The sequence below is a fragment of the Elephantulus edwardii genome, unplaced genomic scaffold, assembly GCF_000299155.1.
Source record: "Elephantulus edwardii isolate Elephantulus edwardi_28Jun2011 unplaced genomic scaffold, EleEdw1.0 scaffold00027, whole genome shotgun sequence".
Taxonomy (NCBI): domain Eukaryota; kingdom Metazoa; phylum Chordata; class Mammalia; order Macroscelidea; family Macroscelididae; genus Elephantulus; species Elephantulus edwardii.
The window spans coordinates 12,540,359-12,595,570 of NW_006399777.1; the positions used below are offsets into that span (position 1 = coordinate 12,540,359).

The 55,212-nt window shown below is 41.1% G+C and overlaps 1 protein-coding gene across 1 annotated transcript; it reads left to right on the forward strand.

The window, feature by feature from the left end:
• Positions 1-31,914: 31,914 nt before the first annotated feature.
• Positions 31,915-42,464, forward strand: DBR1 (debranching RNA lariats 1). The gene is made up of 8 exons (XM_006883413.1): positions 31,915-32,111; positions 32,963-33,087; positions 36,044-36,124; positions 37,398-37,483; positions 38,921-39,145; positions 40,622-40,702; positions 41,080-41,225; positions 41,780-42,464. The coding sequence occupies exons 1-8, from the start codon at positions 31,915-31,917 to the stop codon at positions 42,462-42,464; spliced, it is 1,626 nt and encodes a 541-aa protein (XP_006883475.1).
• Positions 42,465-55,212: the final 12,748 nt, after the last annotated feature.

Sequence of the window (55,212 nt, forward strand, 5' to 3'; positions counted from 1 at the left end):
TATTTTATTATTTTGCGTGTGTGTGTACCATCAAATCAGATCTGACTGGTACAGGGGGAGATTGTCTCTGCTTCTTCAGCAGAGCATCTGGTGGATTCGAACCACATACCTTTGGGTTTGCAGTGCAGCTTCTTGCCACTAGGCCACCAGCGCTCGCTGAGGGTTGTTGTGGGTTTTTTTGTTTTTTTTTAAATCGTACAAATGTCTAATCACATATTCCTTTTAAACAGTTCTTTCCTTCATCTGTTCCAGTGTTCATTATCTAACCCCTCTTTCCTTAGTTACCCTCCTCAACTCCCTTGCAGCTTTGTTTTATACAATATTTGTCCTTTTGTGACTGAGATATTTCACTCAGCATAATGTCCTCCAGGGTCACCCACATTGTGTAATTTACACATTATTTGTATGTCAGCAGTCTAAAATAAGAGGTGTATAGCAAAGTGAGCTGAGAGGGGGGAAAGGAGGAAATTCTGCATCAATGAATGAATATATTTTTTAAAACGTGAACTGGGGGCTTAAGGAAGAAAATGTGCAACCATGAATGAATGAAAAGCCAACTTTTCTTTAAAATCACAATTTTAGAGAATGGGGGAAAATTATTGGTTTGAATGTAATCAGTCACTTACATTGGGTTTTGTACATATACTTTGTCTTTTAGGCAACATTCAGATACATCATATATCATTAATTACCATTGCTCTATTCCTATTATCATGGAGTCTTTTCAAGCCGGCATTGAACTTTTCCTGTTAATTTACCCCTTTCTACCCACCAACCTCAGCTGTCACAGTTATTTCACCACCACCCTTGAGGCCATTCTAACACATAATAATTGTAAGAGTACAGTCTACTCCTGTGATTTCCAAGGCTACATATCTTTTTGGAAGCCAAGTGCCTCATCCCTTTCCTGCAGAGCTACTGGTGGATTCGAACCACAGACCTTTGGTTAAGCTAAGGCCACAGCACTACCAGAGTTCCAGTAAGAAAGACAAAATTCTCTTCCAGTAATCCAATGTTAATTGCAGTTTATTGCCCTAGAGAATGTATTTGAGGAAGTCGATTTGTACAATATAAAACAAGCTGAGGCTACTTGAGGAATATATATGTATGACATACAAAAACCTTACCCCAAAATAAAAAGAAAGCCCTTTTTTGCTCCTTTTCTGTAACGGAGTTTATGTGTGCTGTTTGGAGAATAGACATGAAACATGAGTTTTGTAGCAATACCTCTTGTTGCATCACCCGCTGTGGTGAGCTGACGGCTGGGCCTGTAAGCCCTCAGGATCCAGCTTCAGCTTGTGCTCCGGCAGAGGTGTGGTTAGATTTTTTCCCAAGAGCCCCAAGTTCTGCCCACACCGCCTGGGCTTGAGGCAAGAAGTTACAGGTTTCAGTTCAGCTATCTGTTTGAACTTTACTGCCCTCTTCCCTTTTCTGCTGTCTGCCCCGTGAACTTTAAACTGCAGCATTAGAAGACAGTAGGTAACATGACCACCTTACAGAGCCCATTTAGACAGTTTTCACAATGTGGAAGATCAGATCCTTATGAGTAAAGATTCCAAGGGAACAAAATGGGTCGTTTGCTCCTCTCAGGATCTACAGTCATGAAACCTGACGGAGTATCTTTTGTGACAGTGAACGAGTGAGTCAGTGAGGGAATGATCATCTTAATTGCTTCTATTTTTTAGTCACTGGTACAGATGAAAAGAACTGGGGTGATTGGAGAATGAAGCAATGACATTTTATTGTAGAAATGTCACCATGGCTACAGAGGGAAGAATGGGTTGATTGGAAAGAAGTTAGCGAGGAATCTAATCGATACAATATTGTAGAACTCTGAAGAAAGGGTATGGTGACCTGGATGAAGCAGAGTATTTTGATCTAAAGTTCTATCCTAGTTGAAAAATCTATGAGTAATTTTTAGTGTGATGTGTGTGTGTGTGTGTGTGTGTGTGTGTGTGTGTGTGTGTGTGTGTTTTCCCCTGAGAGAATTTATGGTAACTGGTAAGTTCAAAGGTAGAATAGACTTCAGACAGGGTGGGATCTGGGACTCAAATGAAATTTTAGGCTTTTTAAAAATTAGTACATTTTTCTTTTCTATTAAGTCTGCATATAAAAGCAGTATACATTGTGTTTCATGCAGTCCTCCATTCACATGTGTTTTACATTAGCATCTCCATTATAAAACAAAACACACAATGGAATAGTATGCAGCACAAAGGAGCAATTTTGTAAATTATTTCCTGACTTGGGAGGGACTGGAGAGCATGATGCTGAGTGAACTAACTCAGTCCCACAAGGACAAATACTGTATAAGACTGTTATTGTAGAATGAGGATGAGGCTTCAAGGGAGCGGGAGGGTGGAAGCTGAGGGGTGAGGATGTGCAGGGTATCAGTCATGGTGTCACACAATTTGATGGGTGGGGTATCAGTCATGGTGTCACACAATTTGATGGGTGGGGTACCAGTCATGGTGTCACACAATTTGATGGGTGGGGTACCAGTCATGGTGTCACACAATTTGATGGGTAGAGGAGTGAGGGAAAAGGGAAGGATCTGGTGTGAAAAACAATGTCCTTGAATTTTGTAAATAAACTAGTATAAAAAATAATGTAAAATAGAATATCTATGAATGACTGTATGAAACACAATGTAAATGAGATTGTATAAAACACAATGTATATTAGAATGAAACATACTGTAAAGGTATCGTTATATGAAAATCAATAAAAATATTTTAAAAAATTTTAAAAAACCCACAAAAACCAAAATGTGTATGTGTGGTTGAATGGAAAACTAATTTGCTTTGTAAACATTCTCTCAAACCACAACAAAAAATTATAAAAATAAAAGAGTTGTATAACCAGTCATTGTTATACGTATGTGGTTTTGTAAAATAATACTGGAAAATTGTAGTTGTAAATTGCCGAAATGTAGTATTTCCTAGATCATATGACTATTAACAACACAATTGTTTTGTGAAATCGTTCTACTTTCAGTTACAATATTATTAGTAGTTGAGAAGAATTTTATTTTATTTTTCTCCTTCTCCTTTAGTTACTATTTATTATCCGAACAATTCTTGATATAGGCTTACAGATACTAATTGCCAGAATATTGCAGCTAAGACACCAGAAAAGTCTGACAAAATCAATGACTCTAGAAACGTCTGCAGGAATGAAAGAGCTGACGTACAGTGCGTGCCGATGAAATGGTGGCTTGAAGCTGCGTGATCGTTGTAATTCGTTAGTGATGACAGCTCTTACAGCATCATTGGAGAGTTCAACAGGAAATTAGCATAGTTTGATGGTTTAACTATGTTTAGATTTTTTTTTTTGCAAACTCTAGTGGAACTCTGGGTAGACGATGTCAGTTGTGTTTGCACTGTTAAAAACACTGTATCTTTTGGGGATGGATGGGTTTATGTGAACAATTCAAACAAATAGTAATGCTTATGGATTTAAATAAAATAGCAGGAGTGGCATCCGCTTCCTAAACAACATGCTTCCGGAAACTCTGTGAACTTTGATAAATGCCAGTAGTTGTAGAGCGGTTTCAGGCCTTGTGTTCATAGAGTTGCTTTAAGTCATGCTCAACTTGAAGGCAATCAACAACAACACAACGTATTTTTAAATGTAAAAAAAAAAGCATAAAACAAAAAAAAAGAAAAAGTAAATGAGCATAAAACAATGAATAAGTTAAAACAAAGAACAGATACAAGTGAGTGAGGGTGTTGGCAAAGACTGACTATGGCATGAACTGTCTGAAAAATGAACCCATTTGTCTTTGAAGTGTTGATAGTATGATCCTTGAACATGAGGATGGCAAAACTTCCTCTCCTGTGATGTTGCACATGTCGTCAGGGAGGACCAGTCCCTGAAGAAGGACATCATGCCCGGCAAAGGAAAGGACCGATGCAAAGGATGAAGACCTTCAGCAAGATGAATTAGCCAGTGCCTTTAGCCATGGACCCAGACGTCGCGACGACTGCGTGGATGGCACCGGACCAGGCAGTTAGCCGTGGACCCGAACATCATGACTGCGTGGATGGCACCAGACCAGGCAGTTAGCCGTGGACCCGAACATCATGACTGCGTGGATGGCACCGGACCAGGCAGTTAGCCGTGGACCCGAACATCATGACTGCGTGGATGGCACCGGACCAGGCAGTTAGCCGTGGACCCGAACATCATGACTGTGTGGATGACACTGGACCAGGCAATTAGCCATGGACCCGCATGTCGCGGCGACTGTGTGGATGACACTGGACCAGGCAGTGGTTCAGTCTGCTGCTGCAAGCAGCTCTGCCATGAGACAGAACAGGCTGGATGACACCTAACAAAGTGTCATTTTAGAGATGTTCTGACGATGTAGTTCCAAAAATCAGCCCATACACATTCCACGGCTCACAACAGTCTCATCCTGGTGTTAATGAGCTCCCCAGGGACACCACGCCACAGCAGCTAGAAACAACAACAACGCTGTTTAAATTCAGTCTTGTCGGCTCCAAAAGCAAGTTTATGGTTTCAAGATTCATGCTCTGCATTTAACTTGTAGGCTTAAAGATGCTTGCAAATGAATTCTTTTTTCTCTTAAGTAAAAGCAATTTATTACTTTCAATAGCTGTTGTTGCTATTAGGTGCCGCCGAGTTGGGTACAACTTAGAGCGATCCTATGAACAGCTGACCGGCACCCTGCCGTCTCTGTGCTGTCATCATCTCTGAGACATTAGAGCCCGTTGCTGAGGTCACCATGTCAATCCACCTCGTTGGGGGTCTCCCTGTCCTTCACTGACCCTTCATCTTTCCAAGCATGGTGGTCCTTTCCAAGGACGAGTCTTACCTAGCTACATGCCCAATGTACATGTTCAGTAACTATATAACCTCAAATGGATTTAAATGAAACGGTCTTCATTTCATAGAGTTGCAGCCTTGTGGGAATATCTGTTAACTGGGCTTATGGAAAAATGTCTTGTTGCTGAAACAAACCACAAGGGTATTTTTAAAAATTTTTTTTATTTTCGTGTGAGTGTACCGTCAAATCAGATCTGACTGGTACAGGAGGAGATTGTCCCTCCTTCCCCAGCACAGCATCTGGTGGATTCGAACCGTGCGCCTCTGGGATTGTAGTTGCAGCTCCTTGCCACTAGGCCACTAGAGCTCCCCCCACAAGGGTATTTTTATAGAAAATAATACATTTTAATACATTTCAACTGAAACCCTACTCAAACTTCTATTAGACAGTCATTTTGATGTCATCCCCTCCAACAGTGTCACCCAATATGGTCCACATCACCTGAAGTCACCCAGTGATGTCCTCGCCTTCCCTAGCCAATCCATCTCAAATAGCCCTCCCGCACCGTTCCTCCCCCCTTTCTTCCAATCACCCTCACCCCAGAGTTCTGCTCTTTTCTTTTCCTTTCCGTCTCTTCTCTCAAACTCAATTATGGGAACTTGGAACGGACTCACAACTGACCCTCCAGCAGGTTTGCAGAAGCAGTAAATCACACGGGAAGAGATTATTCATCTTTCTCCAATGGAACAGCAGGTGGATTTGAACCTCTGTCCTTTGGGTTAGCAGTGCAGTTCTTCACCCACTAGGCACCCAGAACTCCCTTTACATCTCTTGTTGTTGTACACGATCAAGTCAGAACCGACCCAGCTGGCCCTCCGGCTGATTTTCAGAGGTAGTAAATCTCATGGAAAAAAATTGCTTATTAGTATTTTAACTATTAAGCCAAAAAAAACCTAAACCCGTTTGTGTTGATTCTGACTTAAAACGATCCTCTGAGACAGAGGAGAACTGCTTTTCCAAGGCTAAAAGTCTTTATGGACACAGACTGCTAGGGTGCAGCTGGCGTGCTCTTTGGAGGCAAAAATGAGGAGGCTTTGCCGCACATACTTTAGATGTGTTGCTAAGAGAGACTACTCCTTGGAAAGGGACATGATGCTGGGAAGGGTTGGAGATTGGGGAAGGAAAGTAAGACCTTTGACTAGGTGGATGTGGATTGCCATGGTGACTGCTGCAATGGGCTCTGGTGTATCAGGGGCTAGGAGGATGGCACAGGACAGGACGGGGTTCAGATCCGCTGTTCATAGGGTTGCTATGAGTAGTACTTGACTCAACAGTCCCTAACAACCACAACAATCTTCTTTTTAGCAGCCAAAGGCTTGGGTACTATACTGCTAGGCTTTTTGCTTAACTGTTGGTGCCCATTAACTTATCAGTTAAGATACTGGTAATGCATTTTTCCATACAACATCATATGATACATGGTCATTAAAAACATTAAAACACTATGTTGAGAAAATTTCCTTCTGTTCCCATTTTGTGAAGTGTTTTGATCAGAAAGGGGTGTTGGATTTGGCCAAAGGCTTTTTCTGCATCAATTGATAGGATCATTTGGTTGTTATTATATCCTTTGATATTTTGATGAATTATGTTGTTTTTCTTATGTAGAGCCATTCATGCATACTGGTTATGAATCTCACTTGGACACAGGAGCTACATAGTGAAAAGTATACACACAAACCCAAGGGTCAACAGATCAATGCTGGTTAATCTTATAAGACACCATGTACATGAGTGATCATTTGAAATACAATGTGAACACAGGAATGTGTGAAATACCATGTACATGAATGATAAAAAATTTATACCAATTCTATATGCAAACCAATATAAAATAAAAATAAAGTGGAGAGGTAAAAAAAAATGTAAACCAGTGTATAAAAATATAAGATCAAAACTAAGACAAAATTAACTCATTGCTCAATTAGTTAAAATTAGGATCCTTTCCATTAAACAACGTTCAGAGGCTCAGAAAGGAGCAGGGGGCCCCTCAAAGGGAGGAAGCAAGGCACTAGGATGCATGCCTGGAACATTCCAGTGAGTTCCACCGCACCCTGGCTGCCATCAAAGGTCCTTTCTTCATTAGATTACTCAGAGAAGAACTCAAGTGCTATTTTTTTTTATAATTTTTTATTTTTTATGTTTTTTACAGAGGTTTTGGATTTCCATCCATTCATTGCCGCAATTTTCTCCCTTCCCACCCCTCCCCACCAGCTCGCTTCCCCCTCCGAAGAGAGAAAAAAAAAGAAAAAGAAAAAAATTCCTTCATTAGTATTGCTTATTCCGTGAAGGAACAGAATAAGCAATGAAGTTCCCTTCTTCGTTTTTCTAAAACAAATACCATTAATACTTTGAGTTGGGGCGGGGGGGAGGGTCTATAGAATAGGATCCCTGAATACAACCTCATTGCTCCCCAACGAAGGCTCCATTTGATAAATTTCAATTTTTAAAATGATCGTTGTTTAAAGTGTATAAACAGGACACCAAAGCCACAGACTTGTTTTGTTCTCTATTCCAGATGACAAGTAAATGGCCAGCAATATTCTTAGCTCATTCCAACCCACTAGGACATTTTCTCATACTTTGCCTAAATCTGCCAGCCGGGAGGTCTTCTCTGCCCTCTTTGTCAAATGCGATCAGTTAGACTTTTTTACTTTAGGATTATAACTAGTTTTGCTGTGTTTGCTAATTTATCGACCACCCACTTCTTTGAAACTGTCTTATTTTTTTTTAAAAAAGGTAAGTTAAGTGGCTAATGAATAAAGTGTGAGATGTTCAAAGTAAAAAAAAAACAACCCAAACACCCACAAACAAACAAACAAACCCAGACAAAACTAAGCAAAACCCTTTTCTGCACTACAATTGGACATTGTAAAATGGCCCACTATTTTACAATCTCAAGGAAGACTGAAATCTATGCTGCCATTTTGATCTGGATTAATGTCAACAAACAGCATGTAAAAATTCTCGTCATCCTCAGTGAGAATAATACAGTGACCGAAAAAATGTGATTATGTAATTGGTGCACAAGGCTGATAGAAGTTGGAGCCGATTTCACATACCTAACAACAAATCCGTATTAAATTACTGCCCCTGAGCCAGTCTCCTAATTTGTAAATGGAGACAATAACACTCTTCCTGTCCAACAATTTGTGTGTGTGTGTGTGTGTGTGTACACACGCCATGGGCCTACTTTCATTGGCTTGCCTACAATCGTTCTCATACTTTCTTCTCACCATTTGGGAAAAGTTTTTGATGCACACAGGGATTTGATTTTTGCAAGTGGTGTGAGATGTAGATTCTCTTCCAGTGTTCAGCGTGCAGATGTCCAGTTTTACCAGCACCATTTATTAAAGAAGCTGTCATTTCCCCATTTAGTGCATTCTGCTTCCATGTCAAATAGCAGTTGACTGTGGGCAGATGGGTTGAATCCTGGGGTTTCGATCCTATTATCTCAGTCTATGTGTCCTTCATTGTATCATTATCATACTATTTTGGTTACTGCAGCTGTACAGTAGGTTTTGAGATCAAGGAATGTGATCCCTCCTATTTCATTTTGATTTTTCAGAAGATATTTGTCTATTTGAAATCTCTTTACCTTCCAAACTAAATAGGAAATTGCCTTTTCTATCTCCTTGAAGAATGAGTCTGGTATCTGTATTGGGATTGCGCTGGACCTGAAAATTGCTTTTGGTAGAATTGTCATTTTCACAGTGTTGAATCTTCTTATCCATGAACAGGCAATATTTTTCCATAGACTCAGATCTTTTATTTTGAATATTTTATTTTATCTTGTATTTTGAGCTTTCCTCCAACAATGGTCTTCAAGACTTAAATTAGGTTGATCAATATATTCAATATAATGCTATGTGCGAAGGGTGGTGATTATATTTAGAGAGTAATGGGGTTGTCTTTTTCATATTAATGATTATCTACGAGCTTGATTTCTAAGTCCAGAAAATGTGATTGGTCAATATTATTATAGTTCTTTCTTCTGACCTAATATTAAAGGGAGAAAAATCTTTAGATGGAGAAAAGTAAAGCTAAAAGACATCCTATCCATACCTTAGAAATTCTCCCTAAAATAAGAGGTAAGAGTATTGGAACATAAACCTAAAAGCTTAAGAATTTTTTTTCTAAAGAGATAAAAGGTTAGGAAACAGCTTCTCTTGGCAGATTCAGACCCGCCCCTTCCCAAGGCGGCTGGGTCTTGAGAGGAGCAAAGGAGGATTTAGATGACCTGCCTCCTATGATTCCTTCTAGCCTCTGGCGAGATCTTTTTTTTTAAATGTCTATTTAAAGATTATGCTAATACTTCTGATGTGAAATCCTTTGTATACAAGGATTGTTGAAAAATACAGGCTCATGACCTGAATCTCTACTTGCCTATTTAAAATTGTATGTTTGAGATTAACAAGACTCAGACACTCATGTTTTATACAGGCCATTGGATCTTTTCTTTTCCTTGAGAGGCGTTTTTGGTTCTTTTTCTTTTTTAAAGTTGTATTTTGGACTAAAGCAAGGAGATGGTTGATTTTTTAAAATTTTTTTTAAAAGTATTCAGGTACAGAAGGATTTAGATGATTTTAATTACCAAGCTCAGATATGATATTGCAGTTCAGAAGATGAATGAATAGTAATGAAGGCTACAAAGGTTCAGGAGGTAATCCCTCCCAGACGAGACATTGCTGGAGCAGCATGTTAACTAGAAAAGGGGCCTTATTAGGAGGAAACGGAGAGAAAATTCTCCAAATCTGTAAGCACTTTTGCTCTAATAAGTACCTTGTATAGTATTTTGGGAGGATGGGCCCTGGAGCAAGTCTGCCTGAGTTTAGAGACCACTCTCACCTCTACCAAGCTGTGATCTTGGCCATTTCGTTCTCTGGGCTTCATAGTCCTCATCTGTAAAATGTGCATGGTGATATCATTTACCTCTTTTTTTATTATTATTAATTTTAATGAAAGTTTACAGAGACTTTGGATTTCTGTTCATTCACTGTTGAATTTTTCTCCCTGCCCAACCTCTGCCCCGCAGTTCATTCATCTCTTTGAAAAGTAAAAGAAAAATTCTTTAATTGTTATACAATCCCTCCCCCCAAATTCACTCCACTATGCAGCCTTTGTTCTGGACTCCTATCATGACAATAATACCTAATCACATATCCCTTTTAAACAGTTCTCTCCCTCATCTGTTTCAATGCAGTATATATTATTTATCCCATTTTTCTCAGTCTCCCCCCCAACCCCTATGTCTGTTTCGTTTTATAACAGTGGCACTATGCAGTATTTGTCCTTTTGTGACTGAGATATTTCACCCAGCATAATATCCTCCATGGTTGCCCATTTTGTATATTTCATGAGTTCCTTGTTTTTCAATGCAGCGTAGTATTCCATTGTGTGAATATACCACAGCTTCTCTATCCATTTGGTTGTTGATGGGCATTTAGGTTGTTTCCAACTCTCCACTTACTTCTTAGGGTTGCTGTAAAGATTGAGTTAATTCATTTAGGGTGGCAAGCCCTGTGTCTAAATAATATTGCTTTTGTTGGTATGTGCTGTCAAGTCATCTGTGACCCTATGACAAGTAGCTTTGAACCCTTCTCTATCCTGAGCCAATCTCGCTGTCTCAAATATACCTGTCTCCATTACTACAGTCATTGTACCAGTCTATCTCACCCAGGGTCTTCCTCTCCTGTGCTGATGCTCCACCTTTCCATAAAAGATGCTCTTGTCCAAGGACTGATCTCTCCTGGCAGCATGCCCAAAGTATGTGAGACAGACTCCTTGTCTTCAAAGAGTAACTTGCTTTCACTTTTTTTTTTTACTGAATAACTTGGAGATGCTGTGATGCTGAACACTGTGCCATAGTTGTGTCAAATACCATAATGGTTACCCATCATGGACAGTGTTTGGAGGAGCTTCCAGTTTGATTCAGGTTTGGAAGCAGGAGTGGCCTCCACTTCCTAAACCACATGCCTCTGGAAAGTCTATGAACTTGTAGAAATGGTGATAGTTATGGAAAGGCATTAGGTCTTTTGTTCATAGAGTCACTATGAGTCGTGCTCAACTTGACAGCAATCCTCAGCAACAGTCAAGATAACAGAAAATAAACATCATTATGGTTTTCTTGGCTTTCTGCCAAGACCCAGCTGACATCAACACGTGATGTCATCTATCTGATATCCCTCCTACCATGGCCTCTTCTGAATCCAGCTTGAGTTCCTGGAAGGTCCCTGTAGATGGGCTCTTCCAACTGTTAAGTAATTTTTCTTTCTTTAAGGACATTGTGATGACTATTCTCTTATTATATGTTGCATTTCCCTTCACCCATCGTAGTATGAGTCTCTTCACATGTTAATTTTTAATTCCCTCTCCATACCTTCCCATATATTTGATATTGAGGTATCAAATACCAGAATGGATTCCCAATATGGACAGTGTTTGGTGGAGCTCCCAGTTGTAAAACAGATTTGGAAGCAGGAGTGACATCCACTTCCTAAACCACATGCCTCTGGAAACTCTATGAACTTGGAGAAACAATGATAGCTATGGAAAGACATTAGGTCTTTTGTTCATAGTGTTGCTATGAGTTGCACTTGATGACAATTAACAACAATAATAATACCTCCCCATCTCTGGAAACTGTCCAATGATGATTATTTCAGTATATAAATTTAGCTTTGTATAATAGTGCTTTCAGACAGTATTTTTCCTTTAATGATGGATTTGCTTCACTCAGTATATTATTCTCTAAATATTCCCCACATTAAACAGCATATTCTTTATCGTTCTTCAGTGCAGTGTGAATGTACCATAGGCTTTTTATCCACTCATCAGCTGATGGACAGTTTGATTATTTCCATCTCTTTGGTCTTGTAAATAATGCTGCAGTGAACGTGACTGGACATATATCTGTTCATGCCACAGCTCTTATTTCTTTAGGCTTTATACCTACTAGCGAGATTGCTGGGTCAAATGGTCATTTCTATTGCAAATTTTCTGAGGAAATGCCAGGGATATAGATAGCTGGATCAAATGACATGTCTGTTTCTAATTTGCTGAGGAAGTGCCAGGGAGTTCTAGTGGGTTAGTCTGTATAAAGCTGTACTAGTAACCCAAAGGCCATGCATTTCCAGAAGTTCACATCTCCTCAGGAGAGCGATGGCTAATCTCTGACTGTCAATGGAGGTTCACTATGAGACACAGTCAACTCCCCAGGGTTACACTTATTTGTTTACTTCTTCTGTAAGGTATATTTGTTTGACAAGGTGGAGCTGATTATAAGTGAGACTGTACAGGTCACAGGCAGGAATCTCTCCAAATTATTGAGGAGCAATGATGTTAGGTTGAGGACTAAGGTGTGCCTGATTAACACCATGATCTTTCAATAACTTGTGACCTTGCTGAGAGCTGGACTGTGAATAAGAATGACAGAAGAATTAATGCCTTTGAGCTGTGATGTTGGAGAAGAGTACTGAATATCCCATGGACTGACAAAAGATTAAAGAGATGTGTCTTGGAGAAGGTGCAGCCAGAGTGCTCTTTGGAGGCAAGGATGGTGAAACTTTGTCTCACATACTTTGCGCATGATGCGAGGAGAGACTATTCATGCTTGGGAAGGTGGAGGGCCAGCAAAAGAGAGGAAGAGCCTCAACCAGGTGGACTGACACAGTGATGGGCTCAAATGTTTTACTTGATGAGGATGACACAGGCTAGGACAGGGTTCCGATCTGTCATTCATAGGGTCACTCTGAGTTGTACTCGGCTTGACATCATATAACAAAAATAATAACATAGCTCCAGTAACCTAGTGGTAGGGAGCTGTGCTATGCTGCCAACACAAAGGTAACTGGTTCAAATCTACCAGCTGCTTTTCGGGAGAAAGATGGGCAATCTCCTCCTGTGTGAGTTACTGCCTCTGAAAACTCACTGGAGGGTCAGCTGTTGTGACTCATGATAACTGCTGTTGTTGTTGTTGTTGAGTGCCGTCGAGTCGTAGGCAACTCATAGAGACCCTATGAACAAAAGACCTGGACGCTTGTATAACTTCCATCGTTGTTCCAGATTCATAGGGTTTCTGGAGTCAAGCTATTATGGAAGTGGATGCCATTCCTGCTTCTAAGCTTGCTTTAATTTGGGAACTCCACCAAACACTGTCTACCATGGGTGACCAATCTCGCATTTGACATCAGTGTCACACTGTTCAGCTTCACAATAACCAAGAGTTACCTCTGTACAGCAAGTGGACATAAAATTAAAAAGCCAAAAATATTTGCAGGAAATGTTTGCTGATCCCTGCTAGAATGGATAAGGCCTTTCCCTCTCTTTTTTAAACACAAAATACAAAATTACTAAAGTAGTTGCCATTGAAGAGACTGAGATTTCTAAAAGCCTCGTGTATACCCAAGCAAAGCTCTATGAAATTGTCACTGTCCATTATTTGAAAGTAGATACCCCCAGGGTCTTATTCAAGCTTTCTTTGGGTAAAGTCAAAACTCCAACCTTCCAGATAGCAGAAGAGTGCATTGTACCACTCACCACTATCCATTTTCACAGTTAAAAATGTTAACAATAAAGCATGGATGTTACCAAACAGTCAATTGCTGTTCACGTTTCCTCAAAGTCTTACAAAATATTTTTTCCTCATTTTAAAAAAAATTTACTCTGGCTTACATACAAAGCTCATAAAGTTCACATAAATAAAAATTTTAAAGTGGATTTATTAAGAACCAAGATCCAAATGAGGTCTAGGTATTTGGATCCGCTGATGGAGAGTAATCTTCAATCTAAAGGAATTATACAAAGCTCATATAGCAAAGCAGGAGTGGCATCCACTTCCTAAACAATGTGCCTCTGGAAACTCTATGAACTCTGATAAATGGATATAGTTATAGAAAGGCTTCAGGCCTTTTGTTCACAGGGTCACTATGAGTCATGCTCTACTCAAAGGCAATCCACAACAACACAGAGCAAACGTCAGAGGAACGTGTACTGAGCTGAGTAGACTAGAGGGGCTAGAGTTCTAGGCAGTGAGATAGAAACAAGGAAACTTGGGCCAGAGACAAAGGAGCATTGCAACTGGAAACTAGTTTTCCTGCAACTGAGTTGTGTCTTATACAGGCAGAGATGTAAAGGTGAGCCATGAACAATTAGACGATGGAAAAAGAGAAGCTGGAAACTGGTTGGTGGACTTGGAATCACCAAGATTCCTTATTCCACGTTTGCTTTGAGAGGCTAAGGGGCCCTGGTGACAGTGGCTAAACACTGAATGGTTAACCAGTAAGCTAGTTGATCTCACTGGCTGCTCTATGGGTCTAAGATATGGCAACCTGCTCGCATAGATTACAGCCTCAGAAATCCTACATGGTAGTTGGATAGGGTCACTGGAAATGGGAGTCAACTTGATGAGTAAAGGTCCAGGTTACAGAGAGCCCAGACTTAGATGAGTCAAACTGAGTAGAGAGAATGACCCGAGATCTTTCACATTATTTTGCATGGCTGGTTTACAGGAGGGAAGTCCTCTGCTTTGGTTTAGGCTGAAATCTTCAGCGAGGATTTTATTAGTTTAGCGTCCCTGAGTGGTACAAATGTTTGGCTCATCTGCTAACCAAAGGTGATACGTTCAAATACACTCAGTTGGTAACTTGAAAGGAAGACCTAGCAATATGCTTCTGAAAAATCGGCCTTGTCAAACTCTGTGGTGCGCTGTTCCAGTCTGACACACATGATGTTACCATGAACCCAGAATGGACTTGGTGACAACTCTATTGTTATTATTATTTTTTTGTTAATTTTTTTCTTCTGTTCTTCTTTGTGTCTATAGTGAAGAAAGAGTAAGGTATAATAAAAGGAGATTGGGTTTGGGATTCAGAAAAAATTTGTTTAAATTCTGGCTCTGCCATTTATTTTCTTCTATTTTCTTCTTGCTTCAAAGAAGAAGATAGCAGTAGTTGTCTTGTAAGCATTCATTCCCGCTTCAAGCATTGATAGTCATCTATAAAGTCCATAATGTTGTTATTGAGTGCCATCAAGTTGGAACCAAGCCATAGTTGACCCTCCAGTGGGTTTTCAGAGGCAGTTAATCATGTGGGAGGAGACTGCCCATCCTTCTCCTGCATAGCAGCTGGTAGATTAGAACTGCGTGCCTCTGGGATTGCAGCGCAGCTTCTTGCCACTAGGCCACCAGTGCTTCTTTTACATACTCCGTCATTATCATCATCATCATTGTTATGGAGATTTGATGGCACAATAGTTAGACTGCTGGCTAGTATTTGAGAGGTCAGCGGTTCAAGCCCACCAGCTGAAAAGGCCTGGTGATCTGCTCTTTGAAGCTTGGTGAAGCCATTCAACTTTGCGCTATTATTGCCAGCTTGTAAAAGCAAATTAGCCATCAGCTTTTTAGAATGACTTCCAGGAAGCCTGTAACTTCCCAGCCCCCTGGATCTTTTTCTGCAAGTGTGAAGGTTTTTTTCCCTTCTGTAACCAAGTCCCTCTACAACCACTGTGTGACATCTGACAGCTCCGCTCGACCACATCCCAGAGGGGAATTAAGCTGATTGCCTTACATATCATGATGATTCATGGGGTTGATATGCATTTACAGATAATTTTCGCCTGGTAAAGAATCAGTCAGCAGAAAATGAAAAAATTTAATGAAGATTCTTATTAGCTGTTCCTCACAAATCATGAGACTATAGTCTAACTTAAAATTGTTGGCAGAGCAATTCTTATTTCAATTCTCAGAAGTAATTATTATTTAGTATTTATATTGCTTTGTGGTTCTTAAATGTTTTCAATTATTTTTTCCCATTATTCTTTGCAAAAATCCCGTGAAAATGTACTCACCAATCTCTTTGAGCTCGGTCAATACGTTAATCTTCATTTCACAGATGGTTAATGTGGGACAGTTCTTGAGGAAATGTCAATGTATCCTGTTAACACCAGTAAATAGAATAAAAAACTCTCTTGTACAACTAGTTCCTATTATTCCACATACACACATATCAAAGATATTCTTGGTTATCCCAGAATGTTGTTGCTATTGTTGTGTGTGGTCAAGTTGGAACCGACCCATAGCTAATCCTCCAGCCGGTTCTCAGAGGCAATAAATCTCACAGGAGGAGACTCACAATTCTTCTCCCACAGAGCAGCTGGTGGATTTGAGCTAGGTGCTTTTGGGATTGCCGCACAGCTTCTTACCACTAGGCCACCGGAGCTCCCTAAATGAATAAAAACAAACAAACAGAAATACTCTCAGCCTGATTTCCCTCCAGCAAATTCACACATCAAACCAACCAGAGTTCAAATGGTGCTACTCTCACTGTACTCTGATTTTCTACCTTCGAAACCCCCATTCTCCTCTTTATTGTCTTCTGGTCATTTGATCAGGCTTATCTGTCGTCTTTCGCTGTGTGAACAACTGTGCAATCTTGGTTGCACGCAGCTGTCAACACTTGTTCTTGGTTCCTGTGTCTTTGGGTCTTGCAGCTTGGTGCTCTGTTCTTTGCCAAGGAAGCATCTCCGGGTCTCACTGCCTTTTCGCTGGCACAGACTCATAGCTGACCCAGGTGGCGAATCACACAGGAGATTGCTCATCTTTCTCCCACAGACCCATTCGCGGATTCGAACTACCAGAGAGGTGTGGTCTTAGGGCCACCAGAGCTCACAACATGAAACCTATTTTTCCACATGGCAGGGACTTCAGCGCAGTGGGTTAAGACAGAGCAGAGCTCCAGTTGTAAGTTTTGCTGATGACACGCTCATTTTGCCAAAGCAAGTCAATTGTTGCTGTTGCTGTTGTTGTTGATTTCCTTTGAGTCGAGCACGACTCATAGCTACCCTATGAACAAAAGGCCTGAAGCCCCTCTACAACTATGGACATTTATCGAAGTTCATAGAGTTTCCACAGGCATGTTGTTTAGGAAGTGGGTGCCACTCCTGCTTCTCTCCAAAAATGGGGAAGCAGGGAAGTTCATGCAACCATAGCCAAAGTTTTGGATAGATTACCTCCCTGCCTCCGGAAACTCCATAAATATAGATAGTTATAAAAAGGCTTCAGGCCTTTTGTTCATAGGGTCGTTATGAGGCGTGCTCGATTCGAAAGCAATCAACAATAGCTACTCTTAGAGGGCTCTTGTGGTCTGGTGGTAAGGAGTTGCAATGCCATGGTAAAGGCACCTGGTTCGTATCTACCTCCACCAGCTACCGCTCCACCTGACAAAGATGGTCCTTCTCCTGCGGGACTTCCTGCCTCTAAAAACCTTCTGAAGGATCAGCTGTGAGTCACCTCTGACTTGACAACGAACTACAACTTCATTTAGTGACATAGGTTTCAAAGACCAGGTCATTATGTGAAAATTGTCATTACAGAAAAAAAAAAAAGTCAAAGATAACCACATCAGAACCCAGAATAGAAGATGATTATATTTTTTAAAAATGATATTTTATTTTAGCTGAGGAAAAGCTTACACAGAATATTGGTTTTGCATTTGATCATTTATATACCTTTTTTATAACATAGTAATTACCCTCTAAAGAAATTATTCATACACAGTTTTAGAACATTAATTAAAAGATATTTAAGAAAATGAGCTATATTTGATTGATGTATTTTATATTGTCTTTCCCTCCATCCAGCTTATCAATTTATTCATTTTTGTTTCCTTCTTGCTCCCTTCCCATCCTGGTAACCATTCCAAGTTAATTCTGGGTGTAATCTCTTCTTTAGCTTTTTCTAATTGGTCTTATAATAATTCTTTTTTTTTCAGACTGACAGATATTTTATTTTCCAAGGAATTTTGAGAAATGACCACAGTTGTAGCACGCCCAGAAGAAAAGAAAATCACACTTAAAGAAAAATTGTTTTAAACAACCTCTGACAACTTCTTAAAATCCTAGATTTTCTTCTTTTGAGCCTAACTTACAAAAAGATAAAACAGGAACAGATAGCTTACTACATTGTGGAATTGGCGTCAGTTTGCTGGGCAGCTTCAGATAATAATTCTTTTGTGACTGACTTGTTTTGCTTAGCCAGTGTCCTCTAGATGCATCTGTATTCTATCTCTATGATGCAATGTTTTGTGTGGCACCTGTGTGTGTGGTATTACTGATTTCTTTGTTCTGTTTATTTTTTCTGGGCTGAGTTAATTTTGTTTATGGTGTTTCTTGTCACTCCCTTCATTGCTGTTGTTTTAGTGCTTTCTAAGTTTTCATTTGGTGTCTTCATGGGTAAGGATTTGTGCTGCCAACCCAAAGGTAGGCAGTTTGAATCCACCAGCAGCTCTGTGGGAGAAAGATGAGCAATCGCCCTCCTGTAATTTACAGCTTCTGGAAACCCACTGGGGGAACAGCTCTGAGTCAGTTCTGACTTGGTGGCAATGAGGTGAGTTGAAGTCTTTATAAATTTCCTTTTTCTGAAATTTGATGAGAAGGTTTACTAATTTTCTTGGAGGTTATCCTTCAAGTTGCTATTTTATTCCAAAGTCTAAAACAATTCATTTCTTTTACTTCCTCTCTACTTAGAAGTTCTGTAACCACACTTATTGGGATTCTGTTCTTACACTTATTGTATATTTTTGTGTCTAGGACAGAGAATGATGTTGTCCTTTACAGTAATTTCTGATTGTTGTTGACTCTTGGCCCATAGAACTCCCTTTAGGATTTGCTGTACAGTTGGTTTAATTTTTATAAATTCCCTTAGCTTCTGTTTATCTGGAAATGTTTCAATTTTACCATTATATTGGAGGGATAATTTTGCTAGGTATATAATCCTTTTCTTCCAGGGTTTTATCTATGTCTGTCCTTTGCTTTTCTTACCTGCATGCTTTCTCCTGAGAAATCAGGAGTTTTTTTAAGAAAAAGTATGTGTGTGTGTGTTTCTTTTCAAATTGGATCTGACTGGTACAGGAGGAGATTGCCCCTCCTGCTCCAGCAGAGCATCTGGTGGATTCAAAATGCACGCCTCTGGGGTTGCAGTGAAGCTTCTTGCCACTATGTGGTTCTTCTTTGTAGGTAGCTAAATTTTTCCCAAGCAGCTTTCTGTGTTCCTCCTTTTTTTAACTTTGGAAAATTTGATTTTGTTGTCTTGGTGTTTGTCTTTCTGAGTCTGTTTTGTTTAGGCTTTGCTCAGCTGTTTGAACGCATATTTTCCAGTGGTTAAGAAATTTTCAACAATTCTGTCTGAACTTTTTTGGTCTCTTTCTGTTCGAAAATTCCATTCACAAGTAAGTTATTCTCTTGATGTTGTCCCACAGAATTCTTATGCTTTCTTAATTTTCTTTTTTTTCTGCTTGTTCTTCTGACAGATCAATTAATTTGGGATGACTACTTCTATGTGATTAATTGCCTCTAAAAACCTGCTGGAGGGTCAGCTATGGGTCAGTTCCGACTCAATGGTACACAACAAGAACAAACACCTTACATTTTTATTTGTTCTTATCATGTTTGGAAAGATAAGGGGTTAGAGAAGGAGAGGAAGACATCCAAGGAGATGAATCGACACAGTGACTTCAGCAGTGGACTTGAGTGTTCTGGAGACAGGATAGCACAGGATAGAGCAGGTTTCATTCAAGTTGGCTATTCATAGGGTCACTATGAGTTGTGCTTGACTTGACAGCACCTAACAACAACAACAACAACATCTTAACTTAACTGCCGAAGCCCAGTGAAGCTCATACTCAACCGTAACTGTCACAATCAGTGTTAACCTTCACTTGACAACTTTGTGTTCACTATCGCCAGATGGATGTTGTTAGCACGCAAAGTGTTTGGATAGTAGCATTTCTATTATTACTATCAATGCAAAGTGTTGCATAGCAAGCTAATAGGAAGGTGATGTGGCCTAGTGGCAAGAAGCTGTGCTGCAATCCAGAAGGCGTGCAGTTTGAATCCACCAGATGCTCTGCTGGAGAAGGAGGGGCAATCTCCTCTTGTACCAGTAGGATACGATTTGATGGCACATAACAAGGAAAAAAAAGAGTAAGCAAGGAATGTTGTTGCTGTTGTTGTTAAGTGCTGTCGAGTCGCAGGCGACTCATAGCAACCCTATGAAGGAGAGTCCTTGATGCTTGGGTGTTTTTCATCCTCTCTCCAGATTCATAGGGTTTCCGGGGGCAAGCTGTTATGGAAGTGGATGCCACTCCTCCTTCCACGCTTGTTTTAATCGGGGAGCTCCACCCCACTCTCAGTCCGCATTAGGTAGCCAACCGTTAACACATTTGACACATCAGTGTCACAGGGTTCAGCCTCACAGCAACCACAAGCGACTGAAGGACGGCAACTTGTACACCAGGGCTATACGACCTAGAGGAATGTCTGAACAAAAACAATGAAATGGGAATTAGGGGACAGGAAAGTGCTCTAGACACAGATAGCATCATCTTACCTCCTCTTGACTTTTCTGACTCTTTCTCTGGAGCACAGTGTTGTCTGCGATATGAAGACAGAGCAAGATAAAGATGCAGCAAGAATATAATCTTTACCCTAGAAACTCTGGGAAGTTTACCTCTGGAACATCCCATGGCTGAGAGATTGACATTTAGAATGCCTATGTCATCTACTGTGGATCCCATCCCTACATAGCGTGAATGTGAAGATACTCTCACCAAGAGGGTGTCACTGTCCCTTTCAGTCGGGGCAGACGGTGACTTTTTTGGCTAAGAAAATACAGCTTGGGTAATAATTGTGCCAATTCTAAACCAAACATGAAGAACTTTTGCCTAATTCTGTTCTCTTTTCACTACCATCAGGAGACTCATCCTGGGCAAGCTTTCTGGAAGATAAGGCGATGTGGAAGAGAATGGAAGGAGAGCTTTCCGGAAGATAAGACCGTGTAGAAGAGACCTCATTGTCTCTGCTTACACTACCCTTGTCCAGCCAGTCCATACATAACCTTCCAGCTGATGTCAGACACAAGAGTGAGCCCAAGCTAAGCCGTCGACATATAATAAATAACAAACAGTTGTTGTGTAAAGTTGCTAAATTCTTTGTCAGGCAGAAATGCTGACTAAAATATCCATCTCAGTTCTTTGTTGCTTTCCTGTGCCACTGAGTTGATTATGACTCGTAATAACCTTATGCACAAAGCTCTGAACCCTGCTCAATCCTGAGCCAAACTCACTATCTCCAACACATCTACCCTCATTACGCCAGGTACTGTGTCAATCCATCTCATCTGGGATCTCCCTCTCCTGTGTTGTCCCTTGACCCTTTCAAGCATGATGTCTGTCTTCAAAGACTGGCCCCTCCTGGAAGTGCGTCCAAAGTATGTGAAATGGAGCCTCAAAATCCTTGCCTCCAAAGAGCACCCTGGATTCATCCTCTCCAGGGCAAACCTGTTAGTTTTCTCTTGATGGTCCATGGGATGTCAATACTCTTCTCCAGCTCCACAACTCAAAGGCATCAATTCTTCTGTCATCTTTGTTCTTTAGAACTACTTTAATAGACATACTACGAGTGGACGGCTTTTATAAGCAGAAACTTATCCTCTTAGAGATATAAGACTAGTGTAGGGCACTAGATCTAGGGGAATACTTTCTCTGTTGAATCCCAAAGATATAAGACTAGTCTAGGGCACTAGATCTAGGGAAATATTTTCTCTGTTGAATCTCAATTTAGGACAAAGGTTCATGTGTCCTTTAAAGATGTGTGAGCTTGATATTCCCTAGGGATCTACCTGTATGTTGACATCCATCTTCCCTTGGGTCTGGGAGGGTCTCAGTGAACGGGTCCTGGGTACCAGGACATACTATGTTCTTGGCTGTCTTTTCCTGGTGGTAGTCAGCTACCTCTCTCTGTTCACTTTTGCTGTCCTTTTATTCATTCATTCATTCATTCATGTATTTATTTATTTATTCATTCATTCATTCATTCATTCATTCATTTATTTAGTATGAGGGGGAAAAAAGATAATGTAGGCCACAACCCCGGGAAACTACCTAACATAGGATCCTGAGTGTGACCTGAGGAAGAGGGTTACATCACACTCAAATGCTATACAGCTGATAACTGATGACATCAGATAACAATATGCAAGATGATTACATCATTACATGACTGCTAAACTACTTAAAGCTCTAACCCCCGCCCCCCCCAAAAAAAAAACCCAAAACAAATTACTTTAAAAAAGACAGTGTCTGCTTTGGCACCTGATGCCTGTCAGCAGCAAGAGCCTCTGTAGAGCTGCTTGCTTTTTTCTGACCAGGGAGCAGTTCTGTCCAGGCCTGCAAAACCACAGTGGCCCATTATGTGTTCATCTCCTGAAGGGAAGTTGGAAACTAAAGTGGGACACCTGCCTGTCCGACTCTCAGATCCATGGCAACAGGATTAGTCACTTTGAGAAAAAGCCTCTACACCTTCAAAAACAAGTCCCATCAGCAGCAGAAAAAACGTTAGTAACCGTGGAAACAACTCTGGTTACCATGGCAACCTGTCGGGGTACCAGGCAACCAGCCTAGTAACTGTGGCAACCAGTCTAGTAGCTATGGCAACAAGATTCTTCACTTTGAAAAAAAGCCTCTTCAGCTTCAAAACAAGTCCCCTAACCATGGCAGCATGCCTCCTAACCAGGGAAATGAGATTCCTCACCTTGGGGTGGGGGAAGCCTTAGGGACATCGCTTCGCTGTGAGGTGGGCAGGCCTAGCTGCAGGGCCCCCAATGTCTGCTTCGGAGGTTGGTGCCTGTTGGTACCAGGAGCCTCTCAAGTCCTGCTCACTTGTTCCTGCCCAGGGAGCAGATGAGTCCAGTCCTGCAAAAGACCGCCAGATTCCTGCTGCAAGGAAATGGAGAACATCCTCCTCTTTGATCTGCAGGGTATCCAGGGCTCCGAACACTGTGAAAGTTTCCCCTTTAAGTTACAGTAGGAACCAGGAAACTCTGTGTGGCCCCTTCTGTGGGTAGCACGGAAAGCTTCATAGGTTTTCATGGACATAGTCTTTACAGACACTTTCACCTCTCTTCTGTGTGGATTTGAACTCCCAATCTTGAGGTTAGGTTGCCAAGAGCAAGCTAAGCAGGTCCTCCAATACTGATGTTAGGACGAGAACTCCAATTATTTGTACAAACAAAAGAGCTACTAACCAAACAAGCAAAAAATGGCAAGTCTTCAGATGACCAGACAGTCTTTTTGGCTTGCTGAGCTCGGAGAAAGCGCCACAACTTCTACCTCTTCAAGGAAAAACGCCATCAACGATGATCACATTATAGAAATATGTTTCCAAATGCAAAGCCAGTAAGTGAAGTGAACTAGGGCTCATTTTTGTGTTTACAATGCAGGAATGGAATTTGGAAGTCACAATATCTAAGAGTTATTGAGAGGTGGGTTGTTTTTGTTTGGATGTATTCCCACCCCCACTCCTCCACCCCCAACCCCCTGCTGAAATCATACAGTCTAACAAACAGATCTAAGATTCTAAGATTAGAGACCCAAGCGAACTCTGTGTTATGCTGCTTGTGAATTTCCATTCACAGTTTAAATACTACAGCCTCTCCTGTGAGCATAGTGGGTTTACTGCCAGGATGCTTAACAAAAGGTTAATAATTTGAAGCAGCATCTCTGTGACAGAAAGATGAGACTCTCTTCCACATAGATCTACAACCTTGGAAACTCAGGGGCTGGCACAGACTTTATGGTGAAGGGTTTTCTGTTGGGTTTTCTTTAAGTTAGAGTGTGCTGCCACCTGGGGGTAGTGAGTGCCATAACTTTTTTTTAAATATTTTAGTGAAAGTTTATAAAGAACTTGGATTTCCATTCATTCGTCGTTGCACATTTTCCTCCCTGTCCCCCCCCGCCCCTGACACAATAATTTAATTAATTAGAACTGGCCTCTGCCAGGGATGGGTGCTCTGAGGCCCTGTTGCTGCTGTTGTTAGGTGCCATGGAGTCATGTACAACTCATAGCGACCCTATGAACAACAGACCTGTATTCCGTCCTATCCTGTGCTATCCTCATAATCCCTGATATACTCAAGCCCTTTGCTGTGGTCACTGTTTCAATTCATCTCGCTGGAGATTTTCTTCTCCTTCACTGACCCCTTATCCTTCCAAGCATGACATCTTTTTCCAAGAATAGCCTCTCCAAGCAACATGTCCAAAATATGAGCAAGGAAGCTATGTCATTCTTGCCTCTAAGGAACACTCCAGCAACAACGTTTCTAAGACTTAACCTATTTGCCCTTCTGGCAGTCCATGGGATAGTCAATGCTCCTCTCCAAAACTATCACTCAAAGGCACCAGTTCTTCTTCTGTCATCCTTATTCATCAGATACTATCAAGTAATTTAAAAGACCATGGACTGAATCAGGTGCACCTTAGTCACCAAAGTGATGCCACTGCTCTCCAGTATTTTGGAGAGGTCCTTGACAGCAGACTTGCCCAAAGCAGTGTCTTATCAGTTGGCTGCTGGTACGAAGGAGGTTGGTTATGGATCCGAGAAAGACGAAATCATTAACTGTTTCAATTCTTTCTCCATCTATCATGCCTGATGTCCTAATGGTAAGGAATTGTGCTGCCAACTTAAAGGCAAGGGATTCAAATTTCTCTGTTCCACAGGAAAAGGATGAGCAATCAACACTCATGTGGTTTATTGCTTCTGAGAGCCCGCTGGACGGTCAGCTATGAGTTAGTCCTAACTCAATGGTACACAACAACAGATAGCTGTCATGGTAGATGGGGAAAAGAATTGAATTGTCAAGAATCTGATCTTAACTTAGATCCACAATCGACACTCTTGGTGCCAGCGGTCGGGAGATTAGGAGACAGATCGCATTGGGAAAGTCTGCTGTCAGGGACCCAGTCAAAGTACGGAGGGGCAAGTATGTCTGCTTGAAGACTAAGATCCACCTGATTGAGGCGATGTCTTTTCAGTCACTTGGCATGCGTCTGAGAGCTGGACGATGAGTAAGGATGGCAGAAGAAGAATCCATGCCTTTGAGAAGAGTAATGAATATTCCATGGACTGCCAAGGAAATAAACGGAGACACATTTTGGAGAAAGTACAGCTGGCGTGCTTTTTGAAAGCAAGCCTGGTGAAGCTTTGTCTCACATCTGGAGGGCCTGTTGTTAGGAGGGGCTATTTCATGGAAAGGAACATCGTGCTAGGAGAAGTCTAAGGTCAGCAAAAGAGATAGATTGACACAGTGACTGCAGCAATGGACTTAAATATGTCAGAAATGTTCAAGATGGCATCAGATTCAAATATGTTGTTTATCGGGTTGTTATGAGTCCTACTTGGCTCAAGAGAACCTAATAACAACACAAAAGTTATTTGAAAAATTGTTTCCTGGATTTTTTTCCCTTCAGATTTACTGTTGGTTTTTGTTTTGTTTTAATTTATTATTAGATTCAGTAAAAATTTACAGAGACTTTGGATTTCCATTCATTCATTGTTGCACTTTTCTCCCCTCCCAAACCTCCCCCCCCTCAGTAAACTACCCTCTTGGAAAAGTAAAATAAAAATCCTTTCATTGTTTTACACTCCCTCCCCCCAGGTCCACTCCACTATACAGTCTTTGCTCTGGACTCCTGTCATGACAAAAATCCCTAATAATTTTCCCTCTTAAGCGGTTTTCTCCCTTATCTGTTTCAATGCAGGATACATTATTGAATCTATCCTTTTCAGTCTCCCCCCAACCCCGATGTCAGTCCTGTTTTACAAGTGTCACCATGCAGTATTTGTCCTCTGTGACTGAGATACTTCACTCAGAATAATGTCCTCCAGGGTCACCCATTTTTTATAATATTTCATGAGTTCCTTGTTTTTCAATGCAGCATAGTATTCCATTGTGTGAATATACCACAGCTTCTCTATCCATTCATTTGTTGATGGGCACTTAGATTGTTTCCAACTCCTTGCTATTGTGAACAAAGCCACAATAAACATGTGTGTGCGTGCCTGGATATTTTTATAGCTCACTCGTTCAATTCATGCAAGTTCCTGTCCTACTTATCATATAATCAGCAAGCTCTTCCTGTTCCGTTCGTATTTCTTCTGGTAAGTGAAAGAAGGAAGACGTTCAATAACATGGACAACAGCAATGAGTGGGCTTCCGCACAGCAGAACTCGTGAGGATGGCATTTCCCTGTTCATAACACAGCAGTGGAACCCAGAAGTCATAAAACCCAGAACTATGAGTTATTGAGATATTGGCTTTGGGGATATTTTGGGGGAGAGTTTTGTTTTGCACGGGGTCACCCTGAGTTGGAATCGAATGGCCTTACTACCACAGCAACAAAGTCTTTTCCCTCTAGAGCTTCCTTCCTGAGTCATCATTTTGGCTCACTCTTCATGTGGCTAGATTTCATTTTCGAGTTTTCCTACCCCGTCCACCCTCCACTCCCATGAAAGTCTTGTGGTTTCTGTCTCCCTGGATTTGATTCTCCTTTTCATAGTTGAAGACATAGACATCTGCTTATTGCCTTTTACTTGAAGGACATCTCAACTGGTACATTGTAGGAAATAAACATTGTAGGTGTTTCCAGAAAGGAGGAGAGACTACAAAATTGTTGGAAGAGCTGAGTGGCAAAGCAAAGAGACACTGTTCTTTGCCTTGAGATCAGACAGCAAGAGCTTGACTTGCGTGGAAGGCTCCATGGCTGCCCCAACCACCACTGAGGGGATCAGAAAGGAGAAGAGATGGGGTTTTTGCCTTTCTTCTACTTTCTAATATATATCCTTGAGAGTTAAGTGCAGGAATATACTGTTACTTCAAAATATTTCAGTGTGTGTTTCTTGACAAGGAAAATCTCTTCTATGTTGTTGTGAGGGGCTGTCACGGGGCCTACGAAGAACAGATCTGAAGCTTGTCCTGCCCTCGACATCTCTGACATACTTGATTCCATTGCTGCTGCCATGACTCTTCTCTAGCCATGGTCAAATGATCAAAACCAACAAAATGTATAACATTCTTTAGTTTATAGATGTTATTCCAATTTTGAAATTGTCATAATTTTTTCCCCTCTTGCTGAAGATATACACAGCAGAACATACACCTGATAATATCTTTCATGCCACTGCTTTACATTTAGTTGTCATATGTTGTTGTTATTGTTATGTGCCATCAAGTAGCTTGTGACTCATAGCGATCCTATGTACAAGAGCCCTAAACCCTGCTCTATCCTGTGCCAACCTCACTGTCTCTGACACACCTACTCCCACTACCCCAATTACTGAATTGGTCCATCGCATCAAGGGTCTTCCTCTTCTGCGCTGTCCCTTCATTCTTCCAAACATGATGTCCCTCCTGGCAACATGCCCAAAGTATGTCAGAGGAAGCTTCAAAATCCTTGACTCCAAGGAGCAGCCGGTTTCACCCTCCCGGGACAACCCTGTTTTGTTCTCCTGGCAGTCCATGATATATTCAAGACTCTTCTCCAGAACCACAGTTCAAAGGCATCAATTTTCTTTCTATCATCTCTAGTCACTGTCCAGCTCTGATGCATAGCATGCAACTGTGAAGACTATGGCCCAGATCAGGCGCACCTTAGTCTCTAGTCTGATGACGTTGTTCCTCAGTACTCTGGAGGGGGTCTCAGACAGCTGACTTTCCCAATGCAGCTTGTCTCTTGATTTCGTGGCTGCTGGCACCAAGATTGTTGATTGTGGAACCAAGCAAAACTATAGCTGTTAACAATCTCAATCTCTTCACCATCCATAATGATGCTGCCAATTGGCCCAGTGGTGAGAAACTTTGTTTTCTTGATGCTGAGTTTCAATATGTTGTTGTTGATTGCCGTTGAGTCAAAGTCAACTCATAAAGACTCTATGAACAAAAGACCTAAAGTCTTTCCATAGCTATTGTTGTTTCTCCAAGTTCATAGAGTTTCCAGAGGCATGTGATTTAGGAAGTGGATGCCACTCCTGCTTCCAAACCTGTTTTACAACTAGGAGTGCCACCAAACACTGTCCACACTGGGAAACCATTCTGGTATTTGATATTCCCGTGGCACAAGGTTCATTATCATAGCCAACCCAAGTTATCTCATACAGCACATTGACAAAGACTGCAAAGTGGAAGAATGTTCCTCCAGATAGAACAGCACTAGTCTCATTTAGCAGTGGTTAAGTGTTGTTGAGTCGAATACGACTGAGAGTAAGCGTTGCACAAAAGACCTTACATTTGTTCTATAACTAACATAATTTCTGTACACTTATAAGAGAGTTTGTAGAGTTTCCAGAGGCATCTAGTTAAGGAAGTGGATGCCACTCCTGCTTCCCAGAATAAATCAATCTGGAAGCTCATGCAATCATTGTACATAATGGGTAAACACTGAAACTATGCCATAGTGTTCAGCATCACAGCAACTCCAAGTTGTTCAGTACAGCAAATAGACAAATGATTGCTGTGTCTTTACAAAACAATGTTCTTCTAAAAGTAATGCCCTACAGGATTTTAAAGTCACACCCTCAAGCAGGCTTCCACCTTTACCCTTAGTCTAGGCTCAAGGCCATCCACTTTTGAGGGAGAAAAGAAGAGAAACACACAACAAAAAAGACCTCAGAAACTTCCCTTGACTAATTACCACATTGGAAGCTTCAATATAGCTTACAAAAATTTTTAAAAAACCCTGCTGCCACCCAGTTGAGGGGGTGTGTGTGTGTTTAATTTAGAGTGTGCTGCCACCTGGTGGTTTTGAGGGCCATAATAATTCAATTAATTAGAACTAGCCTCTCTGCCAGAGGACTGCTCTGCCCCCCAGGAGCGAGGCCCTCCAGGCTTGGCCTAGGGTTTAAGGCAGGAAGGGGCTTCAAGCCCCAAAGGGAGAGGGGAGTGGAGGCGGCTATGTGCTTCCTGTGCGTTGCTGTACAGAGGTAACTCGTGGTTGCTGTGATGCTGAACACTGTGACACTGATGTGTCAAATGTGAGAATGGTTCCCCATGGTGGACAGTGTTGGCTGGAGCTTTCCGACTAAAACAAGCCTGGAAGCAGGAGCGGCATCCACTTCTGAAATGGCTTGCCTCCAGAAGCCCTATGAACAGTGCTCAGGCCGTTCGTTCATAGGGTCGCTATGAGTCGTCTATGACTCGACAGCATCAAACAACAACAACAACATGAGTTGTCTACGACACCAAACAACAACAACAGCCTCTGTCAGGGTGGATGCTCAGAGGCCTTGTTGCTGTTGTTGTTAGGCAGTAACAAAAGGAACTCTGGAAAGGAAGTAAGAAAACAATACCATTTATAATAGTCACGGGGAAAAAAAATACCTAGGGATATATATACCCAGAGATACAAAAGACCTATACAAAGAAGATTACCAAGTGCCACAACAAGAAAATAAAAGTGTTGGTTTTATGAAGTTTTTTTCATTCACTCCTTTAAGGAGAAATTCAGGGAGGAAAGTAGAAGAAATTTCATGAGAAGTCCCTCTATTCGTGAAGGAGAGATTCACAGGGCAAAGTGGAAAAAAATTTCATGGGTATTTTTCCTACCCTCTGTCTGAAGTAAACTGCAGAAAAAGTCAGAGATAGAAGTGAAAAAAGGAGGAATGGGTAACAATCCATCCTCTGAAGCTCACTACATTACATTAAATAAAGAATTACTTAAGAGCTCAGGGATGAAAGTAAGAGAAAGGTCACTTTGGCAGTTGTTTCAGTATGTGCAGAAATACTGAAACTGGTTTAAACTGGTAAATTAAATGCAGTTAAATTTAAAAACTTGGCAAAATGTTGCACAAACTTTACAAAAAGCACATCAGAAAAGAGAACAGACTCCTATCAATTTTTGGTCAGTAAGGGCTTTGAAAAGAGTAGTTTAAAAGTCTGTGCAGGATTGTACTCGTAATCCAAAAAATTTGCAAAGAAAGATGGCTGAATCTTTGCACGAATCTGAATTAACTAATATTACATTAAAGAAGGTTAAAGCTAAAGGCAAGAAACAACCTTTGTCACCTTTAGAAAGAGCTTATCAAAACGGAGATGTGATTCCTGTTTTGATTTGGTTACTATGTGATTTGATCTCATTAGTTTAAAACCATTAGGGCCAGAAGAGGAGATGTCTGAAAAATTAGAAGAAAAAACCTCTTCAGAAGAGAGTGATAGTGAATCTGATACAAAGGAGGATTAAATTCCTCTACCTCCAACTCCGGAGGAATTGAGCAACATAATCCAGGATGATAGTCCTTATGAGAAGTTAAGTTAAAAAGTTTTAGAACTTTCTAATAAAATAGACAAATTGGGTTCTTGTAATGAAATATATTACCAAAGTAAAAATACAACTCCATCAGCAGCCACTGTTTTTCCAGATTCTATATTATTTAATTATATGAATCATGCTCCGGTGGGAGTGACTACTTTTAAGATGACTTTATCAGCCATTTCTAAAGCCTTGCAACAGGCAAACCAAGATGATTTATCTCATGGGGAAAAGGAGCTTTTGTATTTCCAGTAACAATTCAGGGTATGCTTCCTGATCAAGATTATCCCAAGGGTATCAATTTTATCAATCAGTCGTTATCTTATAAGGAGATTAAAGAATTAAAGCAAGCCATGGTTGCTTATGGTATGCATTCTACCTATGTAAGAGGCATATTACAAGGATTAGCTACAGAATTTAGATTAATTCCTTATGATTAGGAGTCCATGGTTAGGATAATTTTGGAATCTGGAGCATATTTACAGTTTAGAACTTGGTGGACTGATGAAGCTACAAATATGGAGAGGATTAATTTATCTAGAAATTCTCCTGTTAATGTTACTACTGATCAATTGTTGGGGAGAGGACAATAGCTTGAAGTACAAGCTCAGTTACAATATGATGATGCTGTGATTGTACAAGTAAGGCTTTGCTGTATGCAAGCCTGGGATAAAGTAGAAATTTCAGCAAAGGGATATCAATCCTTTATCAGAACAACATAATTTGAAAATGAAAAATATAGTGATTTTTCTATCTAGATTTAAGGATGCTATTAATAGAGCAGTATCTCAGTCCGAGGTTGATGAGATTTTGTTAAAACCCTTAGCATTTGAAAATGCTAATTCAGAATGTCAAAAGGCTATTAGACCATTGGAGACTCAGAATGCTTCCTTAGATGAATATATACATGCTTGTACGGACATTGGAACTAGTTAGTTCTTATCCATCCAATGTATTAGGAGCCACTTTAAAAGGAACTTTAAATTTTTCTCAAACAAAATGTTACAATTGTGGAAAATAGGACATTTGAAAAGAGATTGTCAGAAAGAAGGGAGAGTAGAGATGTAAAGAAAAAAAATCCATCTAACATCAGCTACAGTATCCCTAGTACCACGACCCCTTCTAACCCAGCCTGGACTTCTGCCAATTCTCTGCTGATGTGCTATTCCAGTCATTTTTGGATAATCTTCAGTAGAATCTTGTTTGCATGTGAAATTAATGATATTGTTCTATAGTTTCCACACTCTGTTGGGTCACCCTTCTTTGGGATGGGACCGAAAGAGACGGCAATTAACAACACAATAATATAACCTTACTCTGTCCAGACAACAGCTTCCAGGTCTAGGCACAATATCCGTATGAGTACAATTAAGTGTTCTGGGACTCCCCTGCTTCTCCATGTTGGACATAGTTTGTCATGATCATAATTTGTCATGAACACAGTTTCCATTTTTAGAGACTTTGAGCCTTGGGAGCAATCAAGAGTCCTATTAATCAAGGGAGCTCTGGTGTCCTAAGTGGCAAGACGCCGCACTGCAAACCCAGAGGTATGCGGTTCAAATCCACCAGATGCTGTGCTGGAGAAGGAGGGGGCAATCTCCTCCCGTACCAGTCAGATCCGATTTGACGGTACACATAAAAATAATGCAATAAAAATTAAAACATTTAAAAAAAAAATTAAAAAAAAAAATTTAAAAAAAGTCCTATTAATTACGCCCGCCCATAGGATTAGCAAAACCCAATCAGAAGAGTCCCTCAGTGTGCCCGCCCCTTCCGGATCGCGTCCTCTCGCGAGAGTTAGACGTCAGAAGCGCGCTATTTTAGCGGATCCAGTAGCCAGAGGTCTGTGGCCGTTCATTTGGCTGGGACTTGCAGAGCGGATCTGTCGGAGTTCCTGGTCCGGAGATTTACCTCGCTGCAGTCTCGACCGGCAAGATGCGGGTGGCCGTGACCGGCTGCTGCCACGGCGAGCTGGACAGGCTCTACGAGACCCTGGCGGTAGCGGAGCGGCGCGGCGCGGGCCCGATAGACCTGCTGCTGTGCTGCGGAGACTTCCAGGCGGTGCGCAACGAGGCCGACCTGCGCTGCATGGCCGTGCCGCCCAAGTACCGCCACATGCAGACCTTCTACAGGTACCAGGGGTCGGGGGGCGGCCAGCGGGCGTGGGGGGGGGGCGATGCCCGGGTCCCTTCCCGCCTTCGATCGCCGAGGCCTGGCGCTCGGTAGATGTCACTGCACCCTTTCCCCTCGGGGCTCCCTTCCCAGGGATGACAGGTCGACAGAGGTCCAAGGGACAGCTGCCCACCTTGCTCGATTGCACTTTCCTGGTTGCTCTCCATTTAATTTTTTTACTTTTTGTCCCATTGACTTTTTGGATAATGGCAGATAATTAAGACAGTCATATGACTTGTAACTTACTTCATTTGTCTACAATGTGATACATCCATTAATGTCTATCATGACATTTTAATCCCCTCTATAAACAATACGCGATTCTGAAAACAGCAGATTATCTCTGGGACGGATTTATTCCACGATAATTAAGACAGTCATATGAGTTGTAACCTTTTATTTCATTTGTGTACAATGTGATACAATCACTAATGTCCATCATTACATTTTAATCCCCTCAGTAAACAGTACATGATTCTGAAAACAAACAGGCACATTAACTCTGGGACGGATTTATTCCACGCTCCAGGGATTATTACTGGACCCCTAGGCTGTGTGTGAAGTCTCTGTTTTAATAGTTGAGATGGTAGCAGCTAACTGAGTAGAGGAGTCAACCATGTTGAATTTGCCACTGATTTAAAAATTTTAAAGTGGCAGTTCATTCTTAAGGGCAAGGTGGAACTGAGCAGTTCGTCTGGGAAGGACTTTTTTAAACTTTTATGTGTAGCTCAGATTTTTTTTTTTTTTCTCCCTTTGCCTTTTAAAATTACCCCTGTTTGTAACTGACAGCTTTACTCTTCTGATGTTGTAGATATTACTCGGGCGAGAAAAAGGCTCCAGTTTTAACGATCTTCATCGGAGGAAACCATGAAGCCTCCAATCATTTGCAGGAGTTACCGTATGGAGGCTGGGTGGCGCCAAATATTTATTACTTAGGTATGTGTTCCTGGTGATTGGGGGCTTTATATGATGGAGTAGCTTGTTGGGATTAGTAAACTAGTAGCAAGAGACCAATACCATGGACTGCTAAGAGAGAAAACCCTGGAGAGGGTGAAACCAGGCTGCTTCTTGGAAGCAAGGATTCTGAAGCTTCTTCTGACATATCTTGGCCATGTTGTAAGGAGGGAACAGTCCTTGGAGAGGGACATCATGCTTGGGAGGGTGGAGGGACGGCACAGGAGAGAAAGACCCTTGATGAGATGGATTGATTCAGTGACTGGGGTAATGGGGATAGATGTGTTAGAGACAATGAGGTTGACTCAAGATAGAGCAGGGTTCAGAGCTGTTGTACGTAGGGCCCCTAAGAGTCATAAGCAGCTCAACAACATCATTGAGATGGGATTTGGGGTTATGCCTTCATTACATCATTTAAGTAGTCAATGAGGAAAATGTAGTTTAGGGAGTAAATAATGAAACCTTGCATATGCTTTCTTCGTGTATTTTAGCAGTTGTTTTTGTTGTTGGTGTGGAGTTGAGCATGACTCACAGCAACCCTATGAACAAAAGGCCTGAAGCCTTTCTGTCTGTAACTATCGTTGTTAATCGCGGTTCCCAGAGTTCCCAGAGGCCTGTTGTTTAGGAAGTGGATGCCACTGCTGCTTGCTAAGTTTTAGCAGTAGTTAATGTTACACTAAGGGCCTGATCCCCTAAGAGGTTGTGCTACAAACCCAGTGGGCACGCCTCTCTGGCAGGTGAAAGCCACCACTCGGTCCCTGGAAGAAAGATGAGCAATCCTGTCCCATTAACACTTTACAGCCTTTAGAAACTCAGTGAAGGGTCAGCGATGTGCACCTGCTCAAGAGCAGGGAACTTGAGTTTGAATGTTTACCTGCAGAGACCTTGGGCACAGTTGGTTCTGAAGCGAACTAGTGGATTCATACTGTTGTCCTTTGGCCGTGTAGCTCTGTCCTCCTCCCGGCCACCAGAGCTCCCTATAGAATTTGCAGTGTCTTCATGTTTTCCTAACTTTTTATTAAATGAAACAACTTAAAGTTCCCTATATGGGAATTAGTGAGCATGCAGAAGTCAAGTTGCTGTATTGAAGCTCTGTGCTTTTCCTCAACTTCAGCAGCTGTTTTCGTTCTGCTGTGCATGTTCCAGTCTTTCGTTTCCCCCAATTTTGTTTTGTTTCGGGGGGGGGAGGTGAGAGAGAGACACACACAGAGAGAGGAGAGAAATAGAGATGACTAGAGTATTTTGAATCACATCCTGTCATCTTACCTTATATTCTTCCTTAAAAATTTCTAAATAATAAGGATTTTTAAATGCCACAACTTCAGTGCTATTATTCCTCACTGAAGTAGCAAGAATTCTTTATTATCTGTTGCCTAGTTCATGGTCAGGTTCACTTGATTCTTTTTAAAGATGTGTTAGGATGGACTTGTTCAGTTAGTAACAATCACACAGAATCAAATTTCGTTTGATTGCCATGACTTGGAAGTCTCTGTCTATAAGAGTTTCACGTTTTTCTCTCTTATTTGTGTATTTACTTGTTGAAGAAAATTTTTCCTATAACAGTGTTCTACATTTTGAATTTAGCTGATTGGTTCCTTTGTATTAGGGTGTGAGCCGATTGGATTTGGCCTCGTACATAAAAAGACTTTTAGCCCTTGGGCCTGGTTTTTGATTGCATTAGGGTATGAGCTGATTGGATTTGGCCTCGAGCCCTTGGGCCTGGTTTTTGGAAGCAGGAGTGGCATCCACACTTTCAGAAAAGCTTGACTCTAGAAACTCTATGAACTTGGAGAAAAATGAAAGTTTTGTGTTCAAGACTTTATTCATAGGGTTGCTGTGGGTTGTCTAGGACTCTATGGTACTTAACAATAACAACAACCCAAAGGTAGGTGGTTTGAATCCTTACGCGGTTTCAGGGGAGAAAGGTGCACAGTGTCCTCCTGTACAGTTTTACAGTCTCTGAAAATCTGTAGGAAGTTCAGTTGTGAATAGGTCGCGACGCGACCACACATCACAGCAAGGTACCAATTGATGTCTGTTTCCTTCTTAATACTTTCTCTCACTTGTTCCTGCTTTTTTCTGAGTCTGTTTGCTGATGTACTTTCCAGCTCACTTCCTCACCCGTAAACAAACTCAAATCAAATCCATTCTGACTCATAAAGGCCCTACAGGCTAGAGTAGAATTGCCCCACATTTCCAAAGCTGAAGTCCTTACTTAAGTGCACTGCTGTATCTTTTTTCAAAAGAATTGGCCAGTGGATTTGATACATTAGCTTTTTATTAAGTGATTTAATACTTATTCTTCAGTAGTGTGCCTTAAGGGAGTTCTGGTGGCTTGTTGTTAAGTGCCGCTGAGTTGACAGCACATCTGAACTTTCCTATCCTGTGCTGGCTCTCCTCATCTCTAACACCCGGGCCCATTGCAGCAGTCACTGTGTCAATACACCTGGTTGAGGGTCTTCCTCTCCTTTGCCGACCCTCCACCCTTCTGATACTTACAGGCATCTAAGAAATTTAAGCCTCTTCTAGCCATAAGCCCAAAATAGGTGAGACGAAGCTTCATCTTTTGTTCCACTGAACACTCTGGCTGTCCTTTCTCTAGTCTGGTGGCTTGGTGGTAAGGAATTGCACTGCCACACCAAATGCATGTGGTTCAAATCCATCAGCTGCTCTGTAGGAGAAAGATGGGCAGTCTCCTGTGGGATTTATTGCCTCTGAAAATCTGCTGGAGATTCAGCTATGAATCACTTCTGACTTCATGAGACCTAACAGTGTGCGTTGTGTGATGTTGAAATCTGAGAAATGTCAGAGATAGCTTCATCAGGATGCTTAATTATCAAATCAGTACTTCATGGAAGTGCATTCCTTTAGGTGGTATATTTTCAGTTAGTAAAGAGAGTGTTTCATCAGCTCATAATTGCATATTTTTTTTCCTCAGGTTTAGCTGGTGTGGTGAACTACCGAGGTGTTAGAATTGGTGGAGTCTCTGGTATCTTTAAATCTCATGACTATCAAAAAGGTATTGCTATTTTTGAGAATTCTCTTTAGACTTTACTACTCGCATGCCCCATCCGGAGTAACTTAAGCCTAATACAGTTTAACTCGACTTGTCATGATATTTGTTTTTTCTGTGAACCAACAGGTTTTACTACTAAACTATAGACTATAAGTGTAGTGATAGAACTATATATCATATGTATACGTCCATCATTAAATTTTATCAGGTCTTAGGATACTACGATAATTTTTTTTAATTTCTTTTTTTCTAAATTTTATTATTTTTGTGGGTATCAAATCGGATGCAACTGGTACAGGAGGAGATTTCCCCTCTTTCTCCAGCGGAGCATCTGGTGGATTCAAACCGCCTGCCTTTGGAATTGCAAAGCAGCTTCTTGTTACTAGGCTACCAGAGTGCCAGGATACTTTTTTTTTAAGGATAATTTTTTTTCCCCTTCTTTTATTATTATTATTATTAAATTTTATTAATTTTAATGAACGTTTACAGATTTAAGAATAATTTTCTTTAATTTTTTTTTTTTAATAATTTTAATGAACATTTACAGAGAATTTAGATTTCCATTCATTCATTGCTGCACTTCTCTCCCCGCCAAGCCCTCTCCCCCCACCCCCCAGTTCGCTCCTCTCTTTCAAAAGTAAAAGAAAGACTCCCTCCCTGGTACACAATCCCCCCGCACCCCTCCCACCACCCCAAGTACATTCCACTATGCAACCTTAATTGTGGACTCTTGACAGATTTAAGCATAATTTTTAAGAAAGAAAATTGAAGTTCATTGCTTGCCTGTCTTTGACTCCCTGCCCCTCCTTTTACCACCCCTCTTCCTTACCAGGCAGTTACTACTTTGTGGTAATTTTTATGTCACCACCATAAAGGAAGGTCTGGTAGCCTGGTTGGTAGGGAGTTATATTACCAACTCCCAAGCTGAGCAGTTCAAATCCACCAGCTGCTCTTCAGGAGAACGAAGAGCAGTCTCTTTCCATGTTCTTTACAGCCTTTGAAAAGGGATTTTAAAAAAGTGTCTTTTATGGCATGCTTTAAACTTCATAGAAATGTATCTTACAACAATCTCTCTAGGGTTAAACTAAACCCTGTGTTTGTGAATAGTATTTTCTTAAGAGCAGTGAAGTTTTTGTTGTTAACAGGGATATTAAGAACCAAAAAAAAGAGATAATAAATGTTAGTTTTAGGGTATTGCGTGTATGTATTTGTATCGGATCGTGTAGTGCTTAAAGGCATTGAATACAGTGGGTTTTTTTTTGTCTATGAATTTCAGGTCATTTTGAGTATCCTCCTTATAATTCATCTACCATAAGAAGTATATATCATGTGAGAAATATTGAAGTCTATAAATTAAAACAGGTATGTAAAAGGTCTTTTTCAGCAAACTTGAGAAAGAAATCATCCTATAGAGAAATGTATTTTGATAATTTTGATATTCTGCTTCCAAGAAGAGCTCTTAATACATAGTAGAACCTGTAGAATCCAGAACTTCTGCAGCTCTGGGGCCTCGGGGTGAGGGTCTGCACTGCCCACCCACAGGTTCCAGCTGCTCCAGGGGACACAGGTGGGCAGTCTCCTCCGATGTGGTTTACAGGCTCTGAAAACCCACGAGAGGGTCATCTGTGAGTCGATTCTGACTTGACAGCTCCTAGCAGCCACAGCACAGCAGAAGGCAGGGTTGGTGTAAGCCTGTCAGAGAAGAAAACACAAACATTTCTCTGCTACTAGAGGGTGATAGAACAATGCTAAGAGTGCATCCCATCAAAGGTGGGAGCTTGTGAGGCTCTCCTGGGTTTCTGTGTATATTGGGGAACTTGAAGGAAAAATATAAAAATATTTAAACAGTAACTGTTATAATTAGATAGAAAGGAAATAGTAGAAAATTGTGAGAGTGATAACAAAACTCTGCTTAATTAGAAGAGCAGGCTTTAGATTTTTGTGCAAGAACCTATTAAACACGCAGCACGGAGGTAGGGAGTTTTCACACACAGCTTCTCGTAAAATCGCCACCTTCACTTGTGAGAGCCGGGGTTGTTCTTGCCCTCACTTTACAAGTTAGAAGCACACCTGTCATACTGGTACCACACAAGGTCCATCAAGGCCCATGCTCAGCCCTCCTGAGCGACATGATGCCTTCAGCCTTAGGAGACTCTGGGATGGGAGGTAAAGTGCAGATCCACACGGTCCCACTCTGCAAAGCAGTGCATCAGGAGAGGGGAGGGGAGGCCTTGTTAGTTGAGCATTGCATCAGTGATTGAAAGAAATTAAAATGATACGTCATCAAAATAGAAAAAAAAAAGATGCAAACTTGAGCCCAGAAAACAGCCTTCTCGGGCCTCCCAACTCTAGTAAGTAGGAGAGCCTCCCTGATTTCTTTATCATCATGCCTGCAGCGTCAGGCTATTGATGGCCATTTCTTTTTTGTCTCTCTTTGGGATCACTGTATTAACGTTAGCAATCTTTAGTGTCTGCATTTTACACCTTAGCAACCCAGTGCCCAGTGTTCGGCCTGATCAGAATGTGCCTGTCTCTTCCCTGGCTTCCTTAGAAAATAGGGATCATTTCTTTATGAAGCAAAAATTAAGTTCTTCCTCTGCCTGGGAGCGTGAGTGGCCAAACTCCTGCTGTCTGTGGCTTTCTTCAAGTGTCCTTAGTATAGGTTAGGGAGCAATCTAGGAGGGGAAATGGTTGTGTAGATGAGTGAGGCGGGTCATGGAATCGTAGTGGTCAAGAGAAAAGGGGATTTCTTTAGGTCTGTTTTTAAGCGCTTACTTTCTTTCACCCTTAATTTTAAAGCTGAAGCAGCCTGTAGATGTATTCTTGTCTCACGATTGGCCAAGAAGTATATATCATTATGGAAATAAGAAACAGCTTCTCAAGGCTAAGTCTTTTTTCCGACAAGAAGTGGAGAATAACACATTAGGGAGTCCTGCTGCCTCAGAGCTGTTGAAACACATCCAGCCCACTTACTGGTTCTCAGCACATCTTCACGTGAAGTTTGCAGCCTTCATGCAGCATCAGGTAAAACACGATTTTTTTGTTGTATTGGGTTTTTTAAAATTAATTAATTTAAACTTAGTATCTACAGACGAGTTGATTTGATGACACCTAACAAATGGATATATCTCAGAGAGGGTGCAGCCGGAGTGCTCTTTGGAGGCAACAATGACGCGGCTTTGCCTCACATACTTAGGGCATGTTGCTAGGAGGGGCTATTCCTTGGAGAGGGACATGATGCTGGGAAGGGGGGATGGTCGGCAAAGGGGAGGAAGACCCTCAACCAGGTGGATTGACACTGTGACTGCCGTAGTGGGCTCTTGTATGTCAATTGATGTTTGTACTTGGTGGAAAGGATAGGTTTCTATGGTAACATGAAGGTTTTATTTCCTTTTCCCTTAATTATTAACTCAAATTTAGTTAAATATGATTTGTAAATGAAAGAATTCCATGGACAGAAACTTTCTTTTTAAACTATTAATAAAGGTTTCTTCTGGGGAATTTTTGAACTTTAATTGGGCCTTGCCACTTTGTAGGAGTGGGATATGCTTTGCATTGCATATTCCTGTACCATTTATGTAGCATATAATGCATGGAAATGATAAAATTACCTTTTTTTTAAAAAAATTCAGTGACCAGTCTTAGGATACAGCATGAATTTGGAAATAATGCATGAGCTTATTTACATGGTTTGCAAAAAGTATAATGAGTGTGTTATTTGCATAAAAATATGAAACGTCGTTAAAGAAACATGAGGAATTTTTCTGCACAGAAAGTTCTTCCTAAAGATCTTTCTCTAGACCTTTTTCTCTTGAAAAATTATTCTCTTCATCTTTAGTGAGAAAAAGAGATGTTGTTGTTGTTTTCATTTTTCCTTCAAGCCATTGCCACTTGACTTAAAAATTTATCTTCTTACAAGTTTATTATCTATTGATGAGAGTCACCTGATCCACCAACTTGGTGTTCTTCAAGTGCCATATCAAAAAATCCTTGCCAAACTTGGGCCTCTGAAAATTTTCCCCATGGGTTTCTTTCTAGAAGTTCTGTAATCTTTTTTAAAATTATTTTTTGTGTGTGTATCATCAGGTCAGATCTGACTGGTACAGGAGATTGCCCCTCCTTCTCCAGCAGAGCATCTGGTGGATTCAAACTGCATACCTCTGGGATTGCAGTGCAGCTTCTTGCCACTAGGCCACCAGAGCTCCCTAGGTTTTGTAATTTTAATATTAACCAATTTGCTTTTAAGACCTTCTTTCTTCTTTAACCCTTAAGTTACATGCTTTAATTTGTTGCTATTTTACTTTCATAAAGAAAGCGTCAAGGTTCAGTTCTTTGCCATAGTTGCATAATTTCGCATAGAAGTGATTTGATTTGGAAAAGCAGTAATCATTTCTTAGACGCACAACGTAGGGCTGTGTGTAATAAAGATACTTTTCGGTTTTGTCTGTATGTAAGTTACCGGGCATGTCTTCACATTCTCCCTTTGTTTCTTTGCTCTAGGCTAAAGACAGAGAACAACCAGCAAAAACGACCCGATTTTTAGCCTTAGACAAATGCTTACCACACAGAGATTTCCTTCAGGTACAGAAATAATGAGATGCTCTTTTCTCTTTTTATTAAGTTACATTACCTTTTTTTTTTAAAGAGGATATTCAGATTACAGATTCTGGGGCTTCATCTGACATACTTTGGGCACATTGTAAGGAGGGGAGAGGTCCTTGGAAAGGAACATCATGCTTGGGAGGGTGGAGGGACGACGCAGGAAGGGAAGACCCTCTGTGAGGTGGATTGATTCAATGACTGGGGTAATCGGGATGGGTGTGTCAGAGGCAGTGCAATTGGCACAGGATAGAGCAGGGTTTAGGGCTGTTGTACATAGGGTCGCTATGAGTTGCAAGCGACTCGACGGCACAGAACAACAACATGGATTTCTTGACAGTACCCATTTCTTCCTGTAGGTGATAGAAATAGAACATGACCCCAGTGCTCCTGATGGCTTGCAGTATGATGTCGAATGGCTCACCATTCTCAAGGCTACTGATGATCTTGTTAATGTGACTGGGTGCCTGTGGAATATGCCTGAAAACAATGGCTTGCACACAAGGTATAACTTTATGAATAACTTGCCCTCTGCATTTCTCTTCTGTCTCCTTTTTCCTTGTTGTAAAAACGTACTGATAGAGACACATTTGTCATGTCCGCATTGAATACTAAGTTAGGCTCACATCACCCTTATCTGTTGCCAATTTTTCCCTTCAAATGTAAGAGAATTATTACCGAATGGATGTCAGAACAATTCAAGGTTACTGACTGTATAGTTTCGAAAGCTGTAAGTTTTCCTTCTAAGGACAAGAAGATGGAAAGTTGAGCACCAGCCAAAATAAATGTGTATGTGAATAATAATAATAATACATCAAACTATAAAAAGGGTCGGAGCTGGATTCTTAGGGTTAAATAATTGATACTTGCTTTAGGATATGTGTTAAGGACTAGGTACTCTAAAATTTTTTTTTTCAAAATGCTTAAATTAATGTAAATTTTCCTAAATGGAATTCTGAAGTTTTTGCATCTAAAATTAGTGATTAAAATGTTGTCATTTACTTATTGTTCCTTGATACCTGTAAAAATATTAAAAATGATTGGTTTGGACTTTTGTAGGTGGGATTATAGTGCAACCGAAGAAACTATGAAAGAAGTCTTAGAGAAGTTGAATCATGACCTCAGAGTTCCCTGTAACTTCAGTATGACAGCTGTTTGCTATGACCCCAGAAAGCCACAGAACCACACGCAGCTGGTTCACCGGATCAATCCTCAGACGACTGAATTTTGTGCCCAACTTGGCATCACAGACATCAATGTCCGACTTCAGAAGGCCAGGGAAGAACCCCGCCCTGTTGAAGACGCAGAGCCTGAAGATGCAGAGAGTAATGACTCAGGCGAACCCAGTGAATATAACACAGACACATCTGCGTTGTCCTCCACCAATCCCGATGAAATCATGTTAGACGATGAGGAGGACGAGGAAGACAGCCTTGTAAGCGGACCTAGTGACATGAACACATCGTCAGATCAGACCTCTGACTTCTCTGCAAGCTTCTCAGATGTCCGAATCCTGCCAACTTCCATGATTGTATCTTCCGATGACACGTTGGGTTCCCCAGTTGCTAGAAAGGGAAAAACTGGTCATGTGGTAGAGTTGGGGGATGAGAATTCCTTAATTCAGGTGCCACTGAAGAGGCTGAGTGATGAACATGAACCTGAACAGAGAAAGGAAATTAAGAGGAGGAATCAAGCCATCTATACTGCAGTAGATGACAGTGATGCAGCAGACAGCTTGTCTTGATGTTGCATGTAGACACGATTCTCAAAAACTATTTTTTTAGTGTTGAATTTTTGACTCAGGATTAAATTTTGTAAAAATGAAGGTAGCAGTGGAAAATTCTAAGGCAGAATGGATAATTTTAAAGACTTTGTCTTTAGATTTTTCAGATTATATTACATTAATATTACATTATATTACATTAATATTCGTATATTGATTACTGTTTTCCCAGCAAATGCCTTATGAGTACCTACTTTGTGCAAGGTACTTTTTTTAAGATGGGAATAAAAAGGTGAAGAAAGGGTTTGATGGGTTTTTTTTCCCCCAGTATAAATATTTTGATGTATAAAATATCATGTATTACTGCACTGCAGTCCTAGAGGTGCGCAGTTCAAATCCACCGGATGCTCTGCTGGAGAAGGAAGAACAATCGCCTCCTGTACCAGTCAGATCCAATTTGACGGTATACACATTAAATAAATAAATAAAAATTTTTAAAAAATCACGTATTTATGTTTTGTTTATTGTTGTTAAGTTTGTAGAGTCTTAAGACGACTCATAGAAACCCTGTGAACAAAAGACCTGAACACTTGTACAACTTTCTTCATTTCTCCAAGTTCATAGAGTTTCTGGAGGCAATATACAATTATACTTATGTTTTCTTCATTTATTGTAAATATTTTTCCTAGTTTACTTACATTGTCAAGTAGATATTGAAGATTGTACGTAAAATTTCATAAATAAATCACTTCCAAATATTAAACATCAGTGAACATGAATTTTTATGCTTAATTGCCAAGATTACTATAACTCTCTTAACTTTGTCATACTATATTTTAACTTTATCTGTAGTTTAAATATAACTGTAGTACTATGTCTGGATCACAGTACTGAAGAGCAACAGTGTCAGTCTGGAGACTAAGGTGCACCTGATCCAAGCCATAGTCTTCACAATTACACAGTATGCACCATAGAACTGAACAATGGCTAGGGATGATAGAAGAATTGATGCCTTTGAGCTATAGTGCTGGAGAAGAGTATTAAATAAACCATGGACTGCTAGGCGGTTTCTTTCTAGAGAGGGTAAAACCAGGCTGCTGCTTGGAGGCAGGATTCTAAAGCTCTGTCTGACATACTTTGGACATGTGTCAAGGAGGGACCAGTCCTTGGAGAGACATCATACTTGGGAGGGTCAAGGGCAGTGCAAGACAGGAAGACCCTCGATGAGACGGATTGATGCAGTGATTAGGGTGATGGGGATAGGTGTGTGAGACAATAAGGTTGGCGCAGGATAGGGTAGGGTTAAGAGCTGTTGTACATAGGGTCACTGTGAGTCGTAAGCCACTTGATAATACATGACAGCAACAATATTTACTAGCTGGGATGGAGTTGTACAAATGTTCTTGCTATGTGATGGGTTGTTAGGATAGTAGTCTTTTTATTTTATTTTTTTTTAAAGTTTAGAGTATATTTTCCGTTTCCCTGCAACCATGCATGAAGGCATTCTGTTCACATTTATCCCTTCTCTGTTCACATGCTTACTTGCTTTTTTTTTGTCATTGTTATTCATTGATATTTTAACAAAAGTTTACACAAAAGTTGGATTTCCATTCATTCATTGTTGGACATTTTCCTCCTTACCCACTCTTCCCTCCCCAGTTCACTATTCTTTTTTTTCATTGTTGCACAATTTGCTCTCTGCCCTGTCCCCAGTCCACTTTGCTATACACCTCTTATTCTGGACTGTTGTCATGAAAATAATACCCAATCATATATATATATATATTAGACAGTTCTTTCCCTCATCTTTATTGCTGTGTTCATTATCCCCTCTTTTCTTAGATTCTTCCAACTCCCATGTCTATCCTGTTTTATAACAGTGGCATTATGCAGTATTTCAGTATTTGTCCTTTTGTGACAGTTATTTCATTCAGCATAATGTCCTCTAGGGTCACCCATTGTATAATATTTTATGAGTTCTTCATTTTTCAGTGGTGCGTAGTAGTCCATTGTGTGAATATTCCACAGCTTTTCTATCCATACATTTGCTGATGGGCACTTGGTTTGCTTCCATCTCTTAGCTATTGTGAACAATGCAGTAATAAATACGGGTGTGCATGTATCTGCTTGGGTAGCTGTTCTCATTTCTTTAGAGTATATTCCCAGTAGTGCAGTTGCTGGGTCAAATGGTATCTCTATTTCCAACTTTTTGAGAAAGCGCAATACAACCTTCCAGAGTGGCTGCACCATTTTACACTCCCACCGACAGTGAATAAGTGCTCCACAGTTTCTTCACAACCTCGCCAGCATTTGGCTGTTGTTACTGGGCTATGGTGATGTCTCATCTTTGTTATGAGGTGCATCTCTCTTAGAGCTAGGGCCTTTGAGTATTTCTTCATGTATGTGTTTGCCACCTGAAAAAGATCCATTTGGAAAAACTACAATCTTGTCTTGCAGAGTTCAGAGCTGTTGTACTTAGGGTTGCTATGAGTTGCAAGCAACTCACAGCACGTAACACGACAAGCTTTGGTGACCTAGTGGCAAGAAGCTGCAGTGTAATCCCCAAGGTACGCAGTTTGCGGCCACCAGTTGCTCCATGGGAGAAGGATGGGCAATCTCCCGTGCGATTAACTCCCTCCGAAAACCTGCTGGAGGGTCAGCTATGGGTTGTTTCTGTCTCAATGGTACACAAGAACAACAAGAATCAACATATTGATACTGCCTTTCACCCAACTTACCTATTTATTAATGTTCACTCTCCCATTTCACCCTCCAATATTGATTCTGTGTGTAAACCTTTCCTTTTTTATTATTATTAATTTCAATGAAAATTTACAGAGACTTTGGATTTCCATTCATTCATTGTTGTACTTTTCTTCCCTCCCAGCCTTCCTCCCTAGTACACTACCCTCTTGGAAAAGTAAAAGAAAAATTCATTGTTTTACAATCCCTCCCCGCAGGTCCACTCCACTATGCAGCTTTTGCTCTAGACACCTGTCATAACAAAAATACCTAATAACATAGCCCTCTTAAACTGTTTTCTCCCTCATCTGTTTCAATGCAGTATACATTATTGAACCCATCTTGGTCTCCCCCAACCCCGAGGTCAGTCCTGTTTTACAACAGTGGCACCATGCAGTATTTTTCCTTTTGTGACTGAGATACTTCAGTCAGTATAAAGTCCTCCAGGGTCACCCATTTTTTATATTTCATGAGTTCCTTGTTTTTCAATGCAGCGTAGTATTCCATCATGTGAATATACCACAGTTTCTCTATACATTTCATTTGTTGATGGGCCCTTAGATTGTTTCCAGCTCCTTGCTATTGTGAACAAAGCCGTGATAAACATGGGTGTGCATATATCTGCTTGGATGTCAGTTATGGTCTCTTTAGGGTATATTCCCAGTGGTAGAATTGCTGGGTTGTGGTATTTCTATTTGCAACTTTTTGAGAAAGCACCATACTGCCTTCCACAGTGGTTGCACCATTTTACACTCCCACCAACAGTGCATAAAGGTTCCGGTTTCTCCACAACCTCACCAGCATTTGTTGCTTGCTGTTCTGTTAAATTTTGCTATTTTGACTGGAGTGTGATGATATCTCACAGCTGTTTTCTTTTCTTACTTTTTGTAATAGTGGTAGGACCATTTTCTTAGAAATCCAGATTGGCTTTGCTTTGATGCTAACTCAGTGAGTTTTTTGTTTGTTTGTTTTTGTGGTTTTTGTGTGTGTGTGTGTGTGAGTGTATTCAGGATTTAATAAAGCCACCACTCAGTGTGCATCACTTTATTCCTCTTCCATGAATTCCTAAGAATATAAATACTAAGAAATACTCTGTAGTGAACAGGGTCTATACCACATCGCCTCTACATGTCCTGAAATTCAACACAACAGCCCTCTTTTCAGCTAGGGAGCAGCAGCAAAAGGAAGAGGGGATGTTGATAAGATAACCTTCTGTGTGTTGGTTTTTCCTTGTTAATTAACAAGTTTATCAGGCCCACTTGCTTACCAAAGGTATTCAAAACCGGAACTGTGATTTTTTTAAAGGCTCCAAGGTAAATAGGACAAGCATTACAGATTTGAACATTTCCTTCTAATAAACCTGAGTTGAAAGAAGCTGCAGAATTAAGATGCATGCTTTCTGTGCCTGATACAGTTCAACAAACATTTGTTAACAATCCACTCCACTCCTTTATTGGTACAGGGGGCTTTTATCCAATAGAAGCTTTAGCTCAAACACGAAACGATTTCCATTTGAAGTCATCAGAGATAATTCATAAAAGACTTGGGGAAATCTCTCAATGTGTCTCTGTACTTCTCCTTCCCTGTCACCATGTCTACTCATCCCCAAATCAGAATTTTAAAGTACAGTGACATCTACATTCAGAGGGCTACACCAGCATGTGTTTTCTAGAGTCTCAGCAAAAAAAAATGAACTTCCAGATTTGGAATTGAATAAGCCTGGTTTCTTTTACAATGGAGGAAGTGAGAGCTTTCCTCATTGTTTCTCTTCTGTCTCATGAGACAGAAACTCCCAGGAGAGAAGATGCTGTCTGGATGTATGTGTCACTGCCCACATTATATGCAAACCCACCCGTTACTCAAAGTAGCTAATTTTGCATCTTTGCTCAGATGTCTACGTTGGGATTTCTAGAGGTTGCTTGGCTGGTGGGGCAAGTTCTGAGATCGTGTAGTGAAGACATTCAGAGGAATTTCCTTGAGAAAGGGCAGGCTGTGATGAAGTGACAATCAGAGTTAACTTATGCCAGCTGTGGTGCTGGGGTCAGGTTTTCCTGAAACCAATTTTGGAGCTTCTAGGAATTCATAGATTGTGTTGACTACGTGAAGACATTAGACTGGATCGTAACAAATTAACTTTGAGAAGAGTGAGTACCCCAAAACACTTAAAAGTACTCATACAAAACCTTTACCTAAGACCAAGAAGGTGCTGCCCCATCAGTGCAAGGGAGGAACATTGCATGGTTTTTAAATTAGGAAAGGGATGAGTCAGGGGTGGTTTAAAATCAAGAAAGGAGTGCATGCGGGATGTATCCTTTTTCCACACCTATTCAATCTGGGTTTATACCATGGACTGCTAAGAAAACAAACATTCATCCTGGAGAGGGTTAAGCTGGGCTGCTCCTTGGAGGCAAGGATTCTGAGGCTTCGTCTGACATACTTTGGACATGTCATAAAGAGGGACTGGTCCTTGGAGAGGCACATCATGCTTGGGAGGGTGAAGGGACAGTGCAGGAGAGGAAGGCCCCTCTATAAGGTGGATTAATTCAGTGTAATTGGGGTGGGTGTGTTGGAGACAGTGTGATTGGCACAGGACAGAGCAAGGTTTAGGGCTGCTGTACATAGGGTCGCTGAGTCGCAAGCGACTGGACAGCACATAACAACAACAAAATCATTCAACCTGGGAGTTCTGGTGGCCTAGAGGTAAGACGCTACAATGCAATCCCAAAGCCACGTACTTAAAATTCATGAGCTGCTCCATGGGAGAAGGATGAACAATCTCTTCCTATGCGATTTAAGGCCTCTGAAAATCTGTTAGTTGGTTCCGATGCGACAGCACACAACAATTCAATCTGTACACTCAGATAATTGAGAAGCTGAACTCTTAAGAAGAAGACCGTGACATCAGGATTTGAGGAAGACTCAGCAACCTGCGTTTATGCAGATGACACAACCTTGCTTGTAAGGAGGACTCAAAATGCTTGCAGAAGATCAAGACTATAGCCTTCCAAATGAATTGCATCTCAACATTAAGAAAACAAAAATCCTCACCACTGAACCAAGGAGCAGCATCATGATAGATGAAGAGAAGACTGAAATTGTCAACGATTGTTTTTCTTCTTTCTTGGATCAACAATCAACATCTGTGGCCCCAACCTTCAGGAGATCAGGAGATGTGGAGCCTGGGGAAAGGCTGCTCTAAGGGATCTCTCCAATGTACTGAGGATCGATGATGTCCATTTGAACACTAAGGTGTCCTTAATCTTGGCCATGATCTTTTCAATAGATTGCTATGCATTTGAGAGCTGAACAATGAATAAGGATGACAGAAGAAGAATTGATGACTTTGAGTTGTGTTGTTGGAGAAGAGTTTGGAGTATCGCATTGGACAACCAAAAGAATAAACAGATATGTGTTGAGAAAAGTGCGCCAGAGGTCTCTCTGGAGAAACAGGTGGCACAGCTGCATGTTGCATACTCTAAACATGGTGATACAAGAGACTAGTTCTTGTAAAGGGACATCAGTCTTGAAAAGGTAGGGTCAGTGAAAGAGGAAAACCCAGTGAAGGCTGACATGAAGACTGCAGCAACGGGCTTGATTGTGTCAGAAATGATGAAGATGGCACAGGAAAGAAGAGAGTTTAGATTTGTTCATTGAGTCACTATGAGTTGTACTCGACAGCGTCTCACAACAACAACAACAACGGATCTGTGAAGTCAAGGTTAAGATCTGCTACTGTGGCCCTTGCCTGCACAGACAAAAATTAGACAGGTTCAGGCTAGATACTGAGATGGGCCTGAAGCATTTGCTTCAGAAGGTCAAGGACTGAAGTCTGCAATATGGATTATTCACAACACCGGGCCAATTGGCAGCATCATGATAGATGGAGAAGTGATTGACACTGTTAGCAATTTCAGCTTGCTCGATTCCACAGTCAACACTCTTGACACCAGCAGTCAGGAAATCCAAAGAAGAATTGCATTAGGAAAATCTGCTGTCAGGGATCTCTCCTGAGTGCTGGAGAGCAAGGATGTCAGTCTAGAGTCTAAGGTGCGCCTGACCTAGGCTATGATCTTCACAATTTCTTGCTATGCATCAGAGAGCTTGACAGTGACTGAGGATGACAGAAGAAAGACTGATGCCTTTGAGTCATGGTGCTGGAGGAGAGTATTGAACATACCAGGGACTGTCAAGAGAACTAATAGTTCTGTCCTAGAGAGAGTGAAACCGAGCTGCTCCTTGGAGGCAAGGATTTTGAGACTGGTTCACAAACTTTGGGCATGTAGCCAGAAGGGGCCATTCTTTGGAGAAGGATATCATGTTTGGAAGGGCCGAGGGACTGCACAGGAGAGGAAGACCCTTGATGAGGTGGATTGACACGGTCACTGGGATAATGAAGGTAGGTGTATCAGAGACAGAGATTGGCTCAGGATACAGCAGGGCTCAGAGCTATTGTGTATAAGGTTGCTATGAATCGTAGTTGACTTGATAGCACATAACAACAACACACTAGATAAGGTAGAAAGGAGAGGAGACATAAAGGAAGGCAGTGTTGTCCTTACCAACAGAGAGACAGATGATATAGAGCTGAGGTTCTGAGATACACGAGGCAAAGTAATTCAAATGATACGAAGCCCTGAAAGACTTGGGAAGGACATTGGGATAAAATGGGACAAAAGGCACCAGGTACCTACCCCTTGACTTGACTGCTGGCTTCTGCATACATCTCTTCAACTCCCACACAGAACTAAGGCTTTCCTTCTTAAAGGTTCATTGAGAAATAGACTTCATTCATTTGAAAAGGAGGTGGGGGGAGGGGAGAGCAGAGCTTGTTAGGTGTTGCTGAGTCAGTTCTGTCCCATCAGAGCGACACACTCGACAGAATGATACCCTGAGCTTCCTGTGTCATCCTCACAATCTTTGTTATGCTGAAGCCCAAAGTTGAAGTCACTGTGTCAATCCACCATGGTCAAGGTCATCCTTTATTTCACTATTTTCCCAACCATGATGTTTTTCTCCAGGTTAGAATTAGAACTGACCAATTCTAACAACATGTCCAATGTATCATACAGTCACACAATGGAATAGTACCCAACACTGAAAAACAGAATTCATAAAACATTATACAACATGGGTGACCATGGTGGACATTATGCTGAGTGAAACATCTCAGTCACAAATGGATAAATACTGCATAGCACCACTGTTATAAAGCAGGACTGACTTGGATAGTTGGGAGGAGACGAGGGTGAGAGTGGTTGGACAACGAACACTGAATTGATGAACACTGAACAGATGACGGAAATTGTTTAAAAGGAATGTATGAGTAGGTATTACACGTATGACAACAGCCCAGAATAAGAGGTACGTTACAAAGAGGACTAGAGAAAGGCAAGCAGAGGAGGGAGATGATTGTACAACAAGGAATGAATATTTTTTAAAAAGTGAACTAGGGGAGAAGGGAAGTGAGAGAGGGGGAAATGTGCAACACTGAATGAACGAAAATCCAACTTTTCTCTAGTTTCTTTAAAATCACAATTAAAATTTTTATTTAAAAAAGTAAAAAAAACACCCCCAAAACCAAAAAACAAACCAACTCCAAAACCCCAAAGTATGTAAAATTAAGTTTCACCATCTTTTTTTCTAAGAAGCATTCTGGTTGCACCTGTTAGACTTTTATTTGTACGCTTGGCAGTCCATGGTATGTTCTACATTCTTCACCAGGATGATACTCCACAATCTCAATTCATCCCTCTTCCTCATTCATGGTCCAGCTTTCCGATTACATCGGGCAGTTGAAAAGAACACAGCTTGGGTTAGACACAGCTTAGCTTTTAAAGTGACACCCTTGCTTGTTAGCACTTCAAAGAGGGTCTTGTCAGCAGATTTGTCCAATTCAGTGCACTGGCTGATTTCTTCCCTGCTGCTTCCACAGGTATTGATTATGGATCCAAGTAAAATTAAATCTTTGACATCAAACTTTTCCTCATCTAGCAAGATGTTTATTATTATCAGGGGCTCAAAATACCATCTTTGTTAATAGTATTCTAGTTCTCTTCCCTTTCTTTGCTGTAAAGAAGAATTACTTCTTTTATTAACAGTCCTTTTCACAACGAATTTCCAGGTAGATATTATCCACATTTTACAAGGGCTCTGAGACTCAGGGCAGCTTAGATATTTATCCTGTGGCCTTAGTCCTGAAGGAAAAGAGATATAATGAAACTTGGTGCTGTTTTCATGATACCCTCTATTTTGTTGTGTGCGCGCACGCACACACACACACACGATCATCCCTGGTGGCACCGTGTTAACACATTGAAGTGCTAACTTAATGATTATAAGTTTGAATCTACCATACGTTTAGTGGAAGAAAAATAGTCTCTTCTTATAAAGGTTTACAGCCTCAGAAATATGATGAAGGGCTGCTATGACCTGGAATCAACTCAGTAGTTGTGGGTTTGAAAAGATATGTTGTTGTTGTTAAGTGCCATCAAATAGTAGGCGACTCATAGTGACCCTATGAACATAAGTCCTGGACACCTGTATAACTTTCGTCCTTTTTCCAGGTTCATAGGGTTTCCAGAGGCAATCTATTGTGGAAGTGGATGCCACTCCTGCTTCCTAGCTTGTTTTAATCAGGGAACTCCACCAAACACTGTCCACCATGGGTCACCATTATCGCATTTGACTCATCAGTGTCACAGTGTTTGGCTTCACAACCACCACAAGTTACCTCTGGATGGCAAGTGGACATACCAGAGTTACACGACCTACAAGAATATTCAAGAATATTTCACCAAAAACAATTAAAGGCAGGCCTGAGGGCCATGGAGTAGAGTCACCCACCTTTGGCTTGGGAGCATGACTTTCTGTCCACTAGGCCGACTGCGCTCTCTCTCTCTCTCTCTCTCTCTCTCTCTGTCTCTCTCTGCTGTTGGTGGTGGTGTTAAGTGCCGTCAAGTCATAGGCGACTCATAGCGACCCTATGAACAAAAGCCCTGGACACTTGCATAACTTTTGTCCTCTCTCCAGGTTCATAGGGTTTCCAGAGGCAAGCTACTATGGAAGTGGATGCTACCAAGCTCGTTTTAATCAGGGAAAAGATATACATGCATAATTTATTTTAGCTATTAGTAATGATGTCAGTCTAAAGACCAAGGAGCACCTTATCCAGGTCATTGCCTTTGCAATTACATATTGTGCATCAGAGAGCTGGACCATGACTAAGGATGACAGAAGAAGAATTGATGCCTTTGGGTTGTGGTGCTGGAGAAGAGTCTTTAACAGACCATGGACAACCAGAAGAACAAATAGGTTTGTCTTGGAGAGGGTAAAACCAAGTTTCTTATTGGAGGCAAGGATTTTGAAGCTCAGTCTCACATACTTTGGGTAAGTGGTCAGGAGTAATCAGTTTTTGGAGAAGGACATCGTGCTTGGAAATGTGGAGGGACAGCTCAGGAGAGGAAGACCTCAGATGAGAAGGATTGACGTTATAACTGGGGCAATGGCATGAAGTGTGCCAAAGTCAGTGAGACTGACTCAGGATAGAGCAGGGTTCAAACTGTGGTACATATGTTCGCTATGAGTCCCAGGCAACTTGATGGCACATAACCATAACACGTTGTTGTTGAGAACAGACAGAGCAGAAGATATGCTAATTCAGACTACACTCATGACTGTCTCATTTGGTAGACAATATTTCTCCATATGTGTCCGTATGTGCTATAAATAGGTCCATGTAAGCAGTAGAGAGAGGCAGCTTTGGTGGCCTAACAGTAAGGAGTTTCACTGTCAACACCAAGGCAGGCAGTTCATATCCACCAACTGTTTCACAGCCTCTGAAGACTCAACTATGAGTTGGTTCCAATTTGATGGCACACAACAATAGCAACGTATAATAGAGAAGGAAGCTCTGGTGGTGGAGTCTGTAAGGAATTACTCTGCCAAATCAATACTTACACCTCTCTGCAGCTCGGAGGTAGTATGATGGGCAATCTCCTCCCATGACATTTATAACCTCAGGGTCAACTATTAGTGAGTTGTGAATCAATATCAGTAAGAGAGAGAGAGAGTAGAGCAAATAGAGGACCAAATTATACAAACTTCTTAGCCACAACCAAACATCTTGAGGAAATGAGTCATAGACCTGGGAACTGAGGCTAATAGTCGTTTGTGACATCAAGGTCAATTGACATAGTCCAAAAAGACAATAATCTGCATCCTACCTTGGTGAGTGGAAACTGATTAGATAATGAATACTGGTTAGATATTGAATAATGAGCAGATGAAGAAAAGAACTGCTTAAAAGGAACATATGATTAAGCATTATATGTGTGAAAATAGTGCAGAGTAAGAGATATGTTGCAAAGTGGCCTGGGAAAGGGGCAGAGGAGGGGAAGGAAGGAAATTGTTTAACAATGAGTGAATATTTATATTTTAAAAAAAAAAGAAAAAGAAAAAGGGAGTTTGGTGGCCTAGTGGCAAGACGCTGCATTGCAATCCTGAAGGTGCATGGTTTGAATGCATCAGAAGCTCCACTGGAGAAGGACGGGCAATCTCCTTCTGTGCCAGTTGGATCTGATTCAACAGTACCCAACAAGGAAAGGGGGGAAAAAAAAAGGAAAAAGAAGAAGAAAAAGGAAACATAAAAGTACAAAAAAAATTTTTTTAAAAGCCATGCCTACTCATCAGTTCTCACCTGGACATGTGAAACAATTGCCACCCTCTTTCTAAGTTGTTTCTCCATCGTTAATATAGATGCGTTGCCACTGAAGTTTCCTATCTAATCTTTCAAGTTGCTATTGTCATTATCACTGTTATGTTAATATGTTGTTGTTTTTTAGGAACCATCTAATGGGCTGTGCAACTCACAGCAACTCTTCTTAAACGAGCATAGTACTCAAGGAAGATTTTTTTTTAATAAAAATTATTATTATCTTGTAAGAATTCTGGACATTTAATGAAAAGGTTTTGAAAACTGTGTTTTGAGTAAAAGTTCATGAAGGAATGTTAGGCCCAGACAGGAGGGAAAATGAAGAATTCACATGCTGATAAGAAGAGCAAATGACATTGGCTGCCTGGCTGAGCTAACAGGCGAACCATAAATTACAGTGGAATGTGCCTCCTTAAAGACTCTGTTATAAAAACCCTCCCCAATAAGTTCACAGTGTGGCTTCCCCATTCTGTATCTCCACAATGAGGAACCTCACCCAGGAGCTCCCCTATTCCCCCTTTAATAAAGCTACATTAAGCTTTCTCTTCTTCTCTCTGATTCCTTCCTTAAGTCTGTTAACATATGGTGCTGAAACCTGGGAGATGAGTTAAGGTACTGCACCCCCATCTCAATGCCAGTGCTGGTGAACCTTACTCTCTCCAGAACCAGCCTGTGCAATGTCCAGACGCTTGAAAGGTAACGTCAAGTCCTGCTGCTCCTCCTCCCCTGCTCCGTGTGTGCGGCTGCTGACCAGATCTCTGCCCCTTTTGTCTTTCTGACTTCTGTATTCTCCCTCCCCTTTTCTTGGAGGTTCCTAAAGCTAGACCCAATTGACTTCCAAGCATCTTGTTGTTATGTGCCGTCGAGTCGCTGGCAACTCATAGTGACCCTAAGTACAAGAGCCCTCTCTATCCTGTGCCAACCTCACTGTCTCAAACACACTCATTCCCACCACTCTACTCACTGAATCTATCCATCTCATCGAGGGTCTCCCTCTCCTGCGCCGTCCCTCCACTCTCCCAAACAAGATGTCCCTTTCCAAGGACCAGTCCCTCCTTGCAACATGCCCTAAGTGTGTCAGACAAAGCTTCAGAATCCTTGACTCCAAGGATCATTCTGGCTTCACCCTCTCCAGGACAAACCTGTTTGTTCTAGCAGTCCATGGTATATTCAATGCTCTTCTCCAGCACCACAGCTCAAAGGCATCAATTAGTTTTCTATCATCCCTATTCACTGTCCAACTCTCTGATGCATAGCACGTAATTGCAAACACTATATAGCCTGGATCAGGCACACCTTAGTCTCCAGCCTGATGTC

Bases quoted from the DNA above. Each gene is read 5' to 3' on its own strand.
- DBR1 (XM_006883413.1), top strand. From the start codon at position 31,915: ATGCGGGTGGCCGTGACCGGCTGCTGCCACGGCGAGCTGGACAGGCTC. The intron at 33,088-36,043 runs GTATGTGTTCCT...TTTTTTCCTCAG, and splicing joins GCCAAATATTTATTACTTAG to GTTTAGCTGGTGTGGTGAAC. The intron at 40,703-41,079 runs GTACAGAAATAA...TTCTTCCTGTAG, and splicing joins CACACAGAGATTTCCTTCAG to GTGATAGAAATAGAACATGA.